The sequence below is a fragment of the Lynx canadensis genome, chromosome C1, assembly GCF_007474595.2.
Source record: "Lynx canadensis isolate LIC74 chromosome C1, mLynCan4.pri.v2, whole genome shotgun sequence".
NCBI lineage: Eukaryota > Metazoa > Chordata > Mammalia > Carnivora > Felidae > Lynx > Lynx canadensis.
The window spans coordinates 181,639,421-181,711,509 of NC_044310.1; the positions used below are offsets into that span (position 1 = coordinate 181,639,421).

The 72,089-nt window shown below is 39.3% G+C and overlaps 1 long non-coding RNA gene across 1 annotated transcript; it reads left to right on the forward strand.

Moving 5' to 3' along the window:
• The first annotated feature begins 12,494 nt into the window (after positions 1-12,494).
• LOC115522319 lies at positions 12,495-47,432 on the forward strand. Its single transcript, XR_003971342.1, has 3 exons — positions 12,495-12,575; positions 43,575-43,677; positions 47,041-47,432. It is a non-coding gene; the product is annotated as an uncharacterized LOC115522319 (long non-coding RNA).
• The last annotated feature ends 24,657 nt before the right edge of the window (positions 47,433-72,089 follow it).

Sequence of the window (72,089 nt, forward strand, 5' to 3'; positions counted from 1 at the left end):
CGAAAACATACAAGTAGTGACATATGCAGTTTTCATCGAGTTTGGTCTGTCATGATCACATGGTAATTGCTTAGTAAGGATGACTATTATTATTTCTGGAATTCCTGAGCCACTTCTGAATGTGGAGCCTGTATCAGGCCACTGAGGACAGAAAGATAAGAAGATACAATCTTCTTCACAGGTTATACTTCAGAAGGGACAAAAATATCTAAGTAAATAAGAGCAACAGGTATTAAGATTTAAAAGTATAGGGGCGCCTGGGTGGCTCAGTCGGTTAAGCGGCCGACTTCGGCTCAGGTCATGACCTCGCAGTCCGTGAGTTCGAGCCCCGCGTCGGGCTCTGTGCTGACAGCTCAGAGCCTGGAGCCTGTTTCAGATTCTGTGTCTCCCTCTCTCTGACCCTCCCCTGTTCATGCTCTGTCTCTCCCTGTCTCAAAAATAAAAATAAAACGTTAAAAAAAAAAGTTTTAAAAGTATATGTGTCATATTGAGGTAGCATAAATTAGTTGTCATAAACCATTTCTAGAATAAAATGATACTTATTGAGCCTTTAAAATGCAGAGGGTAGGGGGGTGAGCACCTGGCTGGCTCAGTCAGTAGAGCATGAGACACTTAATCTAGGCGTCATGAGTTCAAGCCCCATGTTGGGTGTGGAGCCTACTTTAAAAAAAATTTTAATATATGTTTTAAAAATTTTATACAAAAACACAAAGTGGGAAAGAACATTTCAGCATGAGAATAGATAGATGATAGATAGATAGATAGATAGATGCAAATTGTGGGAAACTGCAAGGAATTTATTGTGGATACAATGGCATAAAATGAAATTGAAAACAATTAACAATATAAGACTAAGAACAAATATGTGGAGGGAAATACGCTGATGACAAAAGAGAAGTTAGTTTAGAAAATTGTTCCATAACTTCCTATGGATTTTTTTTATAAGTAACATTCATATATGGCTCCATGCTTCATAGTAGATAATTCAAAGAAAGAGCATTATCAGTTAAGAGACTTAATACTTTGTGAGGTAAAAACAAATCTTTTGCTCAAGAGAATGGGAATAATATTACTATAATCCCGAAGTGTAGATGGGGTAGAAATAGAGACGAGGAGGGAACAGAATGAAATAAAAATGGTATGCAGATGGAATACATTGGACTTGATCACCAGTTAGATGTGGAGACTCAGGGAAAGAGGAATTGTGAGTTCTGGGTTTCTTACACTGATGACAGGAGAATAGAGACCCATTAACTAAGAATAAGAAGAAAAGCAAGAAAGGTAATGAGTTCACTTGCGGGAATATGAATAGTTTAATGCCCTATGGGGAAATACTGGTGAAGTTGTCCAGTGAGCAACAGAGACCACAGTTACAGATATCAAATAAATGATCTTATAGGTAGAAGTTGAAGCCAAAGAAATAGACTAGCTCATCAAATGGGCTTGTAGATTTTTTTTATAGGAAACGGTAGGTTTTTTTTTTTAATGTTTACTTATTTTTGACAGAGAGAGAGAGAGAGAGAAAGACGGAGCATGAGTGGGGGAGGAGCAGAGACAGAGGGAAACACGGAATCCCAAGCAGGCGACCTGAGCCAAAGTTTGACGCTCAACCGACTGAGCCACCCAGGTGCCCCCATCAAATGGGCTTGTAGATTAATAAAAGAAGGCATATGGCAAAGTAGAAAATAGCATGGGCTCTGGAGCCAGAATGCCGGGGTTCAAATCATAGCTGCGTCCCCAGCTCACTAGGTGACCTTGGGCAAATTAACCCAATTTCTCTGTTTCAGTTCCCGCACATGTGAAATGTTATAAAAATGAATGGAGTTATTTTACATACAGTGTTTAGAAGTCAGGCCCTGACTTCAGAGAGGTCCAGGAATCTGCATTTTAACCGATCATTCATGTGATTCTGATGCAAGTAGTCTGAGTATCTGACTTTTCAAAATAGTTGCTCTGGATCGTGTAGATGAGTTGGGAATAGATATTCTTTCATTACAGGGTCAGAGCTATCACAAAAGCAGGCCAAGATATTTTATAGTCCTTGGTCCCACACTGTAAGAATTCCTGTAGAGAAGCAGTTCTCAAGCTTTAGGGATCGTTAAATACAGATTATTGGGCCTCACACCCAGAGTTTCTGACTGAGTAGGTCTGGGGCAAGGTCCAAGAATTAGTCGTTCTAACAAGCTCCCAGGTGATTCAATTTCGCTGATGCAGGGACCACAGGCTGAGCACTACTGCTCTTTAGCTTCATAAAATGATAATACTTTGCTATCCTTTGTCAGAAACATGAAGCAAACCAAGCTCATTATATTTAAAAAAAGAAAAAAAAAAGAATAAAAAATGAAACTATGGTGGCAAGTGTCAGCCTTGTATGCTAAAGGAGAAAATAATTACACACATTAATTATACCACATGGTCTCAAGGCCATTCCAGGTGCATCAGGGTAGAAATGAGCAATATTTTGTTCCTTCAATTATATCAGAGTGGCTTTGCCCACACATCCTAAAACTTCCCTGGGAAATTGTAAATGGCATGGAAAGGTATTGGGTTCATCTCTTATCAAAGAACCTGTTTCCATTTGAGAAAGAGTTTGTGGATTATTTCTCCTTCTTAACTCTGGGATATTGTGTAAGAATCCCAAAGATCAAGTTAAGGGGCATATGGGTGGCTCAGTTGGTTAAGCGTCTGACTTCAGCTCAGGTCATGATCTTGTGGTTCACGAGTTTGAGCCCCACAAGGGGCTCTGTGCTGACTGTTCAGAACCTTGAGCCTGCTTTGGATTCTGTGTCTCCCTCTCTCTCTGCACCTCCCCTGCTTGTATTCTGTCTCTCTCGTTCTCTCTCAAAAATAAATAAATATTTTTTTAAAAATTAAGTTAATAATAAAGACCATCTCGGGGGGCCTGGGTGGCTCAGTCAGTTAAGAATCCAACTTCAGTTCAGGTCACGATTTCACAGTTGATGGGTTGGAGCCCCATGTTGGGCTCTGTGCTGACATCTCAGAGCCTGGAGCCTGCTTTGGATTCTGTGTCTCTCTCTCTCATACACAAATAAACATCAAAAAATGCATTAAAAAATAATAAAGACCAACTTACTATACTTGTGACTTATTTTCTAACTATGATTCATACTTACATACTTTCATACTGTGTGTCCAATATGACCGTACATACTGTGATTCTTTTTAGCAACTAGTTTTAAGTTCCTTTAAAATGAGAAAACTGAAGGCGGCACCCGGGTGGCTCAGTCAGTTAAGTGTCTGACTTCGGCTCAGGTCATGATTTTGTGGTTTGTGAGTTTGAGCCCCGTGTCAGGCTCTGTGCTGACAGCTCAGAGCTGGAAGCCTGCTTCAGTTTCTGTGCCTCCCTCTCTCTCTCTCTGCCCTTCCCCCAGTGGTGCATGGTTTCTGTCTCTCAAAAATAAATAAAAATGTTTAAAAAAGTTTTTTTTAATTTTTTTATTTTTTCAACATTTATTTTTGAGAGACAGCATGAGCAGGGGAGGGGCAGAGAGAGAGGGAGACACAGGATCCGAAGCAGGCTCCAGGCTCTGAGCTGTTAGCACAGAGCCTGACGCAGGGCTTGAACCCACAAACCATAAGATCATGACCCAGGCCGAAGTCAGACACTTAACTGACTGAGCCACCCAGGTACCCCCAAAAAAGTTTTTTAAAATGAGAAAACTGAAATAGTTTTTGTATGACAAATTTATTGTAACAAACTGAAGTAAAAGATTCCTCTATAATTATCTTTTCTAATTGGATAATTGGATATTTGTACATAATTTTGATTTGTAAATACTTTTCCACAAATATATGCTATATGCTGACTTTCATATAAGAAAGGCTATCATTAAATAATGTTAGGTTTTCATATTTTGCAAGAGTATTACTTTCAATGTACATGCTCAATCTAAAATTGTTAATTATGAAAAGAACAGGTGTTTTATGAGAGAGAGAACATTTACAGTCTTCAATGTGTTTATAACAATAAGAAATGAAAATCTGTGACCATCAATTACATAGTCACAGGTGTATTTTTTGGTGAATGAGAGGCAAACAGATTTTTTCAAACAAAATCACAGGTGATGAAATTGAAAAATAAAGACCACTTTATCCTGACTCTCTCACCCTGGCTGGGAGAATAAGAAAGGTTTAGCCTCACAGGTGTTTTATATGCAAACCATTGGCTCTGATCAAATCACTCAGGGATGGAAATGAGATTTCTGTGGGGGCTCAGGGTGCTCCTATGGAGGAAATATTGGCTAGAGAGTCAGCTGTCTTATGACAATAGCTTTTCAAGTTGCCTTCTTCTGAGCTTCAGTAGAAGAAAGGAAGATTACTTTAAAAAAAAAAAAAACAATCTATTCTTGGGGTGTCTGGTGGCTCAGCTGGTCAGTGTCCGACTTCAGGTCAGGTCATGATCTCTTGGTTCGTGGATTTGAGCCCCACCTTGGGCTCTGTGCTGACAGCCCAGAGCCTGGAGCCTGCTTTAGATTCTGTGTCTCTCTGCCCCTCTTCTGGTGGTGCTCTGTCTGTCATTCTCTCTTTCTCTCTCTCAAAAATAAATCCACATTAAAATTTTTTTAAAAAATAGATTGTTCAAAAAAATTTTTTTAATGTTAATTTATTTTTGAGAGAGAGAGACAGAGTGTGAGTGTGGGAGGGGCAGAGAGAGAGGGGAAACACAGAATCTGAAGCAGGCTCCAGGCTCTGAGCTGTCAGCACAGAGCCTGATGTGGGGCTGAAACTCACAAACTGGGAGATCATGACCTGAGCCTAAGTTGGACACTTAACTGACTGAGCCACCCAGGAGCCCCCAAAACAATCTATTTTTAACATTAAGGTAATATGTAAATATGGTTTACAAAAGTTTAAGATAGAGGCACCTGGGTGGCTCAGTCAGTTAAGGGTTGGACTCTTGGTTTGGGCCCAGGTCATGATCTCAAGGGTCATGAGATCAAACCCCACATGGGGCTCTGTGCTGACAGCAGGGAGCCTGCTTGAGATTCTCTCTCTTTCCCTCTCTCTCTTTCTCTCTCTGCCCCTCTCCCTCTCCCTCTCTCTCAAAATAAATAAACTTTTAAAAAGTTTTAAAAAGTTTAAGATAAAAAGGGAAATGGTTTCCCCCTCTCATGATACACCAAATTTCTTTCCCCTAAATTAACCACAGTTAATCATTATTGTGTGTGTGTGTGTGTGTGTATCTCAGCTTATATACACTTCTTTTTTCTTTTTAAGTACTTTGCCAGAAACTTTGATGCCCTAAAAGTTTCCCCATTCCTTTTTTAATTATTTATTTAAATCCAACTCAGCTAACATATAGTGTAATAAGGGTTTCAGGAGTAGAATTCAGGGATCATGACTTACATATGACACCCGGTGCTCATCCCAACAAGTGCCCTCCTTAATGCCCCTCACCCATTTAGCCCATCCCCCCACCCAATAACCCTCCAGCAACCCTCAATTTGTTCTCTGTATTCAACAGTCTCTTACAGTTTGTGCAATTCTTTTTTCTTATTTACACAAGTGCGGTCATACCATACGTATTGCTTTACATCTTGATGAAAACCATATCTTGGAGACCTTTCCAAATCTGCAGATACAAATCTTCCTTCTTCTATTTTTTTAGTTCTATAATATACCACCAAATGCATGTACGGTAAGTTATGCAATCATTGTCTTTTTAACAAACATTTAGGTGGTTTTCAATTTTTGTTTTTGTAAACAATGCTACAATGCAAGTGTATCCATAGGATAATTTTTTAGTTGTAGAATTGCTGGGTCAAAGAGGATATGAATTTCCAATTTTGACAGATACTGCCAAATGCCCTCTTAAAGGGTCGTGCCTTAGTCCCATTGACGGAGAATAAAAGAGCCTCAGTAGCACTGGTTCTTTGCTTAATCATTGTTTCCAGCTACAGTAAAAGAAAAGGGGCCTATTCCAAACACTGGCAGGAACCCACCTACCCCCTGTAGAGTCATCCACCTCTCAGTGCACCAGAGAATTCACTGAACTCTGGTGAAGGCACTCAAAGGCATCACTCTAATTTCACTAGTCAGTTTATCATATAAATATGTATTTAGCATATTTATCAAAGGATATCCACCATATGCTAGTTTCCCTAGAGCTTGCTAATACTCTGGAATTTTTGCATCTGTCCTACATTTCATTTTGTCCTTGGGAAATATATAGTTCCAGCATCTGGATGGCAATAATAAATAATAATAGCTCCCCTATATGGGACTTTTGCTCCAGGAACTCAGAACACATTATGCACATTACCTCATTAATCATAAAAACATCCCTTTAAGGTAGGCATTTTCATCTGTATTTTAAAATTGCATAGAGCTTGAGCAACAGAGTGTTAAGGATTTCCCTTATGGGTCTTCATGAACTAATGGGTTTTATGTATTCGGGTCTCCTGATTTGAGTTCAGCAAAGTTCATGACAGAGGCTCTCTGAGTCCTCTTCACTACAGAAAGTCTCAATACTTTTATAAAAGTATAACCAGAAAATGGAACAGAGGTCTCAGATAAGACAGAGAAGGTTGTGAACTACTTTTATCAAAAGATTTTGCCTTCTTCTATTAAACAACTGCAAAAAGAATAGAAGCCAGGGCACAGGTAGAGAAGAAACTATATTGTAGATTAAAGTTCACAACAGGATACCAGGGAGTTCTCATGGTGGTAATCAAAATGAGACAGCTGAATCTACAAAGCTTTCTGAAACACTCTCAAGCTACAATCGCATTGGAATGGAGGGAGATGAACTAAAAGTTATGCTTGATTTGATAGACAAGAACAAGAGTTTGGGGGGAAATCATTTAGATTGGCCAGTTGACATTACCAGGCAAGACCCAATATCAACCTTGGCAGATCAATGTCTGACGATACCAAGGGGTTCGTTCAGTGCCTTCCATTCAGCCTTCTATCCACCAGAGTGTGAAATCTAGTGCTAGTTACACAGAATTCTTGGTCTGATGTGGGAAGGTTATCTACAGAAGCTCCCTGTGGGCATGTAGAAACAGAGGCATGACTCCGGCATTTCCTTCAAGCTCATTGGATTGTTAGCAAGTACACAATGGATTTTTCTATTGGTGCATTTCTATTCTTCTCTCAGAAAAGTTAAGATTCTGGGGATAATGTCTTACCCAAGAAGGCAGAAATAACTTTCAAGCTGGGATCTCACTCAGGGACCCTCTTCCCACAGTTCTGAGGTCTTAAGAAAGGCTGTCCTTATCTCTTCCTGTTGCAATTTACAGCAGAATTTTTCGGCAGAAAAATGCAGTACGGTGAACAGAAAAAACAATACAAAATTCCATAAATAAAATCCCCTCTCCTGCCTTATAACCTCCTCCAAGAATGACTTGTGAACCAGTAGCATAGATCAAAAGACAGTGTGAAGACTTTCCCAGAAAAAGTGCTGGGGCAGGATTTTTTAGCATTTCAAATACTAAAATAGATAGAAGGAATTCAGAAAAATAATGTGCAAAATACTGTGGGCTGTAGTTAGCAGAACTGATTTGCTTTCTATAGTAACAAAACTAGATGTGACTAACTTCAACGCTAAGAACAGCAGAGCTTAGCTGTATGGCTCATATTTATGTTAATTTTGGTGCATTAGAAGTTTTTTCATTGTTTTTGTTGTTTCAGACCACTGAAAAACACAAACACTTTAAGTAGGTGTCCTGAAAAATTGTGCCATATGTGGCCAAAAAGCTTCTTATGATAACATTCATTTGAGATCTGACACTTGAAAGATTTCATAAATGTGAAGCATTTGGTTTAAACAAACACACAATCACATACCAAGCTGTCTTTGGTAAGAAGAGACAAGGTCAGCTCCAAAGGGTTCCTGTCTCCAGTAGGGTTTACCATTAGAGAATGAAGGCAAATTGCCAGTGCCTGTGTACATGAATTTTCTTTGTCCTCTTTTGTTTTGGTTGTGGGGCCTATCCTAGTGATTTTACAAGATGCCCGCTGTGTTCCTGAGAAAATAAAATGTGCTAAGCATGCTTGCCTTCAGCTCGTCCTCACCCGTGGGAGATACCTGCAGTGATTAATTGCTAGACTCCTAACTGCTATTCTCTCCACTCCTTAGGTAGTTTGGTGTTAATCACAACAAAGTTATTCTTTCAAGTGAAAATGCTGGCAGGTCCCTTCAGGTTTTATTGGGCCCTAGAGATTCTTGGCCTAATCTGAATCTGAAGGTTAACTTCCAAAATGTAATTCAATTTATCTGATTTTTTTTTAAGTCGCTGATACTGCCAAAAATATAGGTAACCTTTTTACGATCTTTTTAGGCAGTTCAGTGGTTTGAGAGAGTATTTGGTGCAGTAATCTTTGTATTCTCTTAAACTGGAAGGCCTCTCATGGAACTACACAAAATTTTAGAGCTAGAAGGGGTCTCCCACCTCATCTAATACAAACCTGTCATTTTATCAGGTAGAAAATTTTCACGGTATGATATTTTTTCAAAATATATCACTTTTTTTGGATAAAATAAGGTAAGCATATGGTTCAAATGTCAAAAAGGATGAAACTTGAGCAGTGGAAAGTAAGTATTTCCCAGTTACCCAGTTAGCATTCCTGGAGAGAAGCACTTTTCCAGAGATATTTTATGTGTGCTATGACATCCTTTCAGCAAGAGCTCCAGACCTAACAGGGCCAGAGAGGTCATAAATGAATCACAATTTGATAATTATCATAAAGTAGTAGTGGGTCTTCTAATTCCATTATCTATTGGCTCGGCTCAGACTCTTACTATCTTGGACAAGTTAATGAATCTTTCTTCCTCGTTTTCCCCATTCATGTGGTAGCACTAATGATCCCCAGCAGGCAAGATTGTCAGGATTGAGGTAATGGACCAAAGTTTCAGGCAAACCCCTTGATTCTGACCATGGGAAAAATACAATCTTTTTTTTCCTGTTTTCATTTCAAATGCAGAAGACAAAGTCTTACCAAGGTAGGAATGAAGGTATCTATAGACTCTATATGGTAAGAAAGTATTGTCATGATGTCTGTTTTCACAACTCTAACACTTACTTTCCCAGTCGTGATGAAGTTGACTGGCCTCTTCCTTCCTCATTGCATTAGTGGGTATCTTTAATCTTCTCCAAGACCACTTTACACAACCTGAACATCAGATGCCTCCTCGAAATGCACTACTTTCAAAGATTATACTCAGAAAATATTACTGAAAGTGTAAGAGAGGTGGGGATTTATCATTTAATAAGTACTGATGATGTGACTAGTATGTACCAAGCGTTTTGCTAAGTGACACAGAACCAGGAAAAACAAAATGGAGAAAATAGTGCTAAGGACGGCTCTACTTAGGAACTGTTGGAATTCGAGCGACTGCTTGGTCTGAGAGCTACAAAATCACTAGTCTCGCTCCAATTAAAAATTTCAGTAATCAGTGGGGAAAGAATCCAAGGGTGCCTGGGTGGTTCAGTCAGTTAAATGTCTGACTCTTGATTTCAGCTCAGGTTATGATCTCATGGTTTATGGGATCAAGCCTGCATCAGGCTCTACACTGATAACACAGAGCCTGCTTGAGATTCTCTCTCTGCCCCTCCCCTGTTTGCTCTCTTCCTCTCTCTCTCTCTCTCTCAAAATAAATAAATAAACATTAAAAATCAAAAGAAAACAAGGGAAAAAAGCCAACCAAACAATTTAAAGAATTTAAAGGTATTTATTGTCCATATGACGGACAAATCAAAAATTGGGCAGGCTCCAAAAACTAATGGCTCTATAATATCAACAAAGCCCTACTTATTTTTCCATTGCTGTACTCTGTCTTCCATGATGTTGCTTTCAACTTAGCCTTGTCTCTTCTGATGGTCTCAAGGAGGTAGTCGGATACAACCAAAGTTTCATGCTTCCTAGTTCATATGAACAAAAGCAGAGAGTACTTTTGTGGTAACTCCCATGGGTTAGAGAGAAATTTTCTTGTCCCCAACCTCCTTCCACTGTCTTCTCAATCTCATTGTCTCTAATTGGTTCACATGTCCACTCTGAACCAATCACGTGAACAAAAGGATGTGATATTGCTGGTTGGCTTAAGACAGTCAGCAATTAATCCTGGAGCTGGGTGATAGAAACCAAACCATGCTGGGAAACATGTTTACTTAGAAAGTAGAAAGAGGCCAGGATGGTGAGGAGGGATCTCACAGATGTCATCTAGAGCTCTTGTTACTTCTTTTTACTGCATGTCTATTCTATGTTGCTTTCTTGCGTTGACTCCATAAACAAGGTTTTCACTTTGGGTTCCTTCATAAATTTGATTTACACATGGCTGAGGCTTGCCAGATGGACAACTCTATTTACTTTTTTTTTTTTTTTAGATATATATATAGAGAGAGGAAGAGGGGCAGAGAGGGAGAGAATCTTAAGCAGGATCTATGCTCAGCACAGAGCCCAACCCAAGGCTTGATCCCAGAAACCTGGGATCATGACCTGAGCTGAAATCAAGAATCAGGCGTTCAACCACCGGAGCCATCCAGGCCCCCTGCCATGTAACAACTCTCAAAACAAATGCCTGTGACCCTGCAAATCCAATCCTGTCATTCACCTATGATTTTTGTGCTTTAGTTCAAAATTCTCAAATATAATTGGCTTGGCCTATCCTGTGGTTGACTCACCTAGCAGCTCTCTACACACTGGTCCTCGCCTCCTATAGCAGGAGGAATAGGGTCATCTGATATAATCATGAATAACTAGACCCATCTGTTCAGCAGGGTTTGTGGGTGGGAACAGATTCTTTTGGAAGGGGATGTGGGCAGAAAGGCAATTATATACATCTCTAACCAGAAAAATCCCAGAGGTGAAAAGGATAGGGAGAAAATGACACCAAATTTAAAGATAAAAGGAAAGCTTGGTTCAAAATTAAGCTGTGTGACTGATCATAGATGTTTGCTTTATTCAGTATTTTAACCTTATAATCTCTGCAATTTACTTTTAAAGACATCAAAATACTACCTCAAGGAGAAATATTACAGAAGAAAACAATCTTTGATCATAATCTTGAACCTAAAAAGATATTTACCCTCATTATCTCCCAGGTGTTGGAAAGTGCAACACATCTAAATTTTATGCCTTTTTTTGCAGACTGTTACTTCCTCAAAATGACTTTAAACATTGAAAAGGCTAACAGAATACCCTAGTAAAAATTCTCCCAACAAAGGTGCATTTCACTCTTAAGTAACTTACCCATTTGCATTTGCACCTTGGGATTTCCAAGAAGGTGTTAAGAGATTCCCATGCCATCCCCAGCCTAACCCACTTTGACCCAGGTGAACATCTGACTGATTAATATTTTAAAAATAAAAGAAGTAAAAAGAGGATTCTTTCAACACCTCCCCACCACCCCTAACGGGCAGTGGATTGGGTTGAGGGCACCCAAAACTTCCCCCTGAGGCATGAAAATTGCACAGAGGTTATCTTGATGGTTCCAATACTTGAATTAAGAACGCTTTGCCTAGGCTAGCCCAGATTTCAAAACATAATAAAATAAAGTTGAAGGAAAGAAAAATATAAGAAACAGACAACACTTTTCAAAAAAATGTTATTTGGCCTGTGGCTAATTCCGATTTTAGTTAAAAAACAAAACAAAACCCACTGATGGTTAAAACTAAACAGTACTTAAAAAAGAGAAGGGAAGACTTTAGACATAAAGGCAGAATTTTTTAAGTCAACATTTCATGCAGCAGCTCCTGCACGGCCTTTCCATTTCTCAATAGCTTTGATTTGTGGAAATAATGGTTATGCAATTTCCACACATTGTGCTCCAATCACAGCATGTAGGCAACAATAAAAAGAAAACAACTAGATGCACTCGAAGCTGGAGATTTTGATAAGCTTTTCTTTTCATTTCACAAGGGTTTTCAACTTGATGTTTTTCTGAGGCGACTGAGATAGTCCTATTGAGCTTTAATCGGATATATGTGAATACAGGGAAGTGTCTCGTTTTCTTAAATGTATCTATGGCCGCAGCACTAGTTCATCTAGTTGTGAAAAATTAACCAAAAAGAAACTATTGGACTATGAGAATTCCAGAGTTGACAGATTGTTGATCTTTCTCTTAAAAAAAAAAAAAAAATCCCTATGCCATCTGTTTACAAAAGATGAGAAATGTTGGAGAAAATTATTTCCCTTAGGGCACAATGCTACAGCCATTTAGAGAGAGGTCTCTGGCATTTTCAGTGAGGCTTTGGTACCAGGAACAAGACAGCATCAGGTCTGCACTGTCGTTGACCGAGAAAAACAAAGATGACTTCCTCTGGTCCTTATTTTAGTTTTACTCTTTGAACTTTCCAGCAGTTTATTTATGATTGTTGTTATTTTTAATTGGGTACAGATTGTTTTAGGAATCATCTTGGTTCCTTTTTCTGAAGTTGGTTTTTTTTGTGTTTTTTTTTTTTTTTTTTTTGAGACTGTTTTCTAAGGTGCTCCACCTCCACCACCTGTCACTCTACGGGGGGCTATGACTTGAGGACACTCCTCGGTTCTGAGCTCAGCTGCGGACTGGATGGTGAAAGACAGCGGCAGGAGGAGGAGGAGGTTCAGATTTGGAGGTAGGTGGCAATACAGGATTTCAAAATAAAAATCCCCGCGCTGCCGCTTTCTGATAAATTTTCATACACTCTGTGGACCCGGAGAAATAACACTAATCTCTTGAATGTGATTCTCTCAGAAGGATTTTTCTCCTTACAGACAACATCCTGGGCGTTTCACCTCCTCACCCCATCATTTCTATGTGATTGATCAGACGTTGGTCACCTGTCACTAGATGGCATCGTGTAGTGTTTCCTAACAGCAGTACCTAAACTGGCAAAATTACAGCTTTGCCCATTCGTTTCTGCATTTTTTTCCTTGGTGTGGATCTAGAGAATCTAAATTGGATACTGGATATTTCTTCTTTATTTGTCGTATGGATTTAGTTTTGTAAAATTTGGGTGTTCTTTGAGATCCTTTCTCTCCGTGTGTCTTGCTAGGATGTGACCTCAATGATTCTTAAGTCTGAAATAAATAATAAATTAGTTCTTCCTTTCTGAATTTTCCTCCAAGTCACACACCCAAATATTTACTGATAGAGACTTTGCAGAAATAAAATAAAACTCAACACATCCAGGATCTTTACCTAGACATGCAGGCAGAACAAAATACGTGTATGAAAACTTGTTTTCTCTAAGCATGGCCAGTTGCCAGTTGCAATCTACTTATGGATAAGCCAGGCTGATGGAATAATATAAAAATGATCAGTCGATGCCTTCAGAAACCTGTGAAATTCATAAAGGAAATAGAACAGCAATAAATAAGGAAAACTAACGTAAATAGAATAAAAGTTAATGGTCACAGTCTTATACTTTCCTGGATGTGACAGGTAATTATGACCATTTTTCCCATTTTATTGAGAAAGAATTGACAATGACCATTTTTGTTTGTTGTATGCCAATAGACCTTATGTTACTGAAGAATAGATTCTAACTTCTATGCGGTCAATAAAACAAGACAAATCTTTCTAACTTTTAATTGTGACTTAATGACCTGAAAACTTCTAAATAATAACAAATGATAAAATGTACTATTTGGAATGAGGCTAACAAGATAGATGACAGAGAGATCAGATGATACATAGCATCTATAACATTACTTGATATTCTGAATAGCTGTCTAAAATCTATAATATTAATTTTCTATTTTCATTTATTTACTATCTAAAAAGACAGTTCTGTTTTAATTTGTCTTTGTGTTTTATTCCATTCATTCAACAAATATTAGCTAAACACACTATGTTGGCTTAGATGATAGAGATGCAAAAGTAAGTAGGACACTAAATTTGCCCTCAAAAAATTTTTAGTCCTCTACATTGTTAAGAATCCATAAAGTAAGTTTCAGAATCAATCACTGGGGTTAGGGGGAGGAGGAGAGAGGGATACTGGGAGAGAAAAACAAAAAAAAAAAAAACTGCAAAGAGTCTTAGACCAGGCAACAGGATACATGGTTATGGTCAAAGCTCTGCTAATAGACCCTGGAGCTCCCTCACTGTATATGTAAATGAAATAATTTTATAATAAAGTGTTTTGTAGGGGTGCATGGGTGACTCAGTCGGTTGAGCGTCTAACACCTTAATTTTGGCACAGATCATGATCCCAGGGTCATGGAATGGAGCCCCGAGTTGGGCTCTGCACTGAGTGTGAAGCCTGCTTGAGATTCTCTCTCTCTCTCTCTCTCTCTCTCTCTCAAATAAATTTTTAAAATTTTTTTAAAAGACTAAAGTGTTTATAAATTGTAAAATACTTTTTTTTAATTATTTTTTTACGTTTTTATTTATTTTTGAGACAGAGAGAGACAGAGCATGAACGGGGGAGGGTCAGAGAGAGAGAGAGAGAGACACAGAATCTGAAACAAGCTCCAGGCTCTGAGCTGTCAGCACAGAGCCCGATGCGGGGCTCAAACTCACGGACTGAGAGATCACAACTTGAGCTGAAGTCGGACGCCCAACCGACTGAGCCACCCAGGCGCCCCTGTAAAATACTTTTTAAATGTACAACTTTTTAAAGCTTTTTAATTTCTTTCTATAAGAACCCCGCGGTTTTCTAATAAAACTTTGATCCAGCAATCAAATCTTCCTTCCTCTTAATTTACCCTCTATTTCAAAATTCCAACTGCATAAATAAACCCTATTAAGTTTACAATTCCCCTTGTGAAACAAAACAGAAACACCAGGATCTTGGGGAGTAAAAAGGTAGAAAGCTAAACTAAATGGCCCTGTGATCACATCAGACTCTGAAACATTGAGACTCTGGGATGATCACTTTCCCATTCTCTACTCTGCTAATTCTTGCTGCTTCCCTTGGTTTTTGCACATGAGAAATAGAATTTCAAGCACATTTAGTTACAATAACACACGTGTGATAAAGGGACCTCTTGAAAATTTCATTTTGGTCTTATAACTACCTCGTTTACACTTTGGTGGTAGAAAAAAAAGATTCAGTTGATGACTGCATTAAGAGATTCGGTACAATAGCATCTATTCTTAGACTAGTTCGATAATTATGCAAAATATTTCTTATTTTCCTTTATGGCCAGTCATTTCATATTCTCCAAAAGGAAAATCAGAAAACCTATTTTCCAGGGGCACCTAACTGGCTCAGTCAGTAGAGTATGCAACTCTTGATCTCAAGGTCATGAGTTCCAGCCCCACATTGAGGTGGAGCCTACTTAAAAAAAGAAAGCTTATTTTTCCACAGATTGCATGCAGAAATCAACATGTAAGGAACTCTAAACTCAAATATATGTAAAATCACAATGAAAAATACATAAAATGGGGTCCTTTGTCAAATCCTTGACTGGATCTGGATATGTAAAAGGGTTTTTTATCTTAATTTCCTAGTCTATTATCTGAGTATTTTGTGGTTTTTAAAAATTTTTTTTATGTTTATTTTATTTTTGAGAGAGAGACAGAGCATGAGTGGGAGAAGGGGCAGAGAGAGAGAGAGAGGGAGATACAGAATCCCAAGCAGGATCCAGGCTCTGAGCTGTCAGCACAAAGCCCAACGTGGGGCTTGAACCCACAAACGACAAGATCATGACCTGAGCTGAAGTCAGACTTTCAACCAACTGAGCCACCCAGGCACCCCTGAGGATTTTGTCTGTTATTTTGTTACTGTATTAAGTTGCATTTTTAGTATGATGACAGGTTATTAATAAAGGCAAACTTCTAATTAAGCATTTGGGCTGAAAATGTTCCCTCAATATATCAGTATATCCTTGTTTGAAATAGTCTTATTTCACTAGGAAAAGAGAAAAAGTTGCTTGGATTCATTCTACCTAAAGTAAATTATGCCTATCCTTATTTTGAATGATTAGTTTTGTTCTAGAATATTTATTTGCCATCACACATAGGCTGGGAGAAAACTTGAAGGGTTGGAAATGAAAGTTCAGAGATCGAGATATCTATCTACCGTATTATTTGTTTCCTGGCCTTCCCTTCATTTTTCAGGTTCATGACATTTTTCTCTTTGTTTAAAATATTATTTCAAGCCAACCAAATGTCTCAAGAATGAATTATTAGTATTTGTGCACAAGAAACCTAGAAAATGGAGTTCTACATCATCAGTTCCACAGACCATAGCATTTAAGCCTTTTACCTCAGTATATTTTGGCAAAAAGATGGTCTTTATCATAAAAGTGTATGTACCCACATTTAGCCATGAACAAAACGTCCCTGGAAAGAAGCAGAGATTTTTTTTAAAACTTATTTTGGGAAAGTGTGCTGAGGGTTTTCCCTAAAAATAAAATGGCATTTCATCAGTACTGGTCATTTTTTAGCCACATATGACAAATGATCACAGATGCTCATAAAAATCTAAAAGGAACTGAATGTTGTTCTCTTCTGACACGACAAATGTCTTTCCTTTAACTGCATTTTAAAACAAAAACAAACTTTACCACTTTGATTAAAGAGAATACAGGAAGCCATATGGTCCCACCCAGAGTTCCTGCATTCAAAATGTCCTCATGGGGAAGAAGGTTGAAGGTGTTTTTACGAACAGAACTTTCATGTTTCTGCCTGTTAACAATGGCACTTCCTGTTTTGACCTCTAACTATGCTAGGCTATCAAGAAAGCAAAATGATAGACTTCTGCTTTTTGCACAATAAAGAGCATTCTTACTCCCTGTCGCCATGTGTGTTTAGAGTGAAGATTATTGAAGCTCAGTTTTCCTGAGATCCTACACATTGATCTATGGTCTCCCAACAAAGGTTGGGATTTTCAAAAATTTCGGTTATCTAGCCATTAGCTTGGTATTGAAGTCAAAAGAATATGCACTGTTCTTTGTGTCAAATACAAATATAGCTACATGTTGCTTCTAAATGGCCCCAGTGTTTTACTAAAATTTATTAACAGCCCTTAAGTGAGTCAGGACTCTGTGACTGCCTCCTTTTAATATACTGTCTTCTGGGGTGCCTGGTGGCTCAGTCAGTTGAGCATCCAGCTCTTGACCTCAGCTTAGGTCTTGATCTCAGGGTCATGAGTTGAGTTCAAGTCCTATGTTGAGCTCCACACTGGGCATGAAGCCTACTTAAAAAAAAAAAAAAATTAGAAAAGACTCTTTCTCTCAAAAAAGAGAAAAAGGAAGAAAGTAAGGAGACAGAGAAGGAAGGAAGGAAACAGAAAAGAAGAAAAATAGAAAAGGTGGGAGGAAGGGAGGGAGGAAGGAAGGAAAGAAAGAAAAATTAGAGTAGAGTGAGAAGGCCATTACTTCAAAGTGATGCCAGATTGGCAGAGGCTCTGAGAGGCAGGGCCTCAGGTCCCTCCCCAAGAGAATATTTGTCTTTGGGCAAGAAAGAATTCAAGAGCAAGCCATTTAGAGAAAGGGACAAAGATTTATTAAATATAAAAGTAAGAAAGGAGCTACTTTATAGACAAAGTAGCAGTCTTTCCTCCCAGGTAAGGAAGAGGAGTCTCCCTTTGCTTCTAACAAAGGGTTTTAGAAGTTTGTTTGTTTGTTTGTTTGTTTGCTGGGTTTTTTTTTAATTAGCTAAACCACAGGGGTGCCTGCCTGGTGCAGTTGGTAGAGCATTTGACTCTTGCTCTTAGCATTGTAGGTTCAAATCCCATGTTGGGTATATAAAGTACTTAAAAATAAAATCTTTTAAAAAAAATGTAGCTAACCATATAGGGAGGGGCATACTTTTTAACTTTGGGTTAAAATTTACATTAGGTGGTTGGTTTTTCCATTGTGTTAGGGTGTGTTAGGGTTGTGGAATTACCCACAGGGAGAAATATTAAGAATACCCAGCATTTATGACTTCTACTGCTGGAGGGAGCGGGTTCTTGTGGTCTTCCATGAGTCAGATCTTGTGACTCTTTGTATAAGTTGCTGACTTTTAGAATAAGGGTCAGCCTAAAGCCAAAATGGCTTTACTTTGGTTAATTTGTCTCCTAAGCTTCCCTTCCCTCCTGCTTCAAAAGTAAGAAAAAAAAAAACCGCTTGACAGATTCAATAATCTGAAACAAGAAACAAGAAAAAAAAATTTTTTTTAAGCAAATCCTGTGTCACTTAGTATAAAAACCAATTCATATTATTTTTTAAAAAGTAAATACAGGGGCACCTGGGTGACTCAGTCGGTTAAGCTTCAGCTCAGGTCTTCAGCTCAGGTCACAATCTCACGGTCCGTGAGTTGGAGCCCAGTGTTGGGCTCTGGGCTGATGGCTCGGAGCCTGGAGTCTGCTTCCGATTCTGTGTCTCCCTCTCTCTCTGCCCCTCCCCCGTTCATGCTCTGTCTCTCTCTGTCTCAAAAATAAAAATAAACGTTAAAAAAAAAAAAGGTAAATACAGATTATGGTGCGCCTAAGTGGCTCAGTTGGTTAAGCGTCCAACTTTGGCTCAGGTCATGATCTCATGGCTTGTGAGTTCGAGCCCCGCATCAGGCTCTGTGCTGACAGCTCAGAGCCTGGAGCCTGCTTAGGATTCTGTCTCCCTCTCTCTCTGCTCCTCCCCTGCTCACACTCTGTCTCTGTCTCTCTCTCAAAAATAAATAAATGTTAAAAAAAATTAAAAAGATAAAAAGTAAATGCAGATTGATGGAATGCTGAAAATAAATAACAAGCATTTTAGAAGGTAATGTACTCAAAGTTAAAAAAAATACGACTACATATTGAAAGAGGACACTATTTAAAGTAGAAAAAATTTCAGAACAATTCTATTTTCTCTGTTATTGTGAGAGCAACAGTTTATTAGAAGTGAAAATGTATTTTCTCAACAACGACAAACCTTACCCTGGAATTTGTACTTCAGTTCTTGAAAGAAGTTATATATTTCTATATTCATAAAAAAGCAATGTGTGGGCTTTCTTTCCTAGATTCTATAAAATCTTTCTGACATATAAGTGCATATACTATGTAATATATGTATACAATTTATATATGTATAGACATAAATGTTTTAGGAAGACTAAGTGACTGCTTTTTAAAAGTATTTCAGTAACTGGGATAAATACAGTAAAAACAAATTCCTTTAAGCATTTATTATTATCATTAATGGCTTATGTATCACTTTTTAAAAAATAAGAAATGTATATGTTTCAATTCCAGATTGATACTCATATCAAATGATACTAAAACAATAAAACATTTTCTAAAGCAGAAAATAAGCAAAACATCCTCCAAGGTTGCTTTTGGTGTAGCTAACAGCAAAATTGTCGACTGCTAATCCTATTTGGAAATCTGTGCAACTTGATGAGCAAATACATGAAAGATATTAATGGGATATCTGAGAAAACCAAAGATAACTAGAAATGTCAATTTTTAGAATGTATTCTAGGGCAAAAATAAGTTTTACATGCAGAAGATTTTCTGGCACAATAACTAAAGTGATTAGGTTTAATTTTATAAATTTATAAAACTGAAATAACAATAGGTAACTGTCAAAAAGGAATGTTTTCTCCTTTTCCATAAAACAGCAAACACTTTGGGGGCACCTGGGTGGCTCAGTCAGTTAAGCATTCGACTTCAGCTCAGGTCATGATCTTAAGATCCATGAGTTCAAGTCCCGCAGCTCAGAGCTTGGAGCCTGCTTCAGATTCTGTGTCCACCCCCCAGCCCCCTACCTGCCCTTCCCCTGCTCACGCTCTGTCTCTCAAAAATAAATAAATGTGAAAAAAAAATTAAAAACAAAACAAAAAAAAAACCCCAAACGCTTTGTTAAATAATTTTGCTGTAAAAATGATCACTGGTACATGCTTTCCTTAATTCTTGATTTATGTGTAATTTTTATATATTTTCCACAGGGTAAAGCACCTGTGGAAAATATATAAAGCTTTTATATATTTTCCACAGGTAAAGAGTTGATGAGTTGTCTTGATTCATTATCAGTAGCAGTCAGGTCAGAGGACTAGATAACAGATAAATAACTTTTGAAAAACCTTTATAAATAAAATATATAATGTGGCCATGATAATCCATCAAGTTCAAGGAGATACTCAATATCTGCGATCACTTTTATTTCTAAAAGGCAATTGCTCAGCAGGCCCAGTTTTCGATGGTGAGTGCTAAAGAGCAGAAACTATGGAATCAGCTGGTCTGTATTTAGATTATAGCGTAGTAGTACCACTCATTAGTATCTCTAGTAAATTACGCAATTTACCCCAGTAAACTGTTGTTTTCTCCTTTTTAAATGGAAATGTAACAGCCCCTTCTTCATGAGGTTGTTCAGAGCCTTAAATGAGATAATTCTCCATAGTGCAATGTCTGAGACACAGTAAACATGCTATAAAATTACCAGTTGCAATAATGTTGTTGATGTCGGTGCGAATGGTGATGCCTATCCTATTAGGATTTTAAATTTCCTCTTGACCTGAGAGTTTCAGTTTTATCTGGGACTAGAAGTGAGCACACACACACCCGCCCCCACCCCACCATTCATGCTCTCCTTGAGACCGCAATATCTACAGAGAAGTAAAATGTTAGAATTACACTCTCCCGTTCCTGACACCTTCACATCTCAGTAGTTCTAAGGAAGTATGTAGACTCCAAGAAGGAAAAAGCCAACCCTGAATTTGTGGGAGCCACAATTGAAGGGACAGAACCCACAATGCCAGCACTGTTTTCTCTGAGATTTGTTCTCTTTACAGTGAAAACTATTGGGCTCAAAGCCCTGAATTTCATCAACTCAAAGGTGTAAATCTTGAGGTCAGTTTAAATCTCAAATGTGAAATTATAACCCTAGAGGATTCAATACAATTATAAAGTCAAATTTGGAAGTTCAGGAACATAACATCTATATACCAAGGAAAACAGAGGGAATTAACAGGCTATAAAAATCACAAAAGCTAGAAATATGCAGTGGATTAGGGTTAGATGGGGAGCCATTTTGATGCTAATTAGGATTGCAAACCCCTCCCAAGACCAGGGCAGAAATACTTACTCTGAGCCTGGCTGAGAGCATTCTGACCTCTCACCCTGTCTTCCACTGACCAAGATAGAAGAATAGTTATTTAAGGGAGAGCAAAACTGCATCCTTTTTCTTTGGACCTAAAGCACCTTGAAAGCTGTTGCCGGGTAAGTCTTCTTATGTTCAACCCACCCTATGCTTAAGACAAATTAGTACCAAGGCCATGGAAAGGATACTTAGTAATGTAGTGTGTATTTCCTTACTATATAAATATTTGAAGTGATGTCATGGGGAATGGCAGTGGACCAAGAATCAAGAATGGCAGAGTGCTTCTGGGCTATTAGTGGAATATTTTCTTGAAGACATAAACTTGAATTTCTACATCATAGAAACTGACCCTCCATGGAGAAATTTTACCACCTTAATCTGGAGATTCACATACCTTATCCCCTTCCCTCTTCCAGCCCCATCTCATCATTACCAGAGTAACCAAGCTAGGAATTACTAACTACAGGGAAGAATGTAAGTGTTTGGCATGAAGGAAGTTAAATTATTGATGTGAGTTGTACACACATGCAATTATTCATTTGAAGATTTAAATTGTTACATCTGTGTTTTTCAAAGGAAGTCTTTGTAAGAAGAAACACAACTCAGGTGACTGGCCCTTTGCCATATCTCTAAGCCAGGTTAACTGTTCATTTAAGGTCTTATGAGTCAATAGTGTGGTCCACAGAATTATAATTGTGAAGAACCAATAAGACACATTACAGGTTTGATTTGATCTTCTCAAGATTTCTTTCAATTCTGTGCAAAACTGTGTAAGAAGTGTGTGTGTGTGTGTGTGTGTGTGCACTTTGCTGGGTCAGGGAGAAACATTTTCTTTTCCCTCCTAGATTCTGTGGCTGGTCTAAGAATTAAACCAACATAAAGCAGATTAATGGGAGAATAACATACAAATTTATTTAATATATTTTTTTACAAATGCATGAAAGTCTTCAGATAGAAAATGGAGACCTGGGGCTCCTGGGCGGCTCAGTCATGATCTCACAGTTTGTTAGTTCGAGCCCCGCGTCGGGCTCTGTGCTGATAGCTCAGAGCCTGGAGCCTGCTTCAGGTTCTCCCTTTCTCTCACTCCTGCTCACTCTGTGTGTTTCTCTTTCTCTCAAAAATAAATAAAACATTAAAAAAAAAAAAAAGGAAAATGAAGACCTGAAGAAGCCATCAGGCTCAAAAGCTCATAAAACTTATTACACAAAGAATGATAAATTGTGAGGATCTGATAAGACAAAGGGGCATGGGTTAGGGTGAATTGTGTGTCCCAGTGAATTGTGGGACAGTGATTAGGAATTATACGATAGGGAAACTAGTGGAAGATAAGGGTTATTTTAATATGCGTGTATGAAAGGACTTCCAGTCCCTGGTGATAAGACTGTTCTCTTCCTGGTTGAGGGAGGGTGCTTTTCCCTTTGGAAATTTCATGACCTGCTTTTAGGTAGAAAGAGGGAGACCCAATAGCCCTTCATTCATCTTCTGTTTCTTAAGTTCCTTCAGTAGACAGAGAGATCCCAGGTAGGCTCTGCACTGCCAATGCAGAGCCCAATGTAGGGCTCAGACCCGCAAACCTGAGATCACGGCCTGAGATCATAAGCCAAGCCGAGCAGAAGTCTGACTCTTTTTTTTTTTTTTTTTCAACGTTTATTTATTTTTGGGACAGAGAGAGACAGAGCATGAACGGGGGAGGGGCAGAGAGAGAGGGAGACACAGAATCGGAAACAGGCTCCAGGCTCCGAGCCATCAGCCCAGAGCCCGACGCGGGGCTCGAACTCACGGACCGCGAGATCGTGACCTGGCTGAAGTCGGACGCTTAACCGACTGCGCCACCCAGGCGCCCCGAAGTCTGACTCTTAATCAACTGAGCCTCCCAGGTGCCCCTGGGGTGGCATGTTCTTAATCCCTTCACCTGATAAAGTTTTCAAATCAGAAAAAAGGAAACTTTCTGGGGCACCTGGGTGGCTCAGTTGGCTAAGCATCTGACTCTTGATTTGGGCTCAGGTCTTGATCTCACTGGTCATTAATTTGAGCCCCGTGTCAGGCTGCTCCACGCTGTCAGTGAGGAGCCTGCTTGGGATTCTCCCTCTCTCCCTCTCTCCCTGCCCCTCCCCTGCTCTCTCTCTCTCTCTCAAAATAAATAAATTAACTTAGAAAAAAATATATATGTATACATATACATATATAAAGAAAAAGAAAAATTTCAACAACAAAAATCTTTTTAATTTCTATTGTGAAATAATTTTGTAGCTACAGACAGTGGTGCATAGGTATGCTGATTGTTACAACATCTCGGTAATTGGCAGAGTAAACACACCTCAGTCCTTCAGTTAACAGCCAGATAGTCTGACGCTTGTGTGTAATTTAGTCAGAAAATAAGCAGTTTAATCAGCAAAGATTTCCAGGCTGATCAGAAAATTGAACTAGTAAACTGTTAAGTCAGTTAAATACGTAAAATTGTAATGGGAAAGATACATTGCTAGGATGACCTTATCTCTTTGAATTGATCGTTAATTCCAAAACACTTGAATGATGTGATGAGGGAATATATTCAGAAAAATCAAAGGACAATCTGAACACTAAAAAAAGTTCCTCTTCTAAACCAATCAATTAAAAGAACTGATTCGAATTGCAGAACACTTATGAAATGATGAAATGGAATATTAAATGAATGTAAAAGGAAGTTAGGAAGGACAATAAACAATGAAAATAAATGCAGATAAATCTGCATATAATGTTAACAGGCACCCTAAGACAATTAAAAAGTATGTGCAGTTTTTATAGTGCTGCCCACATTGGAAAGGTGGAAGTGGAAGAATCAAAGATAAGTTATATCTTATTATACAAGTTGTATAATACAAAGATTAAGATAAGATGATTAAATAGTGTATGTGTTTCCTGGGGAACTACCGTTGAACTTAGAAGATAACATAATGAGTTTTCAAACCCTGCCTTATGTTATATATTCTCCGCTGGAATTGCTTTGTGTTCTTAATTTTTCTTTTTTTTTTTTTTTTTTTAATATGTTGCACCTTTATATTAGCTGTGCCAGGGTACAATTTTAAAGATAAAAGAAAATTACTTACAGGCCCAGACAGATCAGTAGGCGTTTTGGGTCAGTGACAACTTGGAAGTGTGCTGGGGGGTGTCCACTCCCTGGGATAGAAGCTCAGACTCCAGGCTGTGGGAAGGCCTGACGTGTGAATTAACTGTGTTGGTACAAACCCTCTTCCAACTTAAAAAATTGAAGCCACTGTAGGAGGCCCATACCAAGTTTAGATCTCTGACAAGTTCTCTCAAAGAAAGTATGTGATTTAGAAGATTAAAACCTCAAGGAGAAACAGTGTTCAGGAAATGGAGGTTACAGGGAACCACACAAGAAGCTCTATGATTGTTTTGTGCCTCACAAAAACAAAACAATGCCACGAGCACACGAATGAAACCTAATATCTGACACATCAGGAATAAAAGGTGCTCACAGGATTAATTTTTCTTTCTTGTACCTTGCTGTGTATGCTCAAAGGTCTCCACTCTACAGAGCTTCAAGGGGATTGTGTTTCTTCTTCCAAGACCATGTGAACCTTGAGTTTTATTTTTCTTCTATTGACATGGGCGATAGTAGTTTGTTTTCGCATCTTTGATTCTTGATCCCAATCTGCAAGCTGTTTTAATGTACAATAATTTTGATAACTAATAAGAGTTTAAGTTCTGAATTATTTTTATTGTTAAATAAAATATTGTTAATTGAAGATAAATAAAGATAATTGGCCACTTCTGTAGCCAAGTAGATATATCTTTTATTTTTATTTTGTTTATTTATTTAAAAAAATTTTTAATGTTTATTTATTCTTGACAGAGAGAGAGAGAGAGAGAGAGAGGGAGAGAGAGCATGAGCGGGGGGGGGGGGGGGCAGAGAGAGAGGGAGACACAGAATCCGAAGCAGGCTCCAGGCTCCGAGCTGTCAGCACAGAGCCCGACGTGGGGCTGGAACTCATGGACTGTGAGATCATGACCCGAGCTGAAGTCGGATGCTCAACTGACTGAGCCACCGAGGCACCCCAATATATCTTTTTTTTTTTTTTTTTTTTTTTTTTACTTTTGAGAGAGAGAGTGTGTGAGAGTGTGAGCGGGGAGGGGCAGAGAGAGAGGGAGACACAGAATCCAAAACTCTGAGCTATTAGCACAGAGCCTGACACGGGGCTCGACCCCACAAACTGTGACATCATGACCTGAGCCGACTGAGCCACCCAGGTGCTCTCCCTACTAGATATATCTTAATTTTCTCTAAATGTTGGTCTAGTCTTAAACTCTTTTGCTGATAACTTCACCCTGAAGTTCAGGCCATTAGATTTCACTCAAATCTCAACTGCCTTTTTTACACAGGGCACCATCCAAATGGACCTCGGGGGCCTGTAATTTCTTCTACTTTTTAAGTTTCCTGTCTTTTTGCTAATATGCCATCCTCCTTAAATCAGTTTTCTATTGGCAACCCTCATTTCCCTCTTTTTTATTATTTCTTTATGTATTTATAGTTCTTTTATTTTTATTTTTAACATTTTTTAAGTTTATTTGTTTTGAGAGAGACAGAGAGAAAAGTAAGTGGGGGAGAGGCAGAGAGAGAGGAAGAGAGAGAATCCCAAGCAAGCTCCACACTTAGCACATAGCCCAAAGCGGGGCTCAATCCCATAAAATGTGAGATCACAGCCTGAGTTGTGCTGAGATCACAAGAGTTTCCAGGTCCAGCGTGGAGCTTAACGTGGGGCTCAATCCCACAACTCAGAGATCATGACCTGAACGGAATTCAAGAGTCACACGCTCACGTAAGCCACCCAGGTGCCCCTCCCTCTTTTTTTAATTACCACATACAGTAAAACCTTGCTTTGTGAGCATAATTTGTTCTGGAATCATGCTTGTAATTCAAAGCACTTGCATGTTTAAGTGAATTTCAAGAACCATCAGCTCAGTTGTGATCATGTGACATTCAGCATCGCATATTACTCATATTGCAAGACATCACTCGTTTATCACGTTAAAATTTATTAGAAATGTCTGCTCGTCCTGTGGAACTCTCACAGTGTTACGGAACCAGGCCGGAACGCTGGCAGAAAAACCAAGCGGCACTCAGAGATCTTGGTGGATCAGAGGTTTATTTAACCCCAGCGGGCTCAGAGGAGACCATTTCTCCAAAGATCTGAGCGCCAGATGCAAGTAGGGAGGGTAATTTATAGTTGTCAGCCTCCATATCTGTGGGAGTTTTCGTGTGCGTGGCAAACAGGGCAAGAAGAACCCAGAAGAGGGGTCTCTAAGCTAGAGACCAGAGCTTGTTTTAGTCCCATTGGTCATCTTTGGCACGGTATTTTATTCATTTCTCTAACATTCTCCCCTTTGATGTCTTTTAAAAAAACTTTTAGTAGATATCACCTTTCAGTTTTACACGTTGGTATTCTTGAAGGCTGAGTGCAGTAGTTTGGCGAGCAACAGTGTTTTCAATAAAACGTACTATGGCATTCAATATACAGGGGCCGATGGATACAAGTAAAATTATGGAGAGGAGGGGCCCCGCCAGGGCAGGAAGCCAGGATGCCCAATCTGTGAGATCCCATTCTTTCCATTGATACTTTTCTGTTGTCTAACTTGAATTCTATCCTTGAGTCTTTTAACCTTAGTTGTAACTATTTTTGACTGGTTTATGAAATAGCAACATTCCTCCCCCAGAAAGATACAAGTCCCTCCTTTTTCTGAAGTGAGGAGGTCGAGGGTTCGCCTATTTTGGAGGGACACTGCTGCCAGGGAGTTTATTTGGCTTTGTAGGGTTCCCAGGGAGTCTGCCATCCGTTCCATGTCCAGTTCGTTGGTGCAATCTCCATTAGCCCAACAGCAAGAAGCAAGATCAGGGCGATGACGCCAGTAAGGGGCAAGGGCTGGCAGAGTTGCATCCGAACCCCTGGGCCTGGTCCACAAGTTGATTCCTCAAGCTTCTGTCGTGCGCAGACCAGCCAGCTTCCAGGGTGTGGCTGGAGCAGGGTTGGAGATCTCAGGGGCCAGTGTCCTTTTGAGGGTCAGTTTAAGCGGGTTGATTGGATCTGGATCACTTTGCCGGGTTGTGGGTTCCTCTGAGTTGGCCTTCTTAACTCTGGAGTGATGGACCCATGGGGTGATACCTGAAACTGAATCGTCTATTTGGTTGTATATGTGTAAAGTCCACCTCCAAGTCTTCGAAAGGGGCGAGTTTCTGGTAACTGTCAGATCAGGTTTAGGGAAGATATGGTTTGCATATTTAGAGATCCATCCTGTTTTCCAGTTGTTTAAATAATCATATGCCTATGGGGTCTTATTATTATCCCCACAGAATAACAAGCACAGAAGATTGTCTATACATGAAATACTATGACAATTTTTCTGATGTTTACCTCAAGTTGTCTAGTTTAGGCAAACAAACGTTTAAAGACAATCAATAGAATTTCACATCCATAATGGTGCATTGCTGAAACATAGTTTTTCTCTCTAAAAAACCCCTGTTTCCAGAGATAGCCAAATTGAGACCAATGTGTTTGTAGAACAAGTCAGTCTTAACAAACCTGGCCTAATAATTTACATAAGCTCCTCAAGAATAGCGACTGATCATGAAGATCTTTTAAAGTTTGCTTTGCTGGAACCCTTTATAAGGAATCTCCCCGTTGAACTTCTAGTAGCCTTTTTCAGGTCAGAAACCAAGCCAAATACTTGCCATCAAACAGGCCTGCAATACCTGTAGAATTGGGTGAATTCCTCTTTATGAGGTCCCCAAAATATCCTGAGGTTCCTGCACCTGCCAGGAAGTGACCTTCTTTAGTCACCTGGTGAGACTGCTGGGAACTCTGTAAGCGAGGTATCAGGCCACCATTTCCAAGGGGCTTTATGGCTCCATGTTTTATAAAGCCAACCTTAGTTCCTTAAAGCTGTCTGGTCATATCTGAGTCTATGAATGTCACTCTCATAGTCTCCCCAAAACCCCTTCTTTACTCTGTCCCGACCCCGTAATGTTCCCGTGAGTCAGAGTTGCAAAGACATACAGAGGGATAGGGGTGCCCCCTCTGATGAGGAGACCAGTCAGATGCCCGTCTGGCCATGTCCCGAAGGAACTTAAGTGACGCTTAGACGTAGCGGTCTCAGCTTTGTGACCTAAAGATCGGAAACTCTTCCGATGCGGCCACAGACTTTGTGCCATTCACCACGGAATCTCAGACAGTCCCACTCAAACTCCGTGGGCTTTCAGGGACCTTAAGGGTGCCCCCCTGTGGAGCCACAGAATCAAACTCGGCAGGCAAGCTAGAGCAAGTCACACGTTCACACTCACATACACACCAGAGGTTATTACATTCCCTCCCACAGAATTCCTACCTGTGAGACTTCTGAAGTCTCAGGGAGTGTCAGGTGCCCCTTCCACTCTTGTGAGTGCGCCTGGCTAGATCAGGCCCCAGCCTTACCGGTTCCGACGTTGGGTCCAGGTCCTCACCTGCCAAGTCTCCTCGAGTCCAGTGGGAATGGCAGACTGGGGGATGGCCTCAGGTGACCGAGCGGGAGACTGCTGAAATTCAGGCAGGGCACTCCTTCTCCCTTGCGATTCCTCATTCTGTCACCGCCTCACCGTTCTCCCAAACAGGTGGCAACAACGGGCCAGCGTGGTTGGGTTTTCTGGTCAGAGAACCAAATATGTTATGGAACCAGGCTGGAACGCTGGTGGAAAAACCAAGCGGCACTCGGAGATCTTGGTGGATCAGAGATTTATTTAACACCGGCGGTCTCAGAGGAGACTGTTTCTCCAAAGATCGAACGCCGAATGCAAGTGGGGAAGGTAATTTATAGTTGTCAGCCTCCATATCTGTGGGGGGTTTTGCACGCAGGCAAACAGGGCAAGAAGAACCCAGAAAAGGGGTCTCTAAGCTAGAGACCAGAGCTTGTTTTAGTCCCGTAGGCTATCTTTGGCTCAGTATTTTATTCATTTCTCCAACAACAGAACAAGTTCCTCGTGGTCCAAGGGTTTACTGTATTTTCAGTTCTCAATGGCCAACAACAAAGTGTTCAAAGTTTAGGAAGTAGTATCCATAAATAAAGCTATGTGTGTAATAGATTTTCTCATAAGGGTATTTCAGGAAGGAGAATCATTACCTGCTATAAGTAAATAGCCCATGGTTGCCTGTGAAATTCACAAGCGATTGAAGTTTCCAGGACTCAAGGGCAGGTGTGTAATAGCTGAAACACAGATTCAGGCCCTGGACACCAATGAACAGAAATGTTCAAGACACTTGTCAGCAGGTGACAACAATTTTCAGCGGACCAAGTTGTATTTTGCACTGTTCAAATCCCTAAATTTTAAACACTTCTGCAGAGCTCTAAAATGAAATATCTGAAGGCAGCCCAGACTTTATAGTATTTCGTATGTGATTCTAAAAGCCTTCCAAAAGAGCCACATGGGCAGTTCATTTCTTTTTTCTTATAATAGTAATAGTAATAATAATAATAATAATAATAAATTAAGGTTGTACCCCGCCCCAGAGAAGAACTACTTCTGGCTTAACATCTTTTTGGCCCAATGCCCCAACAGCTTAGTTACCAGACAAGTCTAGAAGAACATTTCTAGATGACATTTCTAACTGAAGATCTGGACCATGGGGGAGAGGGGGAGGGAAGAGGGCATTGTTTTCCTTTTGACTGGAAATCTAGTGTGTTTACAACTAAAACAAAAGCACGGAGCCACTGTACCTAGATTCCAAACTCTTTTCAAGATAAGACAGCAACCTCCCAAAGTGAGTCATTGGCTGCATTAGTAAAGCTGTGAAGGTGGGGCACCCACTATTGTAAAACAGGACTTTAGATTTGTTACCATACCCATGATGTTAAAAAGAAAAGGTACAAAAAAAAAAAAAAAATTAGGTTGCAAAGCAAAATCTGAGTCCAGAATTTTGGCAAGGTTTCTTGCCTTGACTGCAAACATTTCAAGGAGAGGGTAGCCTCTTTTTCCAATCTCATCTTTTCAAAGAAGCAAATTCAAGCAGAAGAATTCGCACTGATCTCCCCCCTGATAGGACCCAAAGGGCAAAATGGGACTGTGTAACTCAGTGATGGAAAGAGGAGGAAACTACTGTTTTCCTGAAGCTAATCTGAGGGTTGTCATGGTAACTCACCAGGGTACAGACTATTGTAGCTTCAGGGTATAATTTTGGTTTACATTCTTAAAAGAGGATATCACGTGCTTGCATTAAGAGTTACAGAAGAATCTTTTGGAAGTGGATAGCACTGATTTAAGATTTGGGTTTGGACCTTTGAGAGAGTAGGTGTTTAGGGAGAAAACAACAGAAATATGTCAATTGGTAAATCTTGCTAAATCAAGGGGGCTGGGTGAGAGGAGAGCCAGAGAAACAAAGACTCATACTAGACAGTACAACTAAAAGAAGGAATCTGAAGTAAAAAACAACTGGAGCCATTTGGTTATTTAAATACGCACATTGGTCTAAGAATTGAAGCTTTAAGAGAAATTGCTCTCTGCTATTAGCTTCTCTGTTATCTTGGTATTAAATACGAAAGACTCTATTTCGATGGATTTGATCTGCTGTTTTCCTATATTTTCATTCTGAAACCATTCCTTTTCTGTATTAATAACCTTATACAGGGTTTCCCCTTCTTACAGAAAAGCATAAATGACATAAGGTTTCATTGTAGCAGTTACTTTCAGAACAATTACTTCTGGTAGAAGCTTAACTATATGGAATTCTGCAACTAAATTTTTATCTAATTTTTCGTTTGACTGTGGTAGTCCCTAAGCCTATCTCTCTGGCTTCTCAGATGGCAGTACCATATCCTTGAGGAACAGGGCTCTGTACCAACAGGCACTCCTTCCCGAAGCTTTAGCTTTATGAGAAAATTTTGGGGAAAAGAGGTTATAGAGTAGACTGCCAAATTCAAAACAACATTTCAGACAAAATAGAATGAGAAAGACCTATCCCGTTTGCTGCAGGACAGCTTTGTGTTACCTATGCCAAACTCCTCTCGATCCTGCATGATTTTCAGTATTAGTACTTTTTGGAAAACTGAGAAGCCGTGATTCCAACAGTCTCTTAGGGATTTCTGAGGATGAATCCAAACAGTGCAATGTGCAAGTTACCCCAAATTACTATTTAATTATTCACACCTGTTTTGGGGCATGGTGACTTGTCTTTTTTACATCAATTATAAGGTGTTATGTGGGCTAGTGTGATTCTAAGTCAGAGGTCAACAATCTACTCTCTGCATGCCAATATCCACCACCTGTTTTTTCTAGCACCTGCAAGCAAAGAATGATTTTTACATTTCTCAATGGTTGCAAGAAAATCAAAAGAAGAATATCCATGGCATGAAAATTATATGAAATGCAATTTCAGCCGCAAAGGAAGTTTTATTGGAACACAGCCACACATTTGCTTATGCATTGTCTGGGGCTACTTTCATGCTGTAAAAATAGAGTCAACTAGGTGCCACAGAGACCATATGACCTAAAATAGTAACTTCTTGGCCCTTTATGGAAAATTGTAGCCAGTCTCTACTCTAAGTCATGATCCTCACTATTATTGCAGCCTGGGTTATCTAAATTTAAAACCTCAATCAAATTATATTAATACTCCACTAATGACAGTGTTCTAATGAGAGTTCATTGTTCTGCAGTAGGTGCCTAAAAATGGGGAGGCCAGATAACTCGATGGTAAGACTAACAAAAAGATAAGATACACAAAGAAAAACAAGGGATATGGTAATACTTCCAAGTAATCTCTTCCAAAGAAAATGGAAAACTTTTCAATGATATTTGCTGTTAGGTTTCCTTTTACATAACAGAAATCAAAATGTCCTAGTTTCAACCCCCTGGAAACTGGACACCCCCACCTGATCAGCAGTTTTCTTTCAGAGAAATTAATGATCAGTGTGTGCTAGTTCAAATTCTGACCTTATTTGTCAAATTGTGTGTGGTTCAACGCGCTGGGGAAAATGGCAAAAGGAAGGAAGCATTTAGATATGTGTCTTTGAAACTTCATTCATCTTGAATTAATTGAAGAAGCCATAAGAATAGTTTTCTGGGGGTGCCTGGGTAGCTCAATCCGTTAAGCATCTGACTTGATTTCAGCTCAGCATTCTCTGTCTCTCCCTCTCTCTGCCCTCCCGTGTACATTCTCTCTTACTCTCTCTCAAAATAAATAAATAAACTTAAAAAAAAAAAAAAGAATAGTGTTCTGGGCTTGCTTTAAAAAGAGGAAAGGTGTTATTGTTGTTGTTTTTTTAATTAAAAGTCTAGTTATGCTTTTAATTTAGCCAAGTTTCTTGTCTCCCTATTTAAGTCTGAGACTGTAGTACTTTTTCTTGGGTCCTAGCAAATCTTTTTTAAAAAAGAGAAAAACTGGATTAACAACTGTACCATTCCCTTATCGGAGTCCTTCTCCATCTTTCTGCTGATGTACATGGGTTGTGCCCAAGGTTGTACATAATTCCAGGATCCACTGACTACAATGCAATCACACTCCGGCTTGTGGAATGGAATGCCAGTAAATCCAAGACAGCTATGAATCCACTCTTGTGAATATTTTAAGTAAACTTCAGGACATTTATGCCAATTAGGACTTGTGAACAGCAAGTTGGTTGAGACACATCTCCCACAACTAGTCACAACACCTCAGTTGAACAAGAGCTATGGCCTGAGAACACATCTTCGGCGACAGAGCCAAAATATTGGGTGTGTCGGCGCTTCAGCTTCTGGAGAACATTCTCTGGGCAGCAATCTGGGTAACAGTGGATCTGACTCATGGTACTTCTGGCAGAAGAGGCTCCTGGAAATTGAATGTTAACGGTCTCTCACAGCCTCACATTTGACTCCACTTCTGGCACACCTCACCCTTTTCTAACCTGTTGCCCATCAGTTCAGTGAGCTGTTCTGTTCAGTCCCTTTGGACTCAGGTACAGGTAAGGGATCATCTCCCCTCTGTACGTCAAGCTGCCAAGGGTTCTCAGAAACCTCAGGAACAGCTGGTATTTTGTTGCACTAGAATTACTTATTTCTGTGCATGCTTGGCAGTATTTTCAAGAACGTGCTTGTTTTTCACTGGCCACGAATGGCTCTCTTCCAAGGTCAGACCTTCTCAGAGTCTTGCCCTCAAGTATTCAGGACAGCAGGTATTTCAGGAATAAGCATCCATCAAAATTCTGTTTGAGGAAATATCATTTGATACACAGTACCTCCTTTTAACCAGTTTAAGAAATAGAGGGGAAAGTTCTGGTACAATGGATCTAGGTTAAAAGAATACCTACACTTAAGGAGAAAATGAAATTTCCTAAGTCAACAGCACACTGTCTTTTAGATATCTTCTCTCTTAGGACAGCTTGTGGCTTCATCAGACGTGAGTAGCAGAGGTAGGTCAGCTGGGGCATGTCAGCAGTAATGTGGTGCTAGGCAAGTTAGGATAATTGCTATGAATCTCCAGGGAATCTTCATTCCCCAGAGCTTGTAGGTTTAACTGCAAAGGGGAACGCCAAGGAACACAGTTCTAGTACTGAGGTAGGAAAAAAAAATGGTCCCTTGAATATCAATTTGGTGGCTGGCTGTGTGTTCTCCAGAAACAAGAAGTCTACTCTGAATACAAGGCTGATGGCAAAAACTGAGATTTAATTAACACCAGATCCCTAGATAATGCATGCATATACATTCTGGAGGTGGCCTATGCTATTCGGCAGCCACAAACTCAATGCTAAGGCTGTCCGCAGAGCCCTGTCCATCTGGTTGGACTTTTCTCTTTATTCTGCCTCCTGATAAAAAGATAAAGCTTTTCCTTTCTTGCTATAAACAGTTCTTCCATCATGACTTTTGAACAATACTCTTTCTCTTGGCTTGCTTTTTCTTAATGTCTTAAATGCTTTATACCGAGGGGCACCTGGGTGCCTCAGTCTGTTGAGCATCCAACTTCTGCTCAGGTCATGATCTCACGGTTGGTGAGTTCAAGCCCCACATCATTCTCTGTGCTGTCAGCACAGAGCCTGCTTTGGATCCTCTGTCCCTCTCTCTCTGCCTCTCTCCTGCTTACGCTATCTTTCTCAAAAATAAATAAACCCTAAAAGAAAATTAAATGCTTCATACCGAAATCATTTTTTCATTTTCACTTTTGATTTTTTTGTTTGCTTTTCCCGTCTTATTTTCTTTAGTAATTACGTAACTTCAATTTTATTTTATTTTTTTAATTTTTTTTTTTAACGTTTATTTATTTTTGAGACAGAGACAGAGCATGAATAGGGGAGGGTCAGAGAGAGAAGGAGACACAGACTCTGAAACAGGCTCCAGGCTCTGAGTGGTCAGCACAGAGCCCGACGCAGGGCTCGAACTCACGGACCGTGAGATCGTGACCTGAGCCGAAGTCGGCCGCTTAACTGACTGAGCCACCCAGGCGCCCCTCGTAACTTCAATTTTAAATGTGAAAATGCTGGTGCTTTCACACATTCTTTTTCAAAAGAAGTGATAGGAGTTGATGGATTTCCTTAGCATGTCGGAAACTGACTTAGCAACATGTTTTTTAAAAATCTACCTTTAGGGGCGCCTGGGTGGCGCAGTCGGTTAAGCGTCCGACTTCAGCCAGGTCACGATCTCGCGGTCCGTGAGTTCGAGCCCCGCGTCAGGCTCTGGGCTGATGGCTCGGAGCCTGGAGCCTGTTTCCGATTCTGTGTTTCCCTCTCTCTCTGCCCCTCCCCCGTTCATGCTCTGTCTCTCTCTGTCCCAAAAATAAATAAACGTTGAAAAAAAAAAAAAAATTAAAAAAAAAAAAATCTACCTTTGATTACACTGGATTTTTCATGTCATTTATATAGCTTCTATTTTTTTTCAGCTGTATTGAAGCATAATCTACATACAATAAAACTTAATAATTTTAAGTGTACATTTGGAAGGGTTTTAACAAATGTATAATGGTCCGTAACCACTACCAAAATCAACATACAGAATACTTCCATCACCCCCCAAGGACTTCCTTCCTGCCCCTCTGCTGTTAATCCTCTGCTCCCCTCTCCCTTAGTCCCTGAAAGGCCCACTCACCTTTCTGTCACTAGAGTCTGACTTTTTAGAATTTCATATAAATGGATCATTTTGTGTGTATTCTTTTGTCTTTGGCTTCTTTCACTCAGCAAAATGCTTTTGAGATTTTCCATGGCCAGTGACTTGTTCTTTTTCATTATTACACATGTCCGTAGTTTATTCTTTTGTTGTGAAATACTTTTCCATGGTACGAGCCTACCCTCTATCAGTGGATCAGTTGATGGACATTTGGGTTGTTTTCATTTTTTTGCCCATTACAAACAAGCTTCTGTGAACATCGTCTATGCACAAGTCTTTGTGTGAATATGTTTTTGTTTTCTTTCGGTAGATACCAAAGAGGGGGAGTGCTGGATCATGTGGCAAATGTATGTTTAATTTTTTTAAGGAACTGTAAACAGTTTTCCAAAGTGACTCTACCATGTTGCATTCCCACTAGCAGCGTATAAGGGGCTCAGTTGTTTCACATAATCACCAAAACTTGATACCAAATTATCACTATTTTCAGTTTTAGTCATCATATAGTGGTAATTTATGTGATTTTAATTTATATTAACCTAATGAGTAATGTTGTTTACTTCATCTAAAAAGATTTTTGGTTTCATTCATTTTTCTTTTTCTGATTGTCCATTTTCTGATTCACTCACTTCTACTCTTTATCTTTTTTCCTTTTCCTGTTTTACTTTGGTTTGATTTGTTCTTTTTTCTTTTATCTGAACACTTTTATGATCTTATTCTTAATTCTGTTTTCTTTTCTTTCTTTCTTATTGAGAATGTAGGCATTGACCCTTTTTTTTTGATCCTTAATTCTTAAAAAAAAATTTTTTTAACATTTATTTATTTTTGAGACAGAGAGAGACAGAGCATGAATGGGGGAGGGACAGAGAGAGAGGGAGACACAGAATCGGAAGCAGGCTCCAGGCTCTGAGCCATCAGCCCAGAGCCTGACGCGGGGCTCGAACTCACAGACCACGAGATCGTGACCTGAGCTGAAGTCGGACACTTAACCGACTGAGCCACCCAGGCGCCCCGATCCTTAATTCTTAATATGGTTGCTTAATATGAAACTCTTACATCATTCATTTTATTTATTTTTTTAGAGTCATCTTCACACCTGATGTGGGGCTCTCACAACTCCAAGATCAAAAGTCACATTCCTTACTGATTGAGCAACCCCTCTTTCATTTTAGATCTTTCTTCTCTTCTAATATAAGCATTTAGTATCATAAATTTCTCATCAAACTCTACTTTAGTTGTATTACATACATTTTGCTGTGTTATGTGTTTTTTAAAAAAATGTTTATTTATGTATTTATTTATTTTTTTGAGAGAGAGAGCATGAACAGGGGAGGGGCAGAGAGAGGGAGAGAGAGAATCCCAAGCAGGTCCCCAGCTATCGTCACAGAGACCAACTTGGGGGTTGATCCCATGAACCATGAGATCCTGACCTGAGTGGAAATCAAGAGTCGGATACTTAACCGACTGAGCCACCCAGCTGCCCTGTTGTGTTTTAATTTTTATTGACTTCAAAATATTTTCCTTTTTTTTTTACCCTGGGTTATTTGGAAGCATGTTGCTTAATCCAACTATTTGAGAATTTTCAAAGTATCTAGAAGATGACTGATTTTGGTCATACAGTTTTTTTAATTTTCAATATCATTAAATTTATTGAGATTTATTTTAAACCTAATCTGATGTATCTTGAATGTTCTATGCATAGTGGAAAAAAAATGTGGATTCTGCTATTTCTGGATGGAGTGCTCTGTATATGTTAATTAAGTCAAATTGGCTGATGGACTGACAGTTTCTGTTTATTACTGTATCCCAAGTACTTGAACTGTCAGTTCTCTATAAATACTTGTATGAATGAATGAATGAATGAATGAATACATGATCTATAGCATGACTATGATTATTATTTTTATCCCCCCCCCCCCTTGGAATTCTAAACAGTGGCCTGACTGAAGAATAATCTCAAATCTAATCAGTGTATCTATTTCTCTAGCAACCAGACAGTCACATCTGAGCAGTAAGTTGAAAGTCCATTCAGATTGCACGGCCTCCCTTTTGCGTCAATTCTAGATCTGTCACTGCAAGGTTTGCTGTGTACAGTTTTCCTGGTTACTTAAACTTCAAGAGATTGCTGATCATTTCTTTGTACATGCAAACTGCCTTTCATTAATGTTCTGGAAGAAAATACCCAGCAGAAAAGAACTTAAATACATGTAAGGAGAGTTCAGCACACATTTGATTTCATGGTGGACAGCTGAGGATGGGTAAGGGAGGGGGCCAGAGGTGAGGGAGATCATGGCACTGAAATTTTTCTAATGTAAGTACATTCTTTAATGATTACAATTTTTATTTATTGATTATTATTTTTTTAGAGAAAGAGAGAGAGAATGAGCAGGGGAAAGGGGCTGGGTCCCTTTAGAGGAAAAGAGAGAGAATCATCAGTGGGGCTGGGTCCCACAACCCTGGGATCATGACCTGAGCTGAAATCAAGAGTTGGATGCTCAACCAACTGAGTCACCCATGTGCCCCAATAATTACAATTTTTTTTTAATTTTTTTTTTCAACATTTATTTATTTTTGGGACAGAGAGAGACAGAGCATGAACGCAGGAGGGGCAGAGAGAGAGGGAGACACAGAATCGGAAACAGGCTCCAGGCTCTGAGCCATCAGCCCAGAGCCTGACGCGGGGCTCGAACTCCCGGACCGTGAGATCATGACCTGGCTGAAGTCGGACGCTTAACCGACTGCGCCACCCAGGCGCCCAATAATTACAATTTTTTAATGTACTTTGTCTTCACAAAAGTTTTGTTTCTTTGCATGAATCTTTCACTTATTTATTTTTTCATTATTTATTTGAGAGAGAGAGAGAGAGAGAGCACACAAGTTAGGAAGAAGGGTAGAGGGGGAGAGAGAATCTTAAGCAGGCTCAATGCTCAGCACAGAGCCCAACTTGGGAGGTCATGATCTGAGCTGAAAACAAGAGTCAGACACTCAACTAATTGATCCTCCCAGGTGCCTCTTTGTATGAATCTTTTAAAAGAGATGTCAGCGATGTTTGTGGCCCAGGAATAAAAATGGCAGTACTTGCAATCAAGATTATCAGTCTTTTTAGAATAGCCTCACCATACCACCACCCCCCCCCAAAAGTTATATTTCATGTTTATTTCTTTTCAAAATTCAGGCAAATCAACATTAGTTTGTGACTTTTAGAACACCCTGTGAAATTGCTATAGATAAACTGCATGCCAGAAAACCAGGATGTCTGGATTAGGATTGTAACTGTTTTGTGACTGTGAAACCTATTAACGAGAGTTCTGATTTGTACAGTCTCCAAAAGTGATGAGAGCATTATATTTTCCTAAATTAATGCATCTAAGTCCACATAAAATTTGTGCACTATTAACGCCCATCTCTACTCCTGTCATTTCAGTTCTTTTTCTTCTTTTTCTTTAACTGCCTCCAAGGAAACCTTGATAGAAATCAAGTCTGGCCAGTTTTGTTAGTTCTTGCCTCAAGTATAAGTGCTATCTTTAAAATCAGAGTTCTGCTTGCTAGTCTCAAGTGTTGCTAATTAGGCCAAAACATGTCTTAGCCTGAGAATTTCTCTGCATAATTTTAAGTTTTAATATGTAAGAAAGCTAGCCAAAAGAATATTATATGTGGATTTTTGGGGGGTTAAACCTATTGAAACCAATTTAACACAATTCGCTATAAAAACTTCCCTCTACCCTCTGAAATATTTTAATTAGGTACAGCTTTGAGTATGCAAACATTAACTTGACATATTCTTGTCTTTAGCTCATGGTTTCCTACATTTTCCCTTTGACTATTTTTTTCTTACATTACTCCCACAAAGGGATTCTTTGTGGCTTATTTTCAGAAAATCAGGAAGAATGATTCTGCTCTGGTAGGAAGGAGAATCATTCTGAATCCAACAAGAACTGCTTAGTTTTGAGAGCCTGAGAAGGTGGCCATTAGTCATGACTTTGGGGACCAGCACTGCCCCGTGGGAGCAGTTACTGGGAGAAGTGGCTTGTGTGAGGACTTAGGCAGTGGGGGCCTGAGCTGCTGTTCCCGTCTCTAGGGCCCCCAAAGCTTCACTCAGCTGGAAAGCCCTACTGCTTCCCCTGAAAAGTGGTAATAAATCACGGTGCAGCTCTACAGCGGTATGAGTCCTCTGTGTCACCTATACTTAGGGATTAAGCTGGGTTATTCCTGGATGGCACCTTGAGTCCCTAGTGCCAGTCTGCTTTTGAAATAACCTTTCACTGACTTCTAAGTGTGCTTTTATTCTGAGGCTGCATAGGGCCACTAGCTACTTCTGGTTGTGTTGAGTAGAAAAGGCACCCCTTCCTCGGAGGTAGGTAAATGTAGCCCTGTGCCAGGACACTCCGCTTGCCCAGCGTTTTTATGTAGGTACAACCTGCACAAGTATTTACGTGGCCGCCCGGCCACTACATCTGTGACCATGACCCTAGGATCACCTGGCAGGAAGTAGTCTGTCCTGAATGTCTTTTGAAATCCCCTCTGGGTTGTGACAGCTAGAACGACAGGGGAGTTAAAAGACAAATAAGGCTGGCAATTGTCACAAGTTGCTGCAGAGAAAGGCCATAAGGTGTGGACTGAAACCATTCTGCTGTTTCTTATCTTTTGTCTCCCTTCCTCACAGAGGGCTTTCCTTGTCAACCCATTGAGAGTGGAGTGCCATGTTTTTCTTCCAACAAGTGATAATCATTGTATTTGTGTGTTTATTTTGTTCATTACCTATCTTTTCAGCTATCTTTTCGAGGTGTTGGCCAATACACCCCTATCACATAGCTACTACTTGACACAGAGTTGGCACTTAATAAACACTTGAATGAAGAAATGTCTTTAGTAACCTCCAACAGTGACAAGGATGAGAGATATGAAGGTGATCTCAAATAACAGGGAGACAGGGGGCGCCTGGGTAGCTCAGTCCGTTAAGCGTCCTATTCTTGATTTTGGCTCAGGTGGTGGTCTCATGGTTTGTGAGATCGAGCCCCATGTTAGGTGTGGATCCTGGTTGAGATTCTCTCTCTCCTCTCTCTCTGCCCCTCCCCCTCCCCATGCACACTCTCTCAAAATAAGTAAATAAACATTAAAGAATAAATAAAATAACAAGACAGGGTGGACAGCAGCCCTTGATCAGGAGATACCATTGATTTGATTTCCCTTACTGCAGGGACTTTCCTTGACTCTCCTCTTTTTACAGATAAGAGAGGCTGGGCAGTTGATGTTTCATTGTTTGTTTTTAGCTATCATTCACTGGAGAAGGCCAGGCACTGTACTAAGGGTTTTGTTTACACACATTATGTCATCTGACCTGTACAACAATCACTCTACGAAGTCTGTGTAATTATTATTCCATTTCAAATGTAAGGAAACTGAGATCTACATTGGGGATAATGGTAGGTAGTTCTATAGCTAACATAATAAATGACAACGTCAGGAGTTGAACTCATCTATCTGACCCCGACTATCCAACTCTTCAACGTTATTTTTTCCCACTTGTACTTTTTAAAAATGTATTTATTTTAGGTAGGCTCCACATCCAATGACAACGTGAGGCTTGAACTCATGACTCTGCGATCAAGGCTCTGACTGAGCCGGCCAGATGCCCCTTCCTTCCCACTCGTAAACATTATTAAACATGCCTTTATCTTGAACACAGCGAGGCAGGAGAAGGTGCAAAGTGCGAGCCCCTATCACAAACTCCCCTGGCCTTGGTCTCATGGCCCAATCTACATTTGGTCTTCCTAGACAGTGGAGGATTTCCAATCCTGCCTGTGTCCTAACCTAGTAAATTACAGTCTTCATATTCCATTATCTCATTTTGCTTCCTTGGTGCTTACTGTCCACACTGTGGGCAGAGAGCTGTCTACCTCATGGTTTCCACATCCCTAGCTAGATACAGACTGTTTCCCATTCTCAGCAAGGCAAAGTGAAGACAGGTCATTTGGTTCAGCAGCAAGCAACATTCAGTCTCTGGTGGGATTCTTTCCCCCAAAGTTTTAATGATGTCCTAAAATAGCAAGCTTTTGAACCTTGTTCAGTTCAGAGACTTCTATTATTGGTGTCCCAGAGCCCTGGCAGTTAGGGAATATCTGCAACTCACAGAAAAAATCATAGGCAACTGCCCCTTGGACCTAGTATCAAGAGATGTTTAAAAAAAAAAGTTTATTAAATTTTCTCATCCCAAATGATAAAAAAAAATTATGACCAATTTTATAGCTATGCTACATATTTACTCACTGAGTAGAACACTATGGTAACTATTTAAGGTAATATATGGCATTTCAATACATGCAAATTACATTATGACTCAGAATTCTTCATTTAAACACACGTGTTCAAGGCCTTGGTGAAAGGAAAGAAATAAAGATGCCTAAGTTGACTCCAAGAGGTTAAAAATCTAATTGTAATTATTTATAACCAGACACCGATAAATGGGTTATTTTGGTCTTTTAAAAATCCTCATATCCCTTTAGAAACTGATCTGACACTCCAGCCTCCTACCAACAGGACACGCATGTGGTTTCATTTCTTGGCCTCAGCTGCTGCTACTTTGGTAGATCACACCTTGCATATGCAAGAACAGAGTAGGATACGAGGACCACAGCAGTTACTAGCTCCCCCCCTCTTTCTCTCCCTCCCCTGACCCAGCCCAGTTTTGTGGATGAAAAAAATTGAGGCAAGTCCATCTGTGGCTTTTCCAGATCTAAATGTGGGGTAACACAGAGACATATAATCCAGTGATTGAGCAAATATTTTCTGATCCTGTACACGGCACGGATATGGCTGAAGATAAGCTCAAGTTTAAGATGCATTTTATTTTGTGAACTTGTGAAAGTCGCACAAAATATATTAACATATATTAATTACCCTTGATTATTATCCATGCTAGGCAGAAAGTATTTAAAATCACAAAAACATTTCTGCCTGCATCTTGAGGCTTATACCAGCAAACATTAAGAATCGTTCATCATGAGCTCTTTCAGGAAAGAAAAAAAGCATTAAAATGTTTTATGCTGCAATTAAAAGTCCACCATGTTACTTTTCTTTATGTTTTTTTTCTTTCTTTTTTTTTTTTTTTTTGTCACCACTATACCTTAATAGCATGCAGTAAAGATAAAGGTGTCAATTGAGATAAATTTTTACTACATGCTAGAAAAGGGGAGCCTGAGTAACTCCAAGCAATTTATTTCAATCCAGCAAACATTCTTCAAAAGCCTAGGACCAGTCTAGGTGCTACAGGCAGAGAGTACAAAAAGAAGCAGAATCCTAATGGGGAAATGAGACAATACAGAAATAGTGATATTATAGAGTAGGGCAATTATTAAATGAGATTTGCAGCTAGGGGAAGGAGAATGGAAATATTTGAGAAGTTGGTGATAAGAGAGGGGTAGATGTATGATATGATTTCAATTAAGAATTACTCCAGGGTCGCTTGGTGGCTCAAGTCGGTTGAGTGTTTGACTTTGGCTCAGGCCATGATCTTACGGTTCCCGTGTTCAAGCCCCGCGACAGGCTCTGTGCTGACAGCTTGGATCCTGCTTCAGATTTTATGTCTCTTTCTCTCTCTCTCATTCCCCCACTTGTGCTCTGTCTCTCTCTCAAAAATAAATAAAACATTTTAAAAAATTGAAAAAAAAAAAAAGAATTACTCCAAAAAAGAAAAAAAAATCACTCCAGACCATGACCTCCTCGAAGGTGACACATACAGTTGGATCTAGCCTCGCTGGTTTCTGTCTGGCCATTACTTCTCCCCCACTTTCTCTTTCATCACCCTTCCCATGCCCAGAGAAGAAAGAAATGGAAGGGCGAATACTTTTCTTTCTCTTCAAATGTAAACTGTATTGTTCCATCTAGGGACAGTAAGATAGAGGCATATACTTTGGTAGGATGAGGCAGAACGTAAGCTGTGAAAAAATACAAACCTTTCCAGATTTTAAAGGGATAACTCATGGGAATGAAAACATTAGAAGGGGAAAAGACAGGATGTGTATGTTGCCAGTTTACCACAGTCGTGGTGTTATGATAGGATCTGTCCAAAAGACCTTGTTTTATTTATTTAATCAAGTAATCACACTCTCTCTGACACTTTTGGATGGCAAGAGCAAAAATAAAGGTATCCATGAAGTCAGAGCTGCAGTTGCCAGGAAGTAGTAAAGAATGCCAGTTGAATCTCTGCTACCTGTGTAAGTCCTAAGGGAAAGATGAGCTCATGGAAGCATATATAGATCATCACAAGGCAGAATTAAAATACATTAAGTATGGCAGTCGGATATAAACCCCTGAGGGTTATGCAACATAAAAAGAATAGTTGAAGTACAACCTAAAGCTTTAAAAGGGGGAAACCTAAGATCCTCACTGGCTGGGGAAAACAGTTACTGCACACTCATCAAGGGAAAGACCTTATATAAAGCTTGGGGTTTGAAAACCCTAGCACTCCAACTGATCTAAGTGAATGTAAATTTAGGAGGAGGGACTTGTTTTATTTTTGCATTTGTGGTCTCCACAGCCTCTGGACGGACCTGACAGGCTTCTAGAATTTATCTGAATTGGATTGAGCTGAAATAAAGAGGGAAGGATCCCAAATCATCTACTGAAATCTTCTTTAAGGGGTAAGTTTCATTTATTTACCATTTAAAAAAAATGGTATAGTAACTTAGCAAAGTATATGCTATTGGCTAGACAGACATTTACTTTAATATTTCATTTTTGGGTAACAGTCTCTTCAGTAGTACTGGGATCAGTACATGAGTGACAGATATGCTCCCCTCACCCCCCCTCCCCCTCCCCAACCAGGAAGCTTCACATTCTGGGAGTGTGCCATGCCATAAACCTTTGGTGTATTCATGAATTGACATCACCAGGGAACTTAATGGGGACTAAAAGTAAAAACTAAAGACTTTAAAATAGAATAAAGCAGATACCAGTCAAAAGGAAGAAATGTATAAATTCATACAAAGGAATAAAAAACGTGAATTAAAATCAAAAGAATGCTGACATTACGGAAAGCATTAAAAATGGAGAAGCAGGTATAGGAGGGAGATTTACTTGCAAAGACATTACTTTAAGGACATAATGTGGGCAAGGGATTTTATGCAGGAATGCATTAGAGATTGCTGTCAAAAATAACCCAAAATGATTGAAAAGAGGTATTTGGCTAAAAAAAAAAAAATGAGCCAATGTAGACATTCCTTTTGGCAGACAATGGCTCTCAAAAATATACAGAGAGCCACAAAAATAAACAGTAAACATTTTGGAATAATGAAGAAAACATTTATAGTGCATAGGTATATATAATTAAAATTTCAGGAATGTCCATTAACTGTAATAAGTAACACGAACAAAATAAGGGAGACAAATCTAGAAAGAAAAAAATAACTGTGTTTTTTTTTTCCTTATAATCTCGGAAACGGACCTAACCAGACATGTTGAGAGTTAGTAGAGACTAAATGATTACTTATGGGTGTGTTTAGGCTCACAGGGAAACTCATCCTAGAGAATTCTGAAGCAGAAACACAACAGCCACAAACTGGAAAACCTGAGTAACTCTACCTGGAAGCCAAATAAGCCTCCATATTGAAAGAAGTCCTTTTATTCTATGAAAGAAAAAAAACAAAAAACAAAACAAGACTTAAACATTCGGCAAACTTAGTTACTCGTAAAAAGTAAATAATGCAGCACACCAAAGATATGGCACAGTTCTTTCAGAAACAAATTATGACTTAATTTAAAAGGCAATACACTAATTTCAGGCTACCATTTCAGAAAAAAATAAGGAATTGAGAATTAAAAGTCTTGCTGTGTGCTTTCTTTCCACATAGAGAAACTAAAATGAAATGGAGGGAGAGAAGTCCTGTAAAGAAAAAGTATTCAGTCAGCTTTCGGATGCTTTGGTATAAAGAATTGATCATGGGAGTGTAATTCTATTAACAGCTGGGTTTCAGTCTGCTCCAGTAGGTTCCATCTTGTATTAGGGGGAGAGCTTGTATTTGTATGTTCTTTCCTTTCAGTGATTCCACGTTTAGGGTCAGTTATACCGTGAAAGGTTTTATACTTGCTTGCTAATCCTGGAATAACAGAAATATTAGCCAGTGTGCCTTTAGAGCTTAAAAGATCTGTAAATGTGGGGCACCTGGGTGGCTCCATAGGTTAAGCATCTGACTCTCGGGTTTTGGCTCAGGCCATGATCTCACGGGTTTGTGGGATTGAGCCCCATATTGGGCTCTGCGCTGACAGCACAGAGCCTGCTTGGGATTCTCTCTCTCCTCCTCCCTCTGCCTCTCCCATGCTTGCTCTCTAACTCTCTTTCAAAATAAATAAATACTAAAAAAAAAATCTGGAAATGTAGTTCAGTACCCAAGTTTGGTTTTTTTTTTTTTTTTAATGTTTATTTATTTATTTTTGAGAAAGAGAGCACAAGCAGGGAGGGAAAGAGAGAGAGGGAGAGAGAATCCCACGTAGGCTCTGTGCTCTTAGAACAGAGCCCCATACGAGGCTCACAGTCACGAACCACGAGATCATGACCTGAGCTGAAATCGAGGGACAGATAGATGCTCAACCAACTGAGCCACCCAGGGGCCCCAGTACCCACGTTTTTAACTTGTTTGGTTATGTTATATTTGGCATTTAAACTATCCTTTTCATTGACCTCACATTTTATTTAGATGAGTAAATTTGATTTTTTCTGCAGGTATGTGAATCTATTAATGTAATGTAGATACTTACACATGCTTTGTAAAAGTATGTAGTGTATGTGTAATTGTTTTAAGAAAAAAAATTTTTTTCTCCTGTGCACCTATTTGGAAGTATGCACCTAACACATTGAGGTACCGTTCTAAGCCACACAAAAAGATAGGTAACCAGCCTTTACCCTCAAGGAGATTACTGTCTATTTTAGCAGATTTAATTTACCAAATCTGTTTTTTTCATAAGATGAAAGAATATTTAAGCTCTGCATATGTTGAGTAAGCACCTTGCCTAAGCAGTGGTGAGATAAAATGACTTTGAAGTTAGATGGACCTGGGCTTTTACCCCGGCACACTTAGTATTTCTGATCCTTCAAGTCTGAGAGTTTACTTTTTTTTTTTTAAGTTTATTTATTTTGAGAGAGAGAGAGAGAGAAAGAGAAGGCATGAACAGAGAGGGGCAAAGAGAGAGGGAGAGAGAGGGAATCCCGATGCAGGGCTCAAACCCACAAACTGCAAGATCATGACCTGAGCCCAAGTTGGATGCTTAGCCGACTGAGCCACTCAGGGGCCCCGAGAATTCACTTTTAAAACAGGAATACTAATTTTTGGCTTACAAGCTTACAGAGGTTTCATGGGGTAAACATCATAATGCATATAAAGCGCCTATCAGAGGAGGTGGATGGGGGGATGGGAATAAATAAATAAATAAATAAATAAAATGCTTATCACAGAGATTAGCCCTAAATTTTTAGTAGCCTCCCCCCACCCCACATATATTATTTAAATGAAGAGTTCAGCTTCAGCATTTCTATAATTGTCTCCATTAATTTTTATCTAGTGTTATTTTAAAATAATTAAATAATTTAAATTTAAAATAATTTCATAAATGCAGCCAGATTCTAATTGGCAGTACTTTGGGTGGCGAATGAGGCAGCAATTGAGCTGTTAAAAATTCAAGAGACAATATAGGAATGCCGGAACATGAAGGTCAAGAGCCAGGCCCCAATCCTTCCACACATTCATTACCAGTCACAGCCTCTGCCGTTAGAAATGATCTGCCAGGGCTGAGAGGTGTCCAGGGGAAGGAGAACAGGAAAAATGGATTCACAGTGTTTCTAAAAGGCCCGGAGAAAAGAAAAACAGCTAAGGAGATAGGGATTTGTTTTGCCAGGATTCTATAAAAAAGAGCACATAAATTACACCAAGAGACTGTGACTAGAAATAAATATTGGTATATCTCAGCCCTCTGCTCCCAACCTTTGGAATCCTTTTTGTGGTTTTCCGCAGAGAGAACAAAAGGCACGTCCTCTCACCAGCACACCTTCCATCCCTGGACAGCACTTATGCCTCAGCCCTCCCTCCTTCCCCATGCTGTTGAACGAACCATGTGGAACAAGCGATAAAGTAAACTTGAGACCCAACTTTAATTCTCTACCTGAAAGCCAGACAGTCAACTCTGCTCACCTGATCACTCCTTGCAACCGTGTCCCTCAAAAATAATCAGGGCACATCCTACAAAGAAGGGGAAAACGGAAGGGTCTCCCTAATCAAGAAACTCTAAAACTTAACTGAAGTCCCCAAACCCTACAAGTTATTTGGAGAGTCTTCCTCATTCCTTTTTTTTTTTTTTTTAATTTTTTTTTCAACGTTTATTTATTTTTTTTGGGACAGAGAGAGACAGAGCGTGAACGGGGGAGGGGCAGAGAGAGAGGGAGACACAGAATCGGAAACAGGCTCCAGGCTCCGAGCCATCAGCCCAGAGCCTGACGCGGGGCTCGAACTCACGGACCGCGAGATCGTGACCTGGCTGAAGTCGGACGCTTAACCGACTGCGCCACCCAGGCGCCCCTTTTTTTTTTTTTTTAATTTTTTTTTTCAACGTTTATTTATTCTTCCTCATTCTTTAATTCCCCTGCTGTCTCCACATTCCACGCCTAATGAGAGAGGGAAGGTTGAAAGAAAAGCAGTTTGGAGCACTTGGGTGGCTCAGTCAGTTAAGTGCCCAACTTCAGCACAGGTTGCGATCTCACAGTTGGTGAGTTCAAGCCCCGCATCGGGCTCTGCACTGGTAGTGAGCAGCCTGCTTGGGATTCTCACTTTCTCTCCCTCTCTATCTGCCCCTCCCCGGCTCGTGCATGTGCTCTCCCTCTCTCTCTCTCAAAACAAATAAACTTAAAAAGAAGAAACGCAGTTTGCTCATTTTTCCATCTTAATTTTCATACTGTCTCTTTTTTTGTGTTTATTTATTTATTTAAGTAATTTCTACACCCAACTTGGGGCTCGAACTCACGACCCCAAGATCAAGTGCCATATGTTCCCCCAACTGAGCCAGCCAGGCACCCCTGTTGTTAGTGGTTTTGTTGCGTAGTATTCTATTGTGTGACTATAACACAATTTATTCTTCCCCAGCGATGAATAATTGTTTTCATTATTTGGCTGTTTAAGTAAATCTGCCTTGAGATCTCACTATGCATTTTTTTTAAGATACTATTTTTAAGTAATCTCTCCACCCAACATGAGGCTTGAATTTACAACCCCGAACTGAGTCGCATGCTCTACGGACAGCCAGCCAGGCGCCCCTCCCACTGTGCATTCTTCATTTCTTCCAGGCCCCTCCCCGTGGAAATGTGGTGAATAGAATTGTGGAGAGGGTCTCCGCACATCCAGTTAGTCTTGCCTCATGTTAGTTCAGCTTACTTGGGCACCAGAATTCAAAGGAAGATAAAAATCCTTTGTTGCCCAAGTTTGAGAGAGAGAGAGGGAGAGACAGAGACAGACAGAAAGGGAGGGAGGGAGGGAGGTGGGAGGATAGAAGGAGGGAAGGGAGACAAGGGAAGAAGGGAGGAAATGTATAGGCATGATCTTTAACTCATAATTCTCATTTTATAGAGGTATCTGATCATCTTAATTTCTAAGAGCTAAATAAGTAATGCTTACATGATACATGATTCTTTACTTCACTCTTGGAAATACTCCATGTCCTCTGGAAATATTTAAAGAGCTTTGTCATATCCCTTTAAGAAGTGATAAAATCTGGGGCGGCGGGGTGACTCAGTCGGTTGAGCCTCTGACTTCAGCTTAGGTCATGATCTCACAATTCGTGGGTTCGAATCCCGCATCAGGCTCTGTGCTGACAGCTCAGAGCCTGGAGCCTGCTTCGGATTCTGTGTCTCCCTCTCTCTCTGCCCTCCACCACTCATGCTATGTCTCTTAAAAATGAATACATGTTAAAAAAAAATTTTTTTTTAAAAGGAAATGATAAAACCACAGTGTCAAACGCAAGCTTCAGGGCCAACTTCACTAAGAAGTTTAGTTGACTGAGTATTTTTCCTAAAAGTTTTTTTTTTTTTTTTAACTTTATGAAGAATCCGAACTCTTGAACAAATCCCAGGGAGGCTGAGGCAAGCAATGAAATGCGTTTTTAAATATACCGTTTTGAGCATTGTTGCCAGCAGTCTTCATTGCTGACTCTTATCCTTGATGCCTTATTCCACTTCCCCTAGATGTTTCCACTTTCACTGTTACTTAATTTGCTTCCTCAAATGTGGAAAGTCATGAGACACTGAAGTTTGTTCCTTTAAGCCCTAGAATCTACATTAATAAATTATCTAGACAATTTCCTAACCTATCCCTGTTTTAAAATTTTGATATACAGATCATCTAAGAAACTGGTCAATTAAAGTAATCAGTCCATGGTAATTAGGAAATTATTTGCTCCACAGTTTATTATAGAGATTTTAATTTCTATCGTTAAGACTAAAAGTTTTTTAGGGATGCCTGGCTGGCTCATTTGGTGGAGCGTGTGACTCTTAATCTCAAAGTCGTGAGTTTGAGCCCCACATTAGGTGTAGAGATTACTTAAAAATAAAAAAAAAAAATAAAAAATTGTAATATTTATTTTTGAGCGAGACAGAGGGTCTGAAGCGTGCTCTGCACTGACTGACCCTGATGTGGGACTCACACTCACAAACCACCAGATCATGACCTGAGCCGAAGTTGGATGCTTAACTGACTGAGCCACCCAGGCACCCAAAATACAAAAAAAATTTTTTAAGTAAAATCTTAAAAAAAAAGAATAATTTTCTTTTATTGTATGTTTGCTGTTCATTTGGGGAATGTTGACTTATTTTTAATTGTGTTCTTGTTTAGTCATGGGGAAATATACACATTCTTTATAACATCATCGATTAATATTTGAAATCAGGTTATAATCATTTTCTTTTTTAAAAAGAAAATTTTATTTATTTATTTATTTATTTATTTATGAGAGAGAGAGAGAGAGAGAGAGAGAGGCGGATAGAGAATCCTAACCAGGCTCCACTCAGCACAGAGCCTGACGTGGGGCTTGAACCCATTAACCGTGAGACCATGACCCGACCTGAAATCAGGAGTTGAACACTTAACTGACTGAGCCACCCAGGCATCCCTATAATCATTTTCAATTAAGTTTATGCCAAATGAAGTTTGAGAGGCTTCATGATAAATCTCATCTCATAGACCCTCATAAGAGTAACCACTTGGTGTTTATTGTACAATAAATTGCAAATGACATTAAAATAGTGACACATAGCTGTGCAAACATGGCAAGCCAAGTTCTGGACATCAACCCTTTAACCAAAAAGAGTTAATGTAAGAAAAAAATGCAAATGACTTCTCAATTTCCTCTTTTTAGCAATTATAGGTAGAAGTTTAAGGTATGGTTAGAATTTGCCTGTGACTCTTTTTTTTCCTCCTGTAGCATTTAGGGCTAGGATGAGTGAAGCTTCTATGATGAGTGTTTTACCTCACCGCTCATGGGTTGGAAGTAGTTTTATTTAAAGACAGGATGGAAAGTATAGGGGCCAAAGCTGAGAGAGAAAAGATAAATATTTGTGTTGAAGGGCAGTGGCCATAGAAATGCATTAGATAATAAGTATACAAAAGGCTTGGCATTTATTACATTGCTTGGAAGGATATTTTGGAGTCTCCTGAGATTTCTTGAAAACCACATTAGCGTCCATCTGGGAAAGAGTTCTCTGCCCTAACCCACATTCCCAGGCCAACTTTCAGGCTTTCCTTAAAAGGTGCTTTGTATTAAGCTGTCAGGAAATAGCCCTTTGTTAGCCCTTCGGTTCTGGGCTCAAAAAAGGCTGAAGTGATAAATTGTGATTCTATTTTTTTTAAAAAAAAACCACTCTAGCTAGAGATGGTTTTGAATTCCTATGATAGTGTTTAATTTGTTCGAGATTCTTATTCAACATTTACAATTGGCTCAATGTTAGGGAGAAGGAGAAACCTGTTGATACAGCTCCTTTAAGTGCTGCGGGTTTCAGAACAACTGTAGATAGCACACATTCCTGGGGTGAGGCAGAGGGTGAGCCGAAAGCCTTCCCCATTCATTCAAAGGAGGAGAAAGGGACTGAACTTACCTCCCAGCAGGTGAAGTTAAGCACGTCCTGTAAGTGGATTGATTTGTTATATAAATCAAAGTTCTGTTTGAAGGGACCATAAACAATACTTTGTCACCTAGTACCTTCTGTTTCTCCACCCCACCCTCAAAGCCCCCCAGAGCTCATTGCTGGGGAAATGTTCCCTTCTTGTTGAGAGATGTCTTTCTTCCTCTTTGATGATTGTTATTTTGTTTCCTCTTTCTTTTTAGCTCAAAAGGAGATTTTTTTTTCCTTTTTGTCACCTCTGTGTCTTTTCTCATACATTACATTGTTTCTCTTTTGCTTTGTTACTAGGCTTGTTTACATCTTAAAAACAAATGTGAGCTTCCTATCAAAACAAAATAAATGCATGCTCTCTAGAATTATAAAGGAATAGTACAGCTGTCCTCAGTGATTATGTTCTTTGAGCATCTAAAATTTTGAAAGTGCTTAGAAATTTCTTTTTAACAAAAGCTATCAAAAAACTCCTTACAGAGACCCATTTTGTGAAGTTTTTGAGTGTTGCTTTTGTGGATGGTTTACAGAAATGCCTAGTGTGTTTCAGAAGTACCTGTGCATGTGTCAGTGCAGTGAAAGCTCAACAATTTAAAACGTTAGACTGATTTTTTTATTTGCAGTTAATTTTGTACATTTATCCAGCGAAGGGCTTTTTTTAATAATATTTTTGCAGAGACAGATAAAAAGCATTACTCAGTGCAACAACTTAACTTGAAAAGGAATAACAGATAAGGGTTGTGGGAGCCCGAGAAAATGGTTGCTGATACTTTGAAAGCTATGCCCTAGGATTGCCATTTCAATTTGTAGAACTGTTGTCAAACTCTTTAGCAATGTAGAGAGACCTTCTAGGGTGTATCTTCACCTGCTGTGAACTTCCCTTTCTCCTTTGTTCTGCCCCTGATCTCTGATCTCCCATCTCAGGGTCCTTCGTATTCAAGGACACTGCTGCTGAACTGCCGGCAGTCTCTGGCTGGAACCATGGACTGCTCTGACTCATCCACACTTTGATCCTGTGAGATCATTTATTCTAGGGGTAATGACATTCATTTTCCAGGAGGCTGGCGGTCTAGGCTACCACAGAAGGGATGAAGGTAAAGGACCCAAAATAGCATTGGTACACGAGCAGGAGCTCGATAACTATTTGTTGGATGAAAGTCTTCAACTGTTTCCTTCATGCCAATGGTATCTGCAACCGACCATGAGGGAGCCAGCTTGCTTTTTCTGTTAGTATTGCAGTTATAATTCTGACTTTTAAAATACCGAGGGACTTGACATTGCCAAATTTAAGTAAGTAAGCTTGGCCTAATTTACTTAAATAATCATCCCAAGCCCTCCAACGCCTTGTAGCTTTATTTCCAATATACCCTTTAAATTTTGCTTACAGGAGTTGGGAAGGAGGATGGCCGAGCTGGTGGTGCTCCAGGCCCTCTATACCCCCAAATAAGAGCATTGTTACGTGTTGAACTTGGCCACGTGATATTGTTGTCGCAGATGCTTTAGCTGCTCAAGAAACATTTTTGAAATAAATACCAAAAATCCACATTAGAAACACTCCTGGTTAAAACAGCCTGAGCTTCAGACAAACTCCACTGATTTCACCATTCCATCTCTAGCAAACCGGGAGGCCCCAGGCATTTGTGGCTTTTTTAATTAAAGTGTAGTTGACACATAAAATATCACATTGTTTTCCGGTGCACAACATATCGGCTGTGTCTTCTGATGGCTTCTACCTGTTATCAGTTATTTGTCCTTGCCTGTGGTATACACGAGAAACAAGACACTAGGGTGTCTGCATTGTCTCTGCTACTACCCAATGAGTGACCACTCCTTCGGAAGAGAACAAAGCTCTCTAGAGCAGGACTTCCCCAAATTTATAGTGTATATGACAATCACTGGAGAGGTTGTCACAATGCAGTTTTGATTCTGTAAGTCCAGGGTGGGACCTAGTAATCTGCATTTTTAGCAAGTCACAGGCGATGCAAATGCCACTAGTCTACATTTGTATCACCTAGGCAGTTTTTTTTAAGCTGCAAATCCTTGGGGGGCGCCTGGGTGGCTTAAGCATCCGACTTGGGCCCAGGTCATGATCTCGTGGTCTGTGAGTTCGAGCCCCGCATCGTGCTCTGTGCTGACAGCTCAGAACCTGGAGCCTGCTTTGGATTCTGTGTCTCCCTTTCTCTCTGCCTCTCCCCCGCGCACACTCTGTCTCTCTCTCTCTCTGTGTCTCTCAAAAAATAAATAAATGTTAAAAAAACATTTGAAAAAAAAACCCCTGCAAATCCTTGGGTTTCACCTCTATATCATCCTCCTACACTCTTCCCCAACCCCATTCCAGGTTTCTCATCGAATTGGCCTTGAGTTTTGGCCTAAGCATGGAGACTTTTTTAAGCTCCCAAGTGATGCTAATACTCAGCCAAGTTTAAGAAACTCCAGATCTGCTTTTTCATCAGTTTCTACTTGGAAATCCATTTACTTACATGTATCAACTGTCTGGTCCTGGTCCCTGTAGGCATTTGTTTTCCTTCCTTCCATCCTCCCTTTCTTTCTTTCTTTCTTTCTTTCTTTCTTTCTTTCTTTCTTTCTTCCTTTTTTCTAAAGTTTACTTATTTTGAGAGAGAGAGAAAGAGCGAGATTGGGTGAAGGGCAGAGAGAGAGAGGGAGAGAGAGAATCCCAAGCAGGCTCTGCACCGTCAGCGTAGAGCCCAATGTGGGGCTTGAACCCACAAACTGTGAGATCATGACTTGAGCAGAAATCAAGAGCCTGATGCTAAACTGACTGAGCCACCCAGGCGCCCCAGCATTTGTTTTTCTGAATTAAATGCTCTTCCCTTTCTTGAGGAAATCCTATCAGTCTTTCAAAGTGATTTTTCAAATACTACTGCCTTTTTCACACAGTTAACACATTTAAAAAATTATTTTGGCACTCACCTTGCTCTAAATCCCATGCGACTTTATTTGTAACTCCTAAGGCAATGACAACATTCAGCCTTATAATTATATGTGTATTTATCTAAACCTCCTAGTTGATAAACTACCTGAAGGCAGACATTGTCTCACCTCTTTTATATTTTCCCTGTAGTTTCCCAACCAGTGGTCTCACACAGTGCCCTGAGCATGCATTTCTTCATCCAGCAAGCATTCCCATAGAGCTGGTGTGCCAAGCGGGCCAGGCACGCCAAACACGTTCCCTCCCCCTTCTAGGAGCTTCACCATCCAATGAGGGAGACCGATATGCACAAATGATTTACAAAGACAAATGTAAGAGTTCAACCAAGATGAGAGAATCTAAATGACTCCAGATTGGAAAGAAAGTCTTCTTGAGGAAATGATTGAGATCTGAAGAATCTATAAGTAGGTGAAGGTGGGGAATAAGGGTGAAGCGCATTCAAGACAAAGAAAACTGGAGCATTTGCATAATTTTAGAAGTTAATTTGTTTTCAATCAAAATCTCCCTACGCTTATCCTCCATGTACCCAGGTCCCCAGTGAGGTACCAACAACTATTAGTTTCTTGTGTATCCTTTTAGTCTCTTTAAGTATGTTCAAGTAAATACATAGTAAACACTGAATTTTCACCTCTGAACAGTGCTCCCCCCAGGCTTTATAATTTATTTATTTATTTTCATTTCCTTACTCTTTCGTAAGGGAAAACTTGTTTTTTTAGAGAGACAGAACGTGAGTGGGAGAGAGGCAGAGAGAGGAGACACAGAATCTGAAGCAGGCTCCAGGCTCTGAGCTGTCAGCACAGAGCCCAATGGGACTCAAACTCACAGACCGTGAGATCATGACCTGAGCTGAAGTTGGACGCTTAACCGACCGAGCCACCCAGGCGCCCCTGGGAAAACTTGTTTTAAAGCTGAACAGTATTCTATTACGTAGCTCTTTTAAGTGGTATGTCCCCAATAGTTGGCTTGCTTACAGTATTTTACTATCGCAAACAAGGCCACAATGAATAATCTTGAACTTTAGACATTTTTCACATGTGAAAGTATATCCTGGAAGATCATTTTCCAGAAGAGAAACAGCTGAGTCATGAGCATATGCATTTGTAATTTTGAGAGATATTGTGAGATTGCCTTCCATAAGTGTTTTATTTTTTGTTTTAGTATTTTATTTTACATTCTCACTAGAAATATACAAGAGCCCCTTTCTCTATTACATCCTCAAGTGTGTGATCAACTTTTTGGATATTTGTTTAGATCTACTAGGTACCAATAAAGATATCTTAATAATTTTAGTTTGTATCTCTCTTATGAGTGAAGTTGAACACCTTTTGATATGTTTAAGAGTTATTTATACATTTTTTACCTCTAAACTTCCTATTATTTTTAAAGATTTTTTTTAAATGTTTATTTTTGAGAGAGAGAGAGAACACAAGCAGAGAAGGGGCAGAGAAAAAGGAGGACAGAGGATCTGAAGCAGGCTCTGTGCTGACAACAGATAGTGTGAGGCGGGACTCAAACTCAAGAACCAGAGATCATGACCTGAACTGAAGTCAGCACTTAATAAACTGAGCCACCCGGTGCCCCTAAAGATTTTACTTTATTTATTTTTTCTTTAATGTTTACTTTTGACAGAGAGAGAGGGAGAGAGAGAGTGTGTGACTGAGTGAGGGGAAGAGAGAAGGAGACACAGAATTCAAAGCAGGCTCGAGGCTCTCAGCTATAAGCACAGAGCCCGATGTGAGGCTCAAACTCAGACTGCGAGATCATGACCCAAGCTGAAGTTGGACACTTAACAGACTGAGCCACCCAGGCGCCCCAAGATTTTACTTTAAAGTAATCTCTACACCCACCATGGGACTCACACAAACCTGAGATCAACAGTCACATGTTCTACTGACTGAGCCAGCCAGGTGCTCCTAAACTTCTTGTATTCATACTCTTTGCCCATTTTTATATTGGGTTGTTGGTAACTTTATTATTGATTTCTAAAAGCTGTTTATGTATTAAAGATTTTATACTTTTTTTGATGTGAGTTACTATTAATTCTCCCAGTCTTTTGTATTTGTTTATAGTGTTGTGAAGTTTTTATTTGTTAGTTGTTTGTTTTACTTGTTTGTTTTTATCTTATAGTTGATTTTGATTTTGATAGAGTTAACCTTATTAATCTTTTCTATGATTTCAGGATTTTAAGTCATAGTTTGAGTGGCCTAAACCATTCCAAGACTATAAATAAATTCTTCTAGGTTTCATTCTAGAACAGTTGTAGCTCTGCTTTTTTATAGTCAAGTCTTTGATTTTTCATATACACTTGACATATGATATAAGGTATTCATTTGATTGTTTTTGTATGCCCATTTGCTGTCAAAATGTCATTTATTAAATTTTTTAATGTTTATTTATTTTTGAGAGAGACAGAGACAGACTGTGAGCGGTTTAGGGGTAGAGAGAGAGGGAGGCACAGAATCCGAAGCAGGCTCCAGGCTCTGAGCCATCAGCACAGAGCCCAATGTGGGGCTCGAACTCACGAGCTGTGAGATCATGACCTGAGCTGAGGTCAGAGTCTCAATTGACTGAGCCACTCAGGCACCCCATTTATTTTTTTAAAAATATAACTATGAGAACCTTGAGAAAGGGAAGCAAGACTCAAGTCTGGGAGACCAGTTCTAGGGATAAGCAAGTGAAGGGTTAGGGAAATTTAAATAGTTAATCTCTGTAGCCACATGGATATTACATGACTGCTGCCCTAATCACCACCCTTTCATGGTAGACATGGCCAATCTGACATGATACTTTAAAAAAATTTTTTTTTTTTTATTGTTTATTTATTTTCGAGAGAGAGAGACAGAGCGTGAGTAGGGGAGGGGCAGAGAGCAAGGGAGACACAAACTCCAAAGCAGGCTCCAGGCTGTGAGGTGTCAGTACAAAAGCCCAACGTGGAGCTCAAACCCACTGGCCAAGAGATCATGACCCGAGCTGAGGTCAGATGCTCAACTGACTGAGCCACCCAAGCACCCCTGACATGATACTTCTCAAAACATTGTTTCAGGCAGCCACTTCCTATTAATCAAAATGGATACATTTGCCATCTCTGGTGTAGGATTTGATTTAGGAAGTATGGGGGAGTAAGAGAAGTGGCAAGAGAGGTAACTGAAAGGGCAAGTAATGTCAGGGTCTTGAATGCATATTAAGCAATGGAGATAATGTGACTTTTTGGTTTTTTAAGGGCACAAAGTGGCATATGTGTTTCAACAAAGTGAGGTAATGATGGCTTGAAAAAGAGAAACCCAAAGCTACTGTAGTCGTCCAATCTAGGGATGCAGCATATCTGAACTCAGATGGTGAACTAGAGGAGAAGGGCCGTATTCAAGAGGCAAACCTGGTAGGACATGTAAGTGTTGAATTGCAGGACTTCGAAGAAATTAACTATAGGTAGCGAGAGACAAGATAGACTAAAAAAATGATTAGTTCCTTAAAGTAGAGCATGTAGTGGTTCCGAGACCCAGATGGAGAACTTAGGAGGAGGAACACATTTCGGGACGGAGAGATGATAGTAAAGGGAATGAGTGTGGTCTTGGATTTCTGATATGAATGCTGTATTTGGACTGTTCGTGTTTGTCCAGCTCTGGGCTAAAACTATGATGTGCTTAGGAATAAAGAGAAGAGATAGTATTGATTCATACAGAGTAATTACTTGAGGACAGAAGCTGAAAAAATGACCCGTTAGGTCTACGGATTCTCAATATGAAAGATGACTGCCTCAAGTTGTGGGAAAAGATGAATTTGCAAATGGAGCGTGTAATAATGAAAACAACAACAAAAGCTGATACAAGTCTATACAAACTGGAATAGGAAGCATGAGGTGATCTTATGATGATAATTCTGTGTTAGCCTCCACCAGCCAGTCTCAGCATATTATGTCCAAGCTTGGGCTCCAGGTCTTTAGACATTAAAATCCTGGAGAACATTCAAAGAGCAACAAAGATAATTAAAGGGTTAGAAATAATAGCTGAGGCATGAAACTATATTTGAGTTAGCCTGGAGAAAAAAAGAACAAATGGTTACTCCATTCACAGTAGATGAAAGCACCATAGAGATAACTATTTCCTCAAGTTTGGAGCAAGAGAAGAAGGGATTAAATTGTAAATTGATGTGCATGAGATATGGGCCAAAACTTCCTGAGATGAAGGTTAAATAATAGATTAGAGTTAAATATGGTAGTTCAAGTTGTCTGGAGGTTGTGAAATCTCTCTGTGAATCTTTAAAGCATCGAGAGCTAAATGGAAATCCTCCATTTAGCGAGCACTCTGTACTTAAGGATCCAATTCCTTACCCCTGCCAGCAAAAATGCACCACAGATCTTGTGCGAGTTGCTGCCCCAAGATCCTTATTCTAAAAGTTAATTGCCACTATCGATGCCCCTTTGAAAGCCATGCATTCATTTGATAATTATTTTTTAACAATACACGTGGGACATTATTTTAGGTGCCAAGGATATTGAGTGAACAAAACAGAAGAAATGAATGTACCCACAGTTTATTGAGTATTGCTGTATGTCAGGTACTGAGCAACTACCTGCTTAATTCCAAAAGCCACCTCCTTTTTATTTTTTTTAAGTTTATTTATCTTAAAAGAAAGAGAACGAGTGGGGGAGGGGCCGAGAGAGAGAGAGAGAGAGAGAGAGAGAGAGAGAGAAAGACAGAGGATCCGAAGCAGGCCCAGCACTGACAGCAGAGAGCCCAGTGTGGGGCTTGAAGTCATGAACTGCAAGATCACTCATCTGACTGAGCCACCCAGGCATCCCTGGAGACTTACTTTAATGAGGGCAACTTTTTAAATTGTTTGCATAAGCAAAATTAGAACATACATCATTTAGGTGTTTATGTAATAAATGTAGATATGCCATGTATTTTTAAATGTTTAATAACGTGAAATACTTGGAAGGCTACTACAAGAAAACACGTTTAGAAATTAGCTGAATTTTTTAAAGCCATTTTTGGAATTGGAAATTGACTGCTATATGGATTGTGAGTTCTTTGATTTCTTTGAAGATAGTGTTTGATGGAGTTCACTTTCATGGTACCAGACTCAGTGTAGAATTTTGTATCTTTACAGAAGCATCAACCACACCAATTTAGAAGCTACCTATAGACAGGGAGTCGCATTCCTTCTGTTATCATTTCCAAATGCTTTGAATCATCCCCATATCACCTTATCCAATTCTCCAGATAGAGGACTTGGCAGTAGCAGAAGGTAGGAATAAGGAGAAAAGGTAAAGGCCAGCATGATTAGGAAAAATCATTTTACTGGTAAAATTTTCACTAATTCAAAAGAGGATAGAGTGGGAGAGAGAGCCAAAGCATAACAGACTCTTAAAAACTGAGAACAAACTGAGGGTTGGTGGGGGGTGAGAAGGAGGGGAGGGTAGGTGATGGGCATTGAAGAGGGCATCTTTTGGGATGAGCACTGGGTGTTGTATGGAAACTAATTTGACAATAAATTTCATATGCAAAAAAGAATAATAATAAAAAATTTTTTTTTACTAATTCAGAGACGTGCGAACTAGCCAGAATAAATTGTAGTAGTTCAAAAGTATGAAGGGATCCAGCATTGGAAGAGAATTTGGCCTGGTAAGATAGATTAATGAGTGGATTTTTTGTAACTGTATAACCAGACAGACATTGATGACTTTGACGATTTTGGGGGGGTTCCAGAGTATCCCAAAATTAATTGTGTTTTTATAGAACAATTATCTGTGATCATAATAAATCCAATGACCAATTCACCATGCGTAGGAAAATATGCTGGGTGCTTTCCTCTGCCCATGCTTGAGCATGCTGTCTCTCTCTCTCTAAAATATGTAAGATAAAAAAAAAAAAAATAGAACTTGAGACCCATTTAATAAAAAGATCCACTGTATTCAGTGCTGTTCTGCCAAACTTACACAAGGGCACATGTTTCTTGACAGGACTGATTTTGAGTCTACTGTTTTGTCAATAATTTGTGGGGTTTTTTTCATCCTAAGTGTATGTTGTATATTAACACTTCTGTTTAAGGGGTTTTTTTTTGTTTGTTTGTTTTTAAGTTCTTATTTATTTATTCATTTAAGTAATCTCTACACCCATTGTGAAGCTCAAACTCACGACCCCAAGGTCAAGAGTTGCATGCTCCAATGACTGAGCCAGTCAGGTGCTCTCAAGGTTTCATTTAGAAGTACATTAGTGATCTTAAAAGTTTCCATAAGAACATAGATTCTCCCCAACCCCTGCTACTCCAACCTTGCCCAGTATTTTGTAATTTATTATAAGTAGATTATTTGTACTAGAAGTAAATATATCCTTTTGAGAATAGTATACATTTCTAAACAAAAGAGGCCATACTAAACCAAATATTTACTGTGAAGCAAATAACTGGTACCCTACACATACAACATCCTGAGTAAACTTTATTTTGGCTTTCTATAACCAAAGTTTAAGGCAACCCATTAATTGCAAGATTTGCCTCTCAAACAAAAACTTGGCCTTGAAAAGAGAAACCTGTCTGGCTTTATAAAATGATTTATTTCAAATTTTAAATGGGCCAAAATGAATATATTGTATCATATACTTTCATTTATATGATTTTGTTTCTCAGCAACTTACTGTTTCATCCTTTAATAATGGAAGAGCCTGAAAACATTGTGAGGGTACTTGTAACATTGCTAAAGAATTCCATCAAAGTAATGATGTTTTAGTCATTAATTAAAAATGTAAAACTCAATGGGGTGCCTGGGTGGCTCAGTCAGGTAAGCTTCTGACTCTTGATTTCTAGTCAGGTCACGATCTTATGGTTCATGAGATTGTTAGTGGGATGGAGCCCTGAGTCGGGCTCTGCACTGACAGCATGGAACCTGTTTGGGACTCTCTCTCTCTCTCTCTCTCTCTCTCTCTCTCTCCCCACACCCCCAATAAATAAATAAATAAATAAATAATAAATAAATAGTGTAGAACTCAACACACACACACACACACACACACACACACACACACCCTCAAGTATATAGAAGATTGGGAAAAATTAGACCAAGGACTCAAAATCTAAAATAATAGCTTTGTCATTTCCTGAAAGTTTATAGTCAGGAAGAAAATAAAGGAGGAAGATCATTCACCAGTCCAAATCTGGTGACCCCTTCAGTTATATCCATTCCACTTACTTTTTTAAATTGTTTTTAATGTTTATTTTATTTATTTTGAGAGAGGGAGAGATAAAGTGTGAGCAAGGGAGGGGCAGAGATAAAGGGAGAGAGAGAGAATCCCAAGCAGGCTCTGTGTAAGCTGAGCCAAAATCAAGAGTCAGACCCTTAACCGACTGAGCCACCCAAGTGCCCCAACTTGTTTTCATTTATTAAAGATACAAGTGTAGGGGCACCTGGCTGGCTCAGTTGATAGAGCATGGGATGCTTGATCTCAGGGTCATGAGTTCAAGCCCACACTGGGAGTAGAGTTTACCTAAAAGAATTAAAAAAATTAAATTAAAAATTAAAAACACAAAGTGTGGCCATTGCCTACGCTGGAGGAGGGAAGAGTGAACCTTTTACTCATAAGTTATCAAACTTTGAAAAGGCAATTTCGAAAGATGCTAATAGCATATATTTGAGAATAGTCACAGTCTTTGTTCAGTAAAGCACTACAGATTTAAAACTTTGTTGACAACTTATGCTGATCAGCCAGTTACATAAAAAGTGCTTCTTCACTATTTCTTTTAAGATTTTATTTTTAAGTAATCTATATACCCAACATGGGGCTCAAAGTCACGACCCCGAGATCAAGAACTGCGTGTTCCACTGACTGAGTGAGCTGGGCGCCTCCTTCATCACTTTCCATTCCCATCCTCATCCATTTATGAAGCACCTATTGTGTGCAAGGCATTAGGATTACAGATGAGCAAGGAGAATGCATATATAAATAAGAGCTCTGCCCATCCTGCCCATCTTAAGTTTTTTTTTAAGAACTTAAAAAAAAAAAAAAAAAAAAGAGTTCAATCCATCCTGGATTGCCCAGTAGACACCAGCAAGGGAGAGATACAAACAACTGAAGAAAGCTCGGCAATGATAAACTTATCCAAATTTTTTTTTTTTAATTTTTAACGTTTATTTATTTTTGAGAGACCGAGATAGAGCTCGAGCAGGGGAGGGGCAGAGATAGAGAGGGAGACACAGAATCTGAAGCAGGCTCCAGGCTCTGAGCTGTCAGCACGGAGTGTGATGCGGGGCTCAAACTCACAAACTGTGAGATCATGACCTGAGCCGAAGTTGGAAGCTTAACCAACTGAGCCAGCCAGACACGCCCTTTTTTATTTTTTTTTAATTATTTTTTTAATGTAAACTTACACAAATTTTTATAAGCAAAAGAAAGAAAAAACAAACTGGAGAGAAGCTCTTAATTTAGGTATGCAGGTAAGTTTTGCATGCAGGCATTTGTAGCTTGGTACTGACTTGACTGAAACAATGCACGAGGAATCATAATCTTCAGGGGTCTAGGCCTTTAAAAGTTCCAACTGAGGCCTTGCTCTGGCCTTCCGTATCTTGAGGAAGTGAAAACCTCTGATATTTTCTTCTGTTCCATCCTCTTTATTTTACCCCTAGAGAGAGCAGTCATATGACCAGAAAGCCTAAAATGTGTCAGACTTCCCTTGGGATAAAAAGGCCTCATTCACACTCAGATAGTGGAGTACGAAAAGCAGTGAATCTGATTCTTGATGGTCTGACTGTACAGTAGGGCTACTTGCTAGTTTACCTCTTCTTTCCTGATGGCTTTGCTCATGAAGCTTTGAGATGAGAGAGTAAGAAGGCCAAGTTCAATTTGACATATAAAAGAGAAAATAATACAGCACTCTTTTTCATGGCCACAAAATACGGATTACAAATCTATACAATTTCTTTCTTTTTTAAAAAGATTTTACTGGGGCGCCTGGGTGGCTCAGTCAGTTAAGCGTCCGACTTCAGCTCAGGTCACGATCTCACGGTTTGTGGGTTCAATCCCCGCCTTGGGCTCTGTGCTGACAGCTCAGAGCCTGGAGCCTGCTTTTGATTGTGTCTCCCTCTCTCTCTGCCCCACCTGCTCTTGCTCTATCTGTCTGTCTGTCTCTCTCTCTCTCAAAAATAAATACACATAACAAAAAGTTTAAAAAATTCTTTAAAAAAAGATTTTATTTTTAAGTAATCTCTAAACCTGTGGGGCTTGAATTTACAACTCCTAGACCAAGAGTCATATGCTCTACCAACTGAGTCAGGCAGGCGCCCCTATATGATTTCTCCAAAAAAGCAAAAACAAAAAAACTAAAAACAAAAAACCAGGGGTCTGGGTGGCTCAGTCAGTTAAGCATCCATCTTCGGTTGAGGTCATGATCTCAGTTTCTGAGTTCAAGCCCCATGTCAGGGTCTTTGCTGACAGCTCAGAGCCTGGAACCTGCTTTGGATCTGTGTCTCCCTTTCTCTCTGCCCCTTCCCTGGTCGCACACACACACTGTGTCTCTCAAAACTAACATTAAAAAAAAAAAAAAAACTCAAAGAAGCCTTCCATAATTCTGTGGAAATGAAAATAGAAGAGCTTCCTTTTAAAGACCATACTACTTCTAGATTTTAGGGAGGATTTTAGGGATTCTTATCACAGAGCAGATACAGTAATTAGAAAGGGTCGGTTGGAGAGTAACTGTGCAAAGTGCAGATAAGGGTGAAGAAGATACCAGGGAAAATATCATCAATGGGTAATAATTTCCCTGAGTAAATTCTCCCCAAAGAGAAGATTTTTCTATATAGAGTTACTCATCTGTATCACAGGTTCACAAACTGGCTGGTAAGTTTTAGTGGCAGGAAAATTGATAAATAGTTGTAGCCTGGAGATACAATTTCTCTCCTTGCACATAAATGTCTTCCTATGTCCCTTGGCTGTTTTTATCTCAAAGCATTAATCTATGTTTCTTGGGGAAAATAAATTCATGATGATGCATCAGTAAATTCTCAACAGCTCAAAGATTGCCTTAAAATTGTATTTTAAAATATTGCCTTCCTATATTAAATTAAGGGTTCACTGTCACCTAAGAAGTGATCTAAATTGGGAGCTTTTAACCAGGGATATGTGTAAATTCCAAGTTGCTATAATGACGGGATAATTTATTCCTGATCCATCTCTCAAAACATTTCGAAATGGGAAGTCTAGAAATCTGCATTAATACAAAACAAAGCAAAAACCTTCCTCAGTGACTCACACTTACCACATTGATTTATTTAAACAAAATAGCCACAACTTCAATAATTGTCCATTCTTTCATTTCAACATGGAGTGGATGATAAAGAATCTCATTTCAGTAAGTGGCCAGTTTATGTCATTCTGTGTAACAGAGGCCTGGTGATGTGATCTGGGTAGTACCAGCTTCCCACCATTAGCAACACACCCTAAAGGCAATTGTATTATCCAAATTAACAAAACTCAGGAGATGATGTAATTACCTGAGTAGCTGAAAAGTAAGGAAGAGAGACTTCAAAGGATTTGCCAGTTGTAACACTCTATGGTTCTTAGAAAACATTTTTTTCTTTTTAAGTTTATTTATTTATTTTGAGAGAGAGAGAGAGAGAGAGAGAGTGCACACAAATAGGGGGAGAGGCAGAGAGAGGAAGTGGGGAGAGATTATCCCCAGCAGGCTCTGTACTCTTAGCACAGAGCCCTATGTGGTACTCAGTCCCACAAACCATGATATCATGACCCGAGCTGAAATCAAGAATCCAACACCCAACCAAATGAGCTACCCAGGCACCCCTAGAAAAAATTTCCATAACCCACAGACAGACACATTCTTGTAAAATAGGAAATAAGACCAGGAATGAAATGGAAATGACAGGTAAATCTGAGAGAAGGAAAATGTGCCTATGTACATAGTATACTGAACGGCCAGGCATTGCCTTGAGAATCTCTAAACTGAGGGGCAACAAGAATCGCCTGTTTTAAAAAAAAAAAAATCTTTTTTTTATGTTTATTTTTCAGAGAGGGAGAGAGACAGAGCATGAGCAGGAGAGGGAGGGGCAGAGAGAGAGGTAGACACAGAATCCCAGGCAGGCTCCAGGCTCTGAGCTGTCAGCACAGAGCCTGAGGTGGGATTCGAACTTAGGAGCTGCGAGATCATAACCTGAGCCAAAATCAGACACTTCACCAACTGAGCCACCCAGGCACCCCAAGAACCACCTGTTTTTTAAGGAAGGAATAGTAATGCCAAAGGTGGAACAGATTGCTGTCAGTATCAAGTTTTGTGGACTTCACTCTTCTGGTAGTGTCTGCTCTTTGGATAATTTATTAAGTCCCTTGTGGACGAAATATGTGATGTAGACCTACTAAAATAAACTTTAGAAATGAACTCTGGTATAAAGAACGTTTACAAAGATGGGCACTTTGAATAAGAGCACCAAAATGTCAGCAAAATCAATGTCATATCCACCTTGTTCACTAAAGTTATAATTGAAATATATGAATAAATTTATTAATGTAACAATTAAAGCATGCATTGAAACAATAAACATATGGACTACTCATCATATATAAGAGATACAGATGAATAACACAGGCTCCAAGTTGGGAGTTTATGATAGAACACTTGTACAGTTGAAGAAATGTTTGTACTTTGTTGTTGTTTTTTAAGATTTTATTCTTAAGTTAACTCTGCACCCAAATTGGGGCTCGAACTCATACCCTACGATCAAGAATCGCATGCTCCACCAACTGAGCCAGCCAGGAACCCCAAATTGTTTGTACTTTGAACATATAAAGTTTTCCATAAACATTCATATATCACACACCCTCCATGAAGAGTGAAAGAATAAATGAAAATGTTTGAATCCTTTGCTATTTAATTTATTCTTCCCCTAGGAAAGTTCAAGGCGAATGATTTAATGTCATATGTACACACACACACACACATACACACACTCACACACATGCAAACAACTGCCAAATTGTTAGCACCTTAGCAGGCTCATCTTACATTCAATCAATATCCACATCCACTTTAATCCATTACTTAATACTTTTTAAAATGTTTATTTATTTTTGAAAGAGAAAGAGCATGAATGGGGGCAATGCAGAGAGAGGGGGGAACAGAGGATCCAAAGCGGGCTCCACCTTGACAGCAGAGAGCCTGATGCGGGGTTCGAACTCACAAACAGAGATCATTACCTGAGCTGAAGTCTGATGCTCAACCTGACTGAGCCACCCAGATACCCCTCGTAACCTAACAGTTAACTTACTATTATTATTTGCCAGGCACTGGAAATACACATTGAAAGCAAATGGCCTCTGTCTTCAAGACACCTACATTCTAATGGAAGGAAAAATACAAAATAAATAAAGACAAATAATTCATTGAAAATTATTTTAAGCACTTTGAAGAAAAAGGTTGAGGACATATTGTGGGGTCAGGGTACCTAATTTAGACTAAGGGGTCAGGAAAAGTCTTTTGTGAAAAATAAAAAATTAGGCAGAGTGACCTAAATATGTGAGAAGTTAGTCTAATAAAAATAGAGGTTTTCTTCGTTTTCAAGTTTTCTAGGCAGAGATCCTGGGCCTTCTTTACATGCTTGCCAATTATTCATGAGCAATCTTATCCAGTCGTGTGGCTTTAAATATCATCGAAACACTGACAACTCCAAATTTATTATATGACTCACACTTCTCTTTGGAGCTTGACCTGGATATTCCATTACTTACTTGACATCTGCACTGAGATGTCTCAGGGATCTCAGAAATATCTCAAACTAGTAAGTCTCCACCCCCCCACCCCCACCTCCAAATCTCTTCCTCCAGTCTTCCCCCTCTTGGTAAGAGATACCTCTATCTATATGTTTATTCATACCAGAAACCCAATCGTTCCATGACTTCCCACCCCCCCATTCCCTCTCACACACTATTATCCACACTAAGTCTTACCAATTCTACCACAAAAATGTATCTCAAATCTGTTACTACTCTTGACACTGCTTCTACACCAGCATCTTTTGCTTGGATTATTGCAAGGGCACCAGTGAGTGCAAACTCAACACATGCGTCTGCATACAAACCACAGCTGTGGAGCCACAGACTAATAAGCATGTCAGTCTCAGATGGGTGGAGGAGACTCTTTGAGCTAATATTTGCAAATAGGTCATGGCGTGTACTTTACTCTTAATATTATACAAGTGACTTGGCAAAATTTCTTTATCAATAACTTGGTATTAATTTCTCATTGGCATCTGACAGAAAGGGACAATTTGGAGAAGAAATATTTCGATACTACCAGTAGAAGTATTGATCTAGTTATTTCACTTGCCATCTATGTTGAAAACGCCAAACTGAATCTCTGATTAAAAAATTCAATCTCTAATTAAACACCAAACATATTTTAGCCACAAGCTATACAGCTGCTTAAGAAATTTAAACACCATTTTAATAATATCTCAATACACAATATTACTTCAAAGTTTAAAGAACTTATTTCTTTTTTAAAAAATGAAACCAGGGGTGCCCAAGTGGCTCATTCAATTAAGCCTCCGACTCTTGATTTCTCTCAGGTCATGATCTCACCGTTCCTAAGATCAGGCCCCATGGTTCGTGATATTAGGCCCCACTTGTTGAGCTCTGTGCTGACAGCTTGTAGCCTGCTTGGGGTTCTATCTCTCCCTCTCTCTCTGCCCCTCCCTTGTTCATGCCCTCTCTCTCTTTCTCTCAAAATAAGTAAACTTTTTAAAAAATATCCAAAAAAAAAGTAAATAAAAAATGAAATGAAATTGTTAGACAAAATTGTAACTTAATTCATTTACCATAATTTACTTAAAAGTTGCTGTTACCTTTTCTGTTAGTGCCTCAGGCTGGTTTAAAACAACCATGTGATTCAACGGAAATAGATTAATCCTTGCTGGGCCTTTGATTTGGATTTTTTTTTTTTTTTTTTTGAAAAGTAGCCTTTGAAAACAATCTCAACCTGTGACTAAGAATATTTACCAGTATTTAACATCAGTGTCCATTTGCAACAGGATGTGGGGAAAGTATAATCACAAGATGAATTTTGCTGCATTCTAAGGTAGAAAGTGAAACATTTTATGGATATACTGATCAATGTTTATGAAGGACAAAACAATTTATCTATGAAATAGGATAGAAAGCTTTAATAAATACACAATTACTACTGTATATAAAGACCACTGATTATCTTTATAAAGCACAATTGTGGAAGCTGCTCCATCATACAATGGCTGTGCCTTGTAATTTTTTTTTTTTTTTTAAATTTTTTTTTTTTCAACGTTTATTTATTTTTGGGACAGAGAGAGACAGAGCATGAACGGGCGAGGGGCAGAGAGAGAGGGAGACACAGAATCAGAAACAGGCTCCAGGCTCTGAGCCATCAGCCCAGAGCCCGACGCGGGGCTCGAACTCACGGACCGCGAGATCGTGACCTGGCTGAAGTCGGACGCTTAACCGACTGCGCCACCCAGGCGCCCCTGTGCCTTGTAATTTGAGTAACCTAATCTTCATTGCCTAGGCTCTCCCCGTTCAAGGACTTTAGAGGTCGGCATTATTCGTATTTGTTGTGAGAGTAGACAAGAGGAGTTTTATCATGCTTTGGATTTGAGATAAGCTATGCCCAAAGAAGTTCAATGGTTTGTTGCTCTTATCAAAACATTTTCCGTGAAGTTGAGTTTAAGTGGTAATGTCAAATATAAAGAAAGGGCTTCAGCGCTTCCTCTTCTTATAAACAATTATGCTTGATCTGCTAAATGTGAATTAAGATTCATGGTCTCATCCAGTCCTCTCAGAATGTAGACCATTTCTAGACCTCTTCTTGTGACAAAAAGGTGGCACTTCTTTATTTTGAACCTCTAAAATAAGGGGTGCCTGGGTGGCTCAGTTGGTTAAGCGTCCGACTCTTGATTTTGGTTTAGGTCATGAACTCATAGTTGGTGAGTTCGAGCCCCATATCGTGCTCTGTGCTGACAGTGCAGAGCCTGCTTGGGATTTTCTCTCTCTTCCTCTCTCTCTGCCCCTCCCCTGTTCTCTTTCTCTCTCAAAAAATAAGTAAACTAACTAAATAAATAAATGAAAGAAATGAAACCTCTAAAATAATATGGTAATGTCTACTCATTCCAGAGTTAGTCTAAATTAAAATATGTAAGTACTGCAATAGTATTTAATTTTTGAGCTTAAAACATCTGTATGCATTTAGTTATAGAATTATTATTCATTAGAGGAGTTGAATGTTGACTTTTACAGAGACGTTATTTTCTTAAAGCCATTCTTTATGCAGTGGGCTACATTTTCCCACTAGAGGCAAGAATTTTGATCTTGCAAGGTACACATAGCTGTGAAACATTTCTGGTTTTTTACTGACATACAGAAGGGAAGTAGATGGGAGAAATTAAAAAAGGATATGTATCTTTTTTATTTTTTTCTACCAGACAAGTTTGTTTCTCTTTCATTACTTTTCCCACCTTTATCTTGTAGTGTGAGATTCAAAGGTTACAAAAAAATTGAATTGGAAATCTTCCAACCCACATGCAGCTATCAAAAGATAGACCTATTTTATTTTGAGAAGAGCTGTTGACTGTAACCTAACAATTCGCAAATATATTTTACTGCTTCTCTTATTCATGACCATATCTTCACGTTTGGTAGTAGAACATTGGTTGTATTGATACAGAATAATGAATACTTTCTTGTAGGCCTACTACATAACTTATGGTTTGATTTCTTGGCACTTGGATATATTCCTAGGGTTTTGCTTTCCAACACCTGGTTGCTTTCTGATCTTGATTACTCTATAAATCAGGAATAATGTTTTTTAGTCCCTAAATTTTTAGTGTTGTATTCTAATCCCTTTTATGGTCCTCATGTTTTTATTAAAATGTAATATTATTTCTTTTAATTGATTTGCCTCCATAGAAGACACCTACCTATTCTAGTTGTTCAAGTTGATATGCGTCCTTCCAGCTACTCTCACATGGCTTGTAACAATTTTGTTTTGCTTGCTCATTCCAGGGAGTTTGGAAGGTATCAAGCTCTGGTAATTAGGCTCTTTGGGTCTTTTGCATAGTGATGGGTTGACAGGAAGCGGAAGATTAAGTAGGAGTAAAAATGTTTGGACTGGGGGAACAGAAAACCTGTCTAAAGGTCACAAACAATAATGAGAATCGTTTCACATAACATTCTAATAATATTCTATAGATAATATTAATATATATATATAATAGATAATAATAAATAATATTCTAAAGATAGGGCAGTTTCAAAGTTGAATAATTCATTGATTCATCAATGGCATCAGTTTGCACAGAAGTTTTTCATCTTTTCACTTTTCCAAATTCCAAAAGTGTGTTGTTTGTCCTCCTGGCCAGCTTATTTCTAGGTTTCCCATGTAGATGACAAAGTCCAGAGGCAGAAAAGGGAAATTTCGGTTTCCACATGTCTTGTTAGAAGAAAGAAATCTTGGGGCGCCTGGGTGGCTCAGTTGGTTAAGCGTCCGACTTCAGCTCAGGTCACGATCTCGCAGTCCGTGAGTTCGAGCCCTGCGTCGGGCTCTGGGCTGATGGCTCAGAGCCTGGAGCCTGCTTCCGATTGTGTGTCTCCCTCTCTCTCTGCCCCTCCCCCGTTCATGCTCTGTCTCTCTCTGTCTCAAAAATAAATAAACATTAAAAAAAAATTTTTTTTTTTAAAAAGAAGAAAAATCTTTCCCAGAGGCCCCATTGGCTTTTTGGCTAGAATTATGTCACCTAACCCAGAACTAATTGGTAAATGAAATGGAATATCATATTGGCTTAACTCGGCAGTGTTTTATGGAACCTGGAGACACTGAGATCCATTTAGGGAGTTCACAAGGTTAAAATCCTTTTCTCTAACATTTGTCTTTTTCACCCTGCTGGTGGTGTAAAAGGAGCAATGGTAACAGTCACAGTTGTTTAGTACAAATCAAGGCTGGGGCATCAAAATGTGCTGGTAGTCATTGTATGCCTCCCTGGCAGGCACTCATATAAAGTTATGAAGTTTGCTGTCGTTTTCTGGTCCATACTGAAGTGCTCTTGTTATTTCAGTCACATACCGTGCGACTCTTTGAGTCGTGAGTTGAAATGGCTGATTTTTGCATGGAACGCATTTTTTTTTTTTTTTAACATGAAAAATGGACAAACAAAATACTGTTATTCAGACTTGGGTATTTTGTAAACATTTTCTTGAAAATGAACAGAAGTAAGCCTGTCACTTTAAGGAAAACAACTGACAATATATGTTGCAAAAGATATAAATTCAAGCTTTCAGGTAAAAATTAGAATAATGGATAACTTGTATACACTACTGTGAGCTTGATAGTTTCCCAGTACTTAAACATTTTTCTGATGATGTTAGTGGTGATGTTACGAAAGTGATTTTTTCATATGGTATGATAAAAGGTGTCAACATGTGAAAGATCTGCATAATTCAGTGAGCCAGTATTTTCTCAATGACCAGTGCATGTTGCAAAATCACTCATGGGTAATAGTTCCATTTAAAGACCAAAATAGACTAAAGATTTAAGGTAACAGTACACAATTTCATTGATATGTTTTCAGATTGTACATTATAACTAACCTTTGAGGAACTACCCCTTTTGCGTTTTAGTATTGTATCAGAGAAGACTATCCCAAATTTTCTGAAGATGCTATTAAGATACTTCTTTTTGTTTTCTCCAACCATTTATTTGTATGAGGCTGGATTTTCTTAATGTACTTCAACCAAGACAACAGATTGAATACAGAAGTAGATATGAACATCTATGTTTTCTATTAAGCCAGACTTCTCAATTTTTCGCCTTATTTTGAGAAATATAGTTATTTTCATTAAAATTATTATTTATATTAATATGTAATGGGTTTATTATTTTTATTTTTAATGAATATATTTTTTTATTTTTTATTTTCTAAAATGGTAAATATTGGTAGACACAAG